This window comes from Mytilus trossulus, chromosome 2 (assembly GCF_036588685.1).
Source record: "Mytilus trossulus isolate FHL-02 chromosome 2, PNRI_Mtr1.1.1.hap1, whole genome shotgun sequence".
Lineage (NCBI taxonomy): Eukaryota > Metazoa > Mollusca > Bivalvia > Mytilida > Mytilidae > Mytilus > Mytilus trossulus.
This window is the reverse complement of record NC_086374.1, coordinates 28488418-28549365: the sequence shown is the minus strand read 5'-3', so window position 1 is coordinate 28549365 and position 60948 is coordinate 28488418. Positions and strand designations below refer to the sequence as shown.

Sequence of the window (60948 nt, the reverse complement as noted above, 5' to 3'; positions counted from 1 at the left end):
TTTTCCAAATTGTGTCTTGGATATAAAGAGATGTCTCATTGCAGGGGCGCATCCAGCCATTTTAAAAAGGGGGTTCCTAACCCAGGACAAAAGGGGGGGGGGGTCCAATTACATGTCCCCATTCAAATGCATTGATCCTCTAAGAAATGACTTTTTCATCACATATGTGCAGAAAATAATAACTTTAATAATTTAAATGAAGAAGAAAAAATTCATTACTTACTAAATCCATCATCGCCTTTACAAACAAATAAGTTAGGATCCTTCTTGAAAAAGTCATTAGAACTGAGGGCAGGGGACTCTTAACAACTTGTTTGTTGTTATAAATTTTAATGCTGTTCATATTTTGTGTGTTTAATATGTATGTATATATGTTTATTGTGTTTATTGTATTAATATATGTTGGTCACAAACTGTAAAGTTTATATGACAATAAAATATTTGATTTGATTTGATTTAATCCGCCAGAAATTTTGTGGGGATCCACTGACTGACCTAAGAGGGGGCCCGCTCCAGTCACGCTTCAGTGATTCTATATAAGCAACCAATTTTTTTCCCAAAAAGGGGGGCTGCCCCCCCCCCCCTAAGTCCGCCTATGGATCGTCAAAAAAAAGGGGGTCCAACCCCCGGAACCCCCCTCTGGATCCGCGCCTGCATTGGCACTCTTCTTATATTTATTTATAACAAATACTCGCTATTTATAGAATTTTTGGAATTTATAACCTAAAAATAGCCTGGAAACCCATGTGTATATTTTTAGTTTTAAACCAGTCATACATCTTACGTCATAAATAATTTTATGAGTGAAAACGAAAGTCATCATGTCGGAAGATACCAAGAAAATATTACAGAAATTTTTTGTTACCCTTCGTAACAATGTAAATGCTACAGCAATTTATCGCGAGGTTTGGGGTCTGACACAATTTGACAGAGAGTCAATTACTATCACACAAAAGACAAACACCGAAGCTGTTGATAAATTGGTGGATATCGTTGGAAGCAGAAGCACTCGGAGTTTTGTCAGTTTTGTTGATGCACTTAAGAAGAATGGCCATACTGAGATTGCCGACAATATCTTATTGGAAGCGAAACAGAATTATCCACATATTCATCGTGCTCTCCATTCAGTTCTCGTATTGCCAACAGCGACAGTGCCACCTTCTAGTAATACGCAATATAACCAAACAAAGAAATGTGTAGAAAATCAAGCCTATAGCAACGCACAGGTCAGTAGCTTTCTAAAAATGTTAATAAGATTTGTTTGTTTCAGTCTGCAACAGACAAACAAATGCCTGCCTTCTTACAATTTGACTACCCTTCTAGAGCACCTGAAATTATCCCCGTTTTTTGTGGGGTTCGTGTTGCTCAGTTTTTTTTTTGTTTTTTTTTTGTTTTGTGTAAGTACTGTTGTTTATTCGTTTTTTATTGGTATCACGTAGGCGTCGTCGTCCGAAGACGGACGGTTTCCGGAAATTTAGTTTGAGTAATCAGAAATCAATAAAATTTTAACACAATGTTTATAACCACACAAGGAAGCATGGAATTGATTTTGGGTGTTATGGTCCGTAAGGTTTAGGAATAAGGGGCCCAAAGGGCAAAACAATAGCATTTATCTAGTGTCAGAACAATAAGTTGTGTATAAGTATTTCAATTATTCTGAAATTGTACCACAATGTTTAATACCATAAGTAGAAGGTTGAGATATATTTAAAGGGTTATGGGGCAATCAGTCGAAGAACGAAGGGCCAAAAAGGGGTCAAAAACAAGCATTTTTGTAGTTTCAAGTCAATAAATTGGAGTTATCTTTTTGTCCAGAATGGTTGTTGAATAACCTAAAAACCAATGCTTTATATAATCTTCTTTAAAAATTGGAGTTATCTTTCTTTGTCCAGAATGGAAGTTGAATCAACTTAAATCAATGCTATATACAATACAATGCAATATTCAATTTACTACCAACTGATAAATTAAAGCAATCTTTAACATTCAGGTGGCAGAAACCAGTTATTTTACAATAAATCTTTAGAATTTCATGGATTTATGATTTTATTTTCTTGAAAATTCATTCAAGCTTATATACAAATAAAATGTATGGTTTCAAGGAACCAAGATGTGTGCGTGCTTATGTAAATATATAGAAAACCTTTAAATGTGGGTGTCTGTCCAGCATGGAGATTTAAAAATTTATAAATGCATTGTAAATAAGGCAAAAAATGTGATGCTCTGATACCAATCTATTGCTCACCTGCAGAATCCTGCTAAAAGCCGACAAGAATTTTAGGCAAAATTCAAGAGATAAAGGATATTTAGTGAATTAGAGCCTTGTCCGAACCTATCCTTACCATCAAAATCTCAAGATATTTTTGTTTACAAAAAAATGAATATTTTCTCTACTTTGATTGGATGCCGTCAAGTGAGGAGACCACAATTTTGACATCTGATTGGACCCATGTGTGAAGGAAATCCCAAACCTGTGTATGCAACTACTTACTTGTGTAGTATACTAGCCTAGAATTTACATTCAATTATTTTTTTAGTCCACATGATGCAATTATATACCTCAATGCTTTACTATAACAAAATTTCTGCGTGGGACACATGTTCTGGTACACCAAAACTGGTACCTGCTACCTCAGTGATTACAAGCACTTTGATTATCATTCTAGGGTTATGCCCCTTTACAAGTGGAAAAAATGAAGATTTTTTTAGTTTCTGTTTGTCTAAACTAAATTTAATGAAATGTCTATATAATGCTTATTACCTCTAAACTCAGTTTAAGTTCATTTTTTTTGCAGCTTCACTTTTACAGTTCTTGAGTTATGTCCTTTTATAACGTCATCACGAGTTGTATGACCGTTATGGAATAACCGTTTCACAAATGATATCGGATATGTTCCTTACGTCGTAACTACAATCCCTTTCCCTTTCATGAATGTGACCTACCGAATTAGACTATTTATCGGATTTGTTATCACATAAGCAACACGACGGGTGCCACATGTGGAGCAGGATCTGCTTACCCTTCCGGAGCACCTGAGATCACCCCTAGTTTTAGGTGTGGTTCGTGTTGTTTATTCTTTAGTTTTCTATGTTGTGTCATGTGTACTATTGTTTGTCTTTTTTTTTCTTCATTTTTAGCCATGGCGTCGTCAATTTGTTTTAGATTTATGAGTTTGACTGTCCCTTTGGTATATTTCGTCCCTCTTTTGCAAATTCCATTGAAATTTGAGTTAATATCATTTTTGGAATAAAGGAAAGGGGGAAGTGAGAAAAAAAAATGGGGTGGGGGTCATTTTTTTTTCTCATTTCAGATTTCAGAATTCAAAAAGAAAAGAAAATTTCTTCAAATATTTTTTATTTGAGAGAATTAATATTCAGCAGCAAAGTAAATTGCTGAAAGCCCCCCCCCCCCCCCCCCCCCCCCCCCCCCATTAGGTCATTATACCACATTCATTCTGTGTCAGAAACCTATGCTGTGTCAACTATTTAATCACAATCCAAATTCAGAGCTGCATCCAACTTGAATGTTGTGTCCATACTTGTCCCAACCGTTCAGGGTTCGACCTCTGCGGTCGTATAAAGCTGCGCCCTGTGGATCATCTGGTTTGCTATGGCATTGACTGTTTTCGACATCTGAGTTTTTATTCTCCTTTGGTTGTATCTTTCGCCTCTTTTCAACATTTAAAAGCAGTAATCATTTGCAGTAATGTTCAATTGGAATTGTTTAGTCTGATAAACATGACAAAGATGCATAATCAATCAAATCAAAATTGATACATGATAAAAAAAAATCAACCTAAAATCTGCATGTGCCGCCTGGAATGCTCTGACATGTTCAAGTTCTGATGTAAGAATAAAGTATCCGGTAAGGGGAAAACCTTAGTTCCACCCTCACAAGTTACACTGATTGACGTTACTTCTATATATGGCATATTATTTGGTCGGTAACGTTTTGTTTTAAATGGTTCTCCTTAGTGGGCAACATCTTATTGGTTGAATATTTGATACAAAACAGGTCTAAATTATTTCATTTCAGTGTAACGTGTACACCGGGTAAGCGTGTCTATTCCAATTTAGAATGTGTCCGTTACCAGTTTGATACTGGATCCAAAATTGCTCTATTTACAAAATGTATAACAAACAGTCTTTATTCATATATCAACGTCAATGAACCAAAATATGTACAACTGCCCTTTGCAATCTTAAATAAACTATCTATAAACTATTCTACACAAATATAATATATACACTGGTACAAATTTGTACTCTTACAAATTTGTACTATTACAAATTTGTCCTGGGTCAGGAACAAACTTGTCCTCCTGGTACAATAATGTACCCTACAAGTTTACACGTGTGCTGGTGGTTGTACCACAGGATTGTGCATGCGTCTAGTGTGGTAGAGCCATAGGCTTTATATCACCGCTGGCTAGCCTGCTTGCAGGTGAAAAAGAAAGCCGAGTGAGTAAGTCTTCTGCCAGTACATAGCCTCTGCACTATTCAAGACTTCTGCAATGCCTCCACGCGACACCACACGGTAACTAGGGTATAGTACCCTAGGCATAATTGTAGAGGATCTCGGAGCAGCAAGGGCCCCAGAGATGCAGTGTGTAGGCCCACCGGCGTGTGGATATGCCCTAGCACTCATCAACCTTGCCCCAGCTATGGGTAAATAGTTGGTCAGATGAGGATCATAGCTCTGTTAAAGCAGTTCATCTAAGAGAAGGACAACTTGATACAAAACCAATGGCTAAATGGGAGTCATAAGCTTTGGTTAGCAGCTTATCTAGAGGAAGGAAACCTTTATTAATAAATCCCTGGCCCTCCTGTCAGGCTAATCACCTTGCCCTGTAAAAAAAAGTTGATTACAGAAACTAATACAGTCGATATACATGCTTGCCCTTCTAGGGTTGGAGCAGAAGTTGTTTTTAATGCAACTGACCGCCAGTGATGCAGAGAATGACGTCTAATAAACCGATACCACTGTTTTCGCCCAAAAAAGTCACCAAAGTTGCGCAATGGAATGTACGCACATTGTATGAATGTGGAAAATGTGCTCAGATAGCAAAGGAGATGAGATACTATGATATAAACATACTTGGCATAAGTGAGGCAAGATGGAACCAAAGTGGAGTTTTGACACAGGTAACGGGTGAGGAGATTCTATACTCAGGAAACCCAAATGAAAATGATTACCACACTAAAAGAGTTGCAATAATGCTTTCAAACACATCAAAGAAGAGCCTGATGGAATGGGAACCAGTAAATGAGAGAATGTGGGTGAGACTAAAAGCTAAATGCCAAAACATAACTATTATACAGTGTTACGCCTGTACCAAGTCAGGAATATGACAGTTGTTATTCATTCGTTTGATGTGTTTGGACTTTTGATTTTGATTTTGCCTTTTGATTTTCCTTTTTGAATTTTCCTCGGAGTTCAGTATTTTTGTGTTTTTACTTTTTATGCACCAACCAATGATGCCGAAGATGATGTAAAGGAATGTTTTTATGAACAATTACAACATGTTTGGGACAACATCCCCAAAAGAGACATCAAAATAGTCATGGGTGATATGAATGCTAAGCTTGGGAAAGAGAACAAGGATAGAGAGAAAACATTAGGAAAACACGGTCTAGGAGAAATAAATGAGAATGGAGAAAAGCTAGTTGAATTCTGAGAGGTGAATGAGCTTGTGATAGGAGGCAGTTTATTTCCACATAAGAACATACACAAGGAGACATGGGAATCACCTGATGGAAAAACAAAAAATCAGATTGACCAACCAGTTATAGTAGAGCCAGCTGGGGTAGATTTGAACATTAAAATAGATAACATCAAGAAATATGAAGTGAAAAAGGCCATCAAAGCACTCAAAAATGGAAAATCTGCAGGCATAGATGAAATACCACCTGAAGTTTTCAAATCTGGAGGCAATGACATAATCGAATACATGCACAAACTCCTGAATAAGATCTGGCAGGAAGAAATGATACCAACAGAATAGTTAAAGGGTTTGTTAGTGAAGCTGCCAAAGAAAGGTGATTTAGGGCTATGTGAGAATTGGAGAGGCATAACACTTCTATCAGTAGCTAGTAAAATACTGTGCAGAATTATACTCAGCCGAATTAAAGATGCAATTGATCAGGTACTGAGAGACGAACAAGCAGGTCTCAGATCAAACAGAAGCTGCACTGACCAAATATCAACACTACGTACCATCATTGAACAATCGGTATAATGGCAATCATCCCTCTACATCAACTTTGTCGATTTTGAAAGGGCATTCGATAGTGCCAACAGAGAAGGGCTGTGGCAACTGCTATGGCATTATGGGATACCAACTAAAATTGTAAACATGATCAAGGCGTTGTATGAGGATTTCACAGTACAGGTGATACATGAATCATCATTCACCAATCCTTTCCATGTAAATACTGGTGTGAAACAAGACTGCCTGCTCTCCCCTACACTATTCTTGATAGCTATATACTGGGTATCAAAGCAATCACTAGACACTACACCAAGAGGTATACAGTGGAACTTCGCACGAAGGCTGGAAGACCTAGATTTTGCAAATGATCTGGCTCCGTTATCTCACCGTTTAAAAGACATGAGAGACAAAACCACCGAACTCCATGAAACAGGAAAAACTAGGACTAAAAATCAACATCAAGAAGACAAAAATTATGAAAGTAAAGACCAGAAAAGGAGGAACAGTGTCAATTGAAGGGGAAGATATTGAAGAAGTAGATCAGTTTACTTATTTAGGAAGCATCATGGATAGAACTGGTGGGACAGATGCAGACATCAGGACGAGAATACTAAGTAAGTAAAGCTCGACAAGCATTTGCTATGCTGAAGCCAGTTTGGAAATCAACAGCATTTACAGAAAACACCAAAATTCGTATTTTTAACACAAACGTTAAATCAGTCCTTTTTTATGGCGCAGAGACCTGGAGACTTACAGCAGGGGTACAACATCAAATCCAGGTTTTTATCAACAAATGCCTGCGCCAAATTTGTAAATTTTGGTGGCCAGAAACCATTAGTAACAAATGCTTATGGGAAAGAACCAACCAGGAATCAGCAAATAAACAGCTGAAGTGGAGAACTTGGCATTGGATTGGGCATACTTTGAGGAAACCTGTAGGTACCATCACTAGACAGGCATTAGAATGCAATCCCCAAGGACATCGGAGACCGGGAATACCATTTCACAGCTGGAGAAGATCAAGGCACAAAGAGCTGGAGGAAATTGAATATACAAGTACCTGGACTGAAGCAAAAAGGATAGCCCAAAATAGAGTAAGATGGAAAGCGACTGTAGCAGCCCTATGTTCCACAAGGAGCGAAGAGGATTAAGTCAAAAGTAAGTTACAAGTTTACACACTTGTCGTTGTTCCTCTTGTACAATTATGTACTTTACAAGGTGGTCACACAGACTCACACTTGTCCTATGCGGTACAATACGGTTCCGCTTGTAAATGTACAAGTCCGTATTTAAAACAGGCACAGACCTGTTCTTTATTACACTTAGTAATAATCACACAATATATATACGAGCGAGCGTTCTCAAATATTAACGAACCGTGGTCTTATGACTTCCAACAATAGACCCTGAGCTAGGAATCTCTCCTGCTTATATACCCAGATGGTAGCTGTACCATTCTTGAGGGTGGGGTGTTCTAACAAAGTGTCTCGTTACTCGTATCTGAGTTTCCTTTTGAGCACCCCTTCACATTCGACCTGACCCAAAGTTTACCCGCGAAACATCTTACTCTTTTCTATGTATATCAAAGTATAATATAAATATATAAAATGAGGCTTCTGCCGAACTGTAACCAATGTAAACAATTTAACCATAGATACAAAATCACCACATCAGCTTTGTTTGAACTTGCAAGTATGTTTCCTGGTAACTTTTTATCATATGCCTTTAGTTCTACAAACATATTTAAAATATTTTTCTTACAGCTTTAATCGAACTTCCAAGAATGTTTCCTGTTAACTTTTTATCCTTTGCTTTTATTTCTATAAAAATGTCTAACATTTTTCTTACAGCCTTCTTCGTACTTGCAAGAATGTTTTTTTCGGACAAATATGTTGAAAAATATATATAGATCTTGAAAACGTGATTTAATACCGGAAAAGTTGAAATAAGACCTAAGCTCAGAAAAAACAAATTCCTTTTCAAAGTATTATGTTATCAACCACGAAAATAATATGAAGACTTAAGGTAATCATTGGTCGATACACTATTCTTGGATTTTTTCTCTCTTATAACGTCAGATCTTGATAGTGGAGACTTTTTTAAAGTCCATGTTACAGCATATGATAGTATGACAGTAACTATGATAGTATGAATGCAAGTACGCATGTACCTGGTTGTAAGGGGACGACCATTTGATATTCTGGGGGTGGGGGATTTGTTTTGTAAACCAAGAGGACAGGTTATCTATTTTCTGCATTATTGAAATAAAAATTTTCAAGTTCATTAAAACAAGGAAATGATTATTTATTTTTTCTACTATATTTATAATATTCGAAAACATCCAATTTTTAAATTATTTGTTTATTATAAATAATACATATATACTCAAGTAATTATGTACTATTTAATCAGACTGCAGAAATGAATCTTCTATATACCCAAGGGTTTTGGAGCCCATGAAGGCCCATGAAGCTATAGAACAAATGATGCAAAATCATGCTTTCTGGGTGTTCCACAGACCGTTTCTTAATCCGAAAATGCAAGTTCTGTTTTGATAATTTTTTGACAATATTTTGGTCTCAAAGTAAAATGTATAGATTCAGTGTAAGACTTAGTTTCTTATAGAGACAACATCAAAAGACCAATATGCATGATAAATCAAAAGTGTGGCTTCTGTTTTTTTTAAACTCATGATCAGGCTAACAGAATACAGAAGGGCAATCAATTCACAAAAGACAAATAAATAAGAAACATTGATCCCGAACAATCAGGGACTACGTCTCAGGGAGAACAGAACTTGCTTCTTGCAAGGCACTTGCCGTGAACACAATTTGATATGGAGACAAACATTTGGTTTTGAAATTTCCTTCATTAGGAATTGCCTCAATGAAGTCACGTGGCCCTGTAATAATAGTTAGGTAAGTGTTCCTGAGAAAATATGCATCAATTTAAATGAAACCAATTTTCAGACATTTCAAGCATATTAGTATTTAAATAATATTTATACTTTTATTATTATAAGATTTGGGAAGTGTTTCCCGATTTTTTTTGGGGAAAAAGATGAATTTATGAAAAACCTGGTGCCATCTCATACTTTCGATATGAGCTACCTGCTGAGTTATTTATTTTCAATACATTGCAAGTCAGGTAATTTATTTTCAGACTACCACAGAACAAACCATTTATTTTTGTGATTATCAAGGCTGAGTTATTTATTTTTAAGATCCTCCTCCCCAGAATATCAAATGGTCGTCTTACTTGTTTGGAAGCAGACGACTGCCTTTTTTATATTTTCCTTCAGTGAACGTTTATTGTATAGTTTAAATTTTCGTAATCTGGTATCAGATTTGAATATAAATGAAACAATGGATTTAATTCATCATAAACCAAAAAATGTTGGAATTAAAGTTTTACTTTGATAAGAGACCAATGTATAATGGCAAAATAAAGTGTATATCTAAACAAATATAAACTAGTACTAATGATACACTTTTTATTTATCTTTCAGACTACGCCAAATGTTAGGAACGATCAGAACAATATACGACAAGCACAACATGAGGACGCAGCCACCCAAGACACAGAAGATAGTGACTCTGAGAACGAATCTTGTATTTTTACACTTGGTACGATAATCTATCTAGCAGTGATAAGTTTAGGCTCACATCCTGTATAAATATCTTGGCAACCTTATTTGATGAGAAATCATCTTATTTAAATTCATAATCAACTACAAGGAAGTCATATTTATTTAGGTATAGCAAATCTCAAGATTAGCAGTTTCCTACACACTGCATGTGAAGTATGCCGATTACTACATTCAAATTTAAAAAAAAGAAGATGTGGTTTGATTGCCAATGAGACAAATTTCCACAAGAGACAAAAATGACACATACATTAACAACTATAGGTCACCGTATGGCCTTCAACAATAAGCAAAGCCCATACCGCATAGTCCGCTATAAACTTAAAGGCCCCGATATAACAATATAAAACAATTCAAACGAGAAAACCCTTTTTAATCAATCGAGAAGTCATCAATTAAGTTGATAAGGATTTCTTTTTTTTTTTTGGTATATGAAAAATAGGAGATATGTCGTAAATTTTTTCAGCTGGTTAAGCAGTTTCCATGAACCTCAAGGTTGTTTCTACTCATTTCCTACAGACAAAGCCTTTATTTTAAGGGCAGTTAAAAAGAACGAACTCCGACTGTCGGCAAAAGTAATTGATTGATGGAAAACGAAGTAAAAAAATTTGGCGTGTATCAAATATGAAAATTGTCTTGTCTGGTTTTCAATTGGCTGAGTGGTTAAACAGATTCCCATATTTCCATTGGAAAAAAAATCGTTGATAGGCACAACATTTACAACAAGTACCTAACATGGTTTCCATAGATTTAGTGGCTATACTTTCTTATTAGTCTGGTTTCCAATTGTTATTTAAGAATCAGCATGTAGTAAGAAACTATACGAGGAACCTCTCTGTGATATTCGGTTTAAGCTGGTTTAGCGGTTCTCAGTTAGAAGATGATATATATATCTAGTCGGCTTTAATCTTAAAATTATGGGTATTTAACATGTAAATGTAGATATAACAGCCATGTACACTACTTCATCCACACTCGTTGTGTATAATCACAATGTATACAATGTACTTTGATAAACTTTTCAACGAAGTGCGCTTTAGGTATATATATATTGCTGAACTGAGAAATTGAAATTACAGATACTAAACTGAGCCAGATACCGTATACATATGTTGAGGCATGGGAGGAAGAATTGCGCGAAAAGAACCAGTGGAAAAAGTTGGCCACGAAGATGAATCTCAGCTACCGGACTGTAAAAGAATTAGGTCAGTATTTAGTTATATGTAAAACTTGTTATAACTTAATATCGTACAGATACAATATAATTTGTCTACATTCCATGCATTTACATTGATTTACATTGATTTTACTAGCGAACAATAGAAAAGTAACTAATAAAGATGAGAAGACAATAAAACAAATGTATACCAAAATACTTTTTAGTGGTATCAACATTTTATAGGATAAGTGATAACTAAATTGCAGTCATTTCCAAAGCAACTTGCTTGAATAATCAATATATCAAATTGCAGAGAAAGAAGAAGATCCAGTTGACAATTTTTTTGAGCGTCATTGTTCAAAGCTTACCATTGAAAGGTTTTTAAAGTACTTGACAAAGGCTAGTCTGACCAGCGTTATAGCTATGGTACGGAAGCATGTGGATGAAAGTGAAGGTAGATATTGTATGATATATTATAGTACAGAATTACAGAATTACACTATTTTCAAAATTTTGAATGCTTATTTAATTAAATACAAATTTACTGCTTAGATATGCAATACGAAAACACTTCGTTAAAGAAAAAACACTAACTGGCGATAATGGGAAACCACGTTTCGGCAATAAAAAATAAACTCCTGTTCATATTCATGTTTTAGTAAATTTACTGTTTACAAAAAATTGAATAATTCGAGTAATTAGGTTTTTCTAACCAAAGTGTAGATTTGTCACAAGTTTTTGGAACTTGGGGGTCATCAACATTATATTTGATTAGACTTTATACAACCGATTCTAGCGTTACTGGTGAGTCTCTTAATATGTAGTCGAAACGCAGGTCTGGCGTACACGTTATTAGCCTTGAATCTCTGATGAATTTTTACAAATAATGAGCAGATTCCATTGCCGGTGGACATCCCACCACCCTAGTAATCAACACAAACTGATTTGACTTGAAACATCAATTGATATGATCAACTCTAAGGATTTTCTACCTCAGGAATAGATTATTTTAGCTGTAATTGGCACAAGTGTTTGCAATTTTTCGTTCTTAATGCTCTTGAACTTTGTATTTGAATTTGCCTTCAAACTGTTTTGATTCACAGACGTGGATTTAGGAGACAGGAAGCCCGTCCCTATTTAGGAAAACATTTTGGTTGATTATTTAGGTAATCGCTGAGGCATGACTGGAGCGGGACTTCTCTAAGTCAGTGGTACTGGACCCCTTCATAAAAATTTCTGGATCCTTCACTTATTCGAGCGTCACTGAAGAGACTGATGTAGACGAAACGTGCGCCTGGCATACAAAATCATAATTCTTGGATAACTTTTATTGTAAAGATATTTTCTGCGGGAAAAGTGGCCGTTATCTTTACCTCGTCAAATCCCTTGTATATGATTATATTAAGTAATTTTCACTTCTGATTTCTTCTCAATCACAATGTAATTGAATATAAGAGTTTGATTCGTTTGTCGCATCTATTCAGTTTTACATGAAGTATTTTCCATCATCTTATCATTATTATTTCAATAATTTTTTCATTGTTTCAAAAATTAAATCATAAATCTGAGCTTTTGCTTCATTATAGAAAAAAGAAGTAAAATGAAAATAATGTTATCCTATACCGAATATTATAAGAGTATTGCACAGGTGATTGATTGGTTGAATGATTTATTACTGTGCATTTACGCATTGTAAAGATATTATAAAGCTTACTATGTTTTATTAATTATTTAACTATTTATTTTAGGCAGTTCTGGCGTCCAGCAAACACCTTTGCAAGAGGAAGGAAATAACGCACCTGTTCCAACAGAACTTTATAACGACACGCATGGAGTTGTACCACATATGAACTGTCTAAATCTAGACGATAGTATAACAGACAACACACAGATCCCATGTAATGACAACAAGCCTCCCAGCCCCCTTATCTCAAAGAGAACGAATATTGGAAGTGTGTCGAATAATGAATCATCTGTCAACATCGCAAAAGTGGAAAACTTGACGATTATTACAACTCAAGGACCTTCTGAAAGTTCATTGACAGATAAAGATGGATCTGTGAATTCTGCGGAGATTGGAAAGAACATTTTACCTGACGATAAAGAGGTAAATAGTTCCGGACAGTCTGAACAACGATTTGAGAATGAATATCCAGATACTCTTGTCCCTGGCGATCTGCAATCTGGGGGTAAATTGCCACCATTGCAAGAGTTAAACATTAGAGAAAAGCCCATCCTAGCTAAACACGAGAGAGTTAAAGAAAATTATAATGACCAATGGTGTGTGAATTTGTTGGACGAAGGAAGAATGCATGAACAATTTGATAATAGTCAAAGTTCATCTTCACCAACAGAAGCAATTGCTAAACAGTTATTGCAAACACAACCTGAGAGTATTGGCGAAAAAGCAAAGAAACATCCTGCCGAACAGGACTGCAATGAAATGCTCATGGATGCTGGAATTCAGAGAAGAAGCGATAATACATACAGAAATATACATGACTCTATACCAGACGCCGATAGTGTAGTGGAATAAAAATAATACAGTTGAAAAGCTGCTAACATTGTCGGAAGACTTGTTACATGTACATCTTATTTCTACTCGTAATAAGCATACTGCATAGAATGTTTTAATTAGTCACATTTGACAATTAATTGTAAAATAATCTGATTCACGAGTCGACAATCAAGTGTTTTTGTAAATCAAGTTCAAGTCATTTGGAAGTATACTTTATCACACTGAATTACCAGCAACCGTTCATTTTTACTTCTTATATTTGTTAAAAGAGAGGCGAAAGATACCAAATGAATATTCAATTTCACAAAAACTGGTATGGATTAACATGTATTTAGACTGACTGAAATTTAGAGATATAAGGTGTTGTATAGAAGTTTCATGATGTTTAGGAATTATCTGTTGCATATACTGGATTTTTCTGTAAAAGTTGTTCAAGATAGATAATAAAGATTGAAATGAAAAAAAAATGTCTGTCTTTTTGCTTGTTGTGTCTGTGCTTCTGTTTGAAAGGTAAAGCCCTGTATAACTTACAGTTACAGTTTGTTTTTAATGTTGTGTCCCATGTTAAGGTTTCGTTTAGCGCCCACAAAAATCCGTACTTATAGGCTTCATCTTTTTGTTTGTCTTCCATTCTTATGAATACATGCTTTGGCTTGTGATTGCCTTCTGCTTCTGTTCTAAGAAATACGGTTTTCGCTACAAAATATCTTTATGTTCTCCGGAATAAAGAAGAAGCTCGCGACTGTGTTGTATTCTTAGAATATAGGCTCAGGTTTGTGACTATCTTTCGTTCGTATGAATATAATGTCCGAACATCCAACAATTAGTTTCTGTTCTCTAACTTTAGTTTGCTTCAACGAAATGTTATGAAACTTATACACAATGCTTACTAGTATCACCCCCAAATCACAGACCAAGTGTGAATTTTGATGGTGTCACTTTTACCGTTCTTGAGTTATGCTCCTTTAGAAAAATATTATAAAATTTATACCAATGCTTATATCCGCAAAACACAGATGAAGTTTCAATTTCGTTGGCGTCACTTTCTTCGTTCTAGATTAATGCCCCTTTTTTAAATTAACAAAATGCTGCATTCTTTGTTTCCGTTCCCGTTCTTTAGTTTGCCTGAACCAAATGGTAAGATTTTTTTTAACAATGCTTATTACCACAAAACACACCAAGTTTGAACTTTGGTGGCGTCACTTTAACCATTCTAGAGTTATGCGCATTTACAAATGTGAAAATTTCTGAATTTTTGGGTTCCTGCTACCATTCTCGAACTTACGTTTGCCTCACTAAAAGTTATGAAAGGTATACACAATGCTAAATACCAAAAAACTCAGATCAAGTGAAAATTTGGGTAGCATAACTTTTACAGTTCCTGAGTTGTGTCTCTCTTTTTTTTTTTAACTTTATATGCAAGTGGGGGGGGGGGGGGGGGCATCATCTGTGTCCAATAGTCACATTCCCTTTTTATTTTAGCGTCACTGATGAGTGTTATGTAGACGAAACGCGCGTCTGGCGAATATACAAAATTTAGTCCTGGTATCTATGATGAGTTTATTTACAACTACTGGCCATGGGTCGATGCCACTGCTGGTGGAGATTTATTTCCTCGAGGGTATTACCAGTCCAGTAGTCAGCACTTTTTTGTGCTGACATGAATTATCAAAGATATGGTTATATATGACTGTCCCTTTGGTATCTTTCGTCCCTCTTTTATATTTAAATTGCATTTACAAAATTTTAAAATTTTGAAATACTAAGGCTTTTCTTTCTCAGGCATAGATTACCTTGGTCCTCAATGCTCTTCAACTTCGTACTTTATTTGGCCTTTTTAACTTTTTTGGATTCGAGCGTCACTGATGAGTCTTTTGTAGACGATACTCGCGTCTGGTGTACCTGGTATCTATAATGAGTTTATATACATATTTAAATTATCAGCCTAAGCTAAAGCTTAATTAGTTGTTTCCAGTCAAACTATTTTGTATACATCTTACGTAAAGCTAAATCAGCAGTTATATAATTTTTATGAATCTAAGCAAAAGCTAAATATCTAGTTTCCAATTGAGTAAGTTTGAATGCTTATAATTACACCAACACACATATTATGTGGGAATTTTGATGGCGTCACTTGTACAGTTTTAGAGTTAAGCCCTTTCTACAAATGGAAATTTTGCTACAGCTTTCGTTTTCGTTCTCGTACTTACTTTAAATAGTTTGCCTCAACCAAATGTTACGAAACTGATACAAGATGCTTATTACAACAAAACACAGAAAAGTTCGAATTTTTGGAGCGTCACTTGTACAGTTCTAGAGTTATGCCCTCTCTACAAATACAAAAATTGCTAAATGTCTCGTTTTCGTTCTCTTACTCAGTTTGCCTGAACCCAATGTTTTGAAACTTATGTTCTAAATCATAACTTCAAGCGAACATAAATTATTTACAAAAATAAACTCAACACCTTTGTATGGGATCATCTCACCTGACTATGCAGCAAAGCTTTGATTTTATTAAAGGCAAATGCAAAATACGAAATGTTTATCTGTTCCTGTCTGTCTAGGCCGCTGCATGTAACGAACACACAAAAAAATCTGCATCCAGATGCTACGCAGGGTGCTTTATACGACCGCAGAGGTCGAACCCTGAACAGTTGGGGCAAGTATGGACACATCATTTAAGCTTGTTACAGCTCTGAATTTGGATTGTGATTAAATAGTTGACACAACATAGGTTTCTGACACAGAATAAATGTGTTATAAGAACTTAAACTTAAAAACTTAAAATATTAAATTGGACATTTACCTATCATGGTCCAATATCCAAAATCTAAATACATGGTTAGATTCAGCATATCATAGAACTCCAAGAATTCAATTTTTGATAAATCAAATAATGTTCAATTTTACACGCTTTAGACCTCAATGTTGACCAATTTGATAACCGGGTCCAAATATTAAAAATCTATACACATGGTTATATTCAGCATATTGAAGAACCCCATATATTCATTTTTTTCTGAAATCCGACAATGTTTAATTTTGGACCCCGATTTGGAGCAACTTGAAAACTGGGCCCATAATCAAAAATATAAGTGCATGTTACGATTCAGCATATCAAAGAACCCCAAAAATTCAATTATTGTTAAAATTAAACTAAGTTTTATTTAAACTAAGTTTAATTTTGGACCCTTTGGACCTTAATGTAAAACAATTTGAAAACAGGACCAAAAATTTGGAATCTAAATACACGGTAAGACTTGGTATATCAAAGAACCCCAACAATTCATTTTTTTATGTTTAATTTTGAACCCTTTTGGTTCCCAATCCCAACCTTCCTTTTGTGGTCATGAATCTTGTGTTAAAATTTCATAGATTTCTATTTACTTATACTATAGTTATTGTGCGAAAACCAAAAAAAAAAAGCTTATTTGGACCCTTTGTGGCCCCTTATTCATAAACAGTTGGGACCAAAACTCCCAAAATCTATCCCAACCTTCCTTTTGTGGTCATAAACCTTGTGTTTAAATTTCATAGATTTCTATTTGAAGAGATATGCCCTCTACACAATGCAAAATTGATGAGTTTATCGTTTCCGTTATCTCGCTTTAGTTTTCCTCAACCAATGAAACGAATACACAATGCTTATTATCACAAACCTGTGATCAAGTACACATTTGGGTATCTTCACCTTTACAGTTCTTGAGTTATGTTCCTTTATATGCAAACGGGGGGCATCATCTATGTCCAATGGACACAATCCCAATTTATTTTATTTTAAATCAAATGGTTAGTTTTCCCTTCAATTGGTATATATACTATCTTTAATACGGTTTTTTTTGTTTACATTCTGTGATGGGTCTGGTCGTTATCGCCTCCTTATTATTAGAAATAGATTACATATCAAGCGAGACAAAAATGATTACCAAATCAAAATCTACAAATCAGTCAAACATGGCTCAAATTGTTAGTCGACTCTTTCTAAATGTTATTGCTTAGGAATCGAATTTTATTAAGTTTATGGGTAATTATATTAATATGGTCACTTGGTCCTGACCTTCAGTAAAACGCTTGCCAAAGTGGGGCGTCTGTTTTTGCTGTGCGGGATGTATTAGAACCCTTACAAACACTTTTTAGGGCCCGTAGGTAGCCTGTTGTAAGGCAAAATTTCTGTCCCTATCCAATATACCCTCATTTCCCAGTGGCAGACGAAATTTCCCCGACCATCATCCCTTATGGCCTCTATTATGACAATACCTACCTATTGTGTTTATTGTGAACTTGTTCTCGTACTGAATATGCATGAAATATTTGCCCCTGAACGTTAAGCAACCAACAATCAATCAATCAATAAAATTTTCCGGACAACAATGTAAATGAGAAAATGCTTTTTAATGGGATTTTTTTCAGGCATTTTTCGTTATAAGAAAAACCTTGTAATGGGGAAAACAACTGTAAACAGTTATATTAACCAGCAGACATGATCTACAAATAGGTCTACATAGCCAAATTTATCAGCTTATAAAAGTTTGTTGCCCTTATTTCATTTTGGCTGTAAACAGTGAAAAGATCAACAAGTTATGGAGTTTATTCTATTCTACAATGTCGGAGAGGGTTTATTGTTGAAGATGAACATATATCAAGGTTTACGACATAGGCTCTTTTCTTCAAAATTGAAATACCGACTTGTCATCGGGTTTGTTAGTTAATCAATTAAATAGTTAATACTTCAGTTTTATCATAGATATAGGAAGATGTGGTGTGAGTGCCAATGAGACAACTCTCCATCCAAATAACAATTTAAAAATTAAACCATTATAGGTTAAAGTACGGCCTTCAACACGGAGCCTTGGCTCACACCGAACAACAAGCTATAAAGGGCCCCAAAATTACTAGTGTAAAACCATTCAAACGGGAAAACCAACGGTCTAATCTATATAAACAAAAAACATGTATATCTTTTATTTTCATTTGATAAAATTTAATGTTTGCAATAGCATAAATGTTCTAAATAATTAGGATGTTCTTATCCCAAGCAGAAAACCCTAGTCGTATTTGGCACAACCTTTTTGAACTTTTGATCCTCAGTGCTGTACAACCTTGTACTTGTTTTTACTTTCGAACTTTTATATCTGGGCGTCACTGGTAAGTCTTGTGTGTACGAGGTGCGCTTCTGGAGTGTTAGATTTTTAAATCTGGTGCCTTTTGTTGGCTATTATTCATGTGTTTCTTTGTCTAATATGTTCTCCTATTTATTTGTATTGTAGTCCTGTAATGTTAAGTTGTCATTTTAAGGTCAAGTTACAGTACATGGGCTATGTCTTAGATTTTGGTAAAATTTGGCATACAGCTCTGGCTCGATGAACTTCAACTGAAAATCGAAATAATAATGCATTTATCTCAATTATCATTTGAAATATTACTGATTGAAATTTTACAAAATGGGTGAACATTTGTATAGAAAGCACATAAAATCGGCGAAAACCCTTCATGTGTTTCTTTGTCTAATATGTTCTCCTATTTATTTGTATTGTAGTCCTGTAATGTTATGTTGGCATTTCACAAAACAAGCTTGAGGTTCAACCCACCATTTTTTTCTTTACAAATGTCCTGTACCAAGTCAGGAATATGACCATTGTTATATTATAGTTCGTTTCTGTGTGTGTTACATTTTAAAGTTGTGTTTCCGTTGAGTCGTTTGTTTTCTCTTATAATTGAGTGTGCATTGACATTACTATAAGACGGTACTTTTCTATCCCAAATTCATGTATTTGGTTTTGATGTTATATTTGTTATTCTCATCGGATTTTGTCTAATTCATAGTCCGTTTCTGTGTGTGTTACATTTTAATGTTGTGTCGTTGTGTTCCTCTTATATTTAATGCGTTTTCCTCAGTTTTAGTTTGTTTCTCCCGATTTTGTTTTTTGTCCATCGATTTACGAGTTTTGAACAGCGGTGTTGTGAACGTAAAATTCCGAGCGTTCATTATTTATAAGTAAACACCATATTTGTAGAAAATATCAGTCCTGATGATTTATTCACATTACATGTATTACATGTATTATACATACGTTACATAAAATACAAAATACACGGCATACACTCCGACAGTACAAACATTCAGCCATCTTGTCCATCCGGCAACACATGTCTACCCCTCACGTCACTATCACACAACGTCAAAAATACGGGAAACGACATCAACACTGTTTTGCGACATTACGGACATGAAGACAAACTCATAATCACAACAAGCGGTATACTACTGTTGCCTTTATTTTGTACTTTACCGAGCCACACGACCGCTGTCAGTTATAGAACAGGATCTGCTTACCTTTCCGGAGCACATGAAAACAACCCGGTTGTTATGAGGTTTGTGTTTCCTAGTCTTTGGCTTTTAATGTTGTGATTTTGCCATTTGATTTGGTACTTCCGGTTTTGAATTTCCCTCGGAGTTCAGTTTTTTTGTGATTTTAATCTTTACAATCATTTCATACACCAAATAAATTTGACCTGTTGCATATGGTAAATGAAAAACAGACAAAAACATAAAAACTTGACACTATTAAATTGCGGTCAAGATAGAAGAACCTTGCCACAGACTGACAAAATTGCAATACCCTTCCAATAGTTCCATAAACTACATATAACTGACAAACGGCTTAAAGTATCTGAGAAAAGGAACTATTAAATAACTTTAACCTTGATAATTATAAAATGAATGTAGTCGTGATTAGTTATCAAAGGTACCAGGATTCTAATTTACTACGCCAGACGCGCGTTTCAGTGGCGCTCATATCAAAATATTTATCAAGCCAAACAAGTACAAAATTGAAGAACATTGAGGATCCAAAATTCCAAAAAGTTGTGCCAAACACGGTTAAGGTAATCTATGTCTGGGATAAGAAAACCCTTAGTTTTTCGAAACAGGAAATTTGTAAACAGGAAATTTATAAAAATGACCACATGAATTTATTGATATTCATGTCAACACCGAAGTGTTGACTACTGGGCTGGTGATACCCTCGGCGACGAAACGTCGGGTATGAAAGTGCTTCACTGCAATTTTCGAAATTAATAATATATTTAATAAATATACTTACTGTTAAAATGATTAATCGGGACTGATTTTTGTTTGAACTCAACTGATATATTACATTTATGTACTTAACTACTGTTTTTGTTCTACTGATATATTACTTTTATGTACTCAACTACTGATGTTTGTTTGAACCCGACTAATACAATTTTTACATATACCTGATTGACAGTAATAGGACCAATTTCCAGAACATTTCACGTGAAGCTGGCGACCTTGGGTTTAGAATCAAAAGCCCTACTATTAAAGATATATGTATTAAGGCTACAGAAAAGCCCTGTACCGTAGATAAAAAAAAACATGTCGAACATGTCAACCTGTCGACTGTGTCAATCTGTCGATCATGTATACCTGTCGACCTAGTCAATGAAATAAGCTAAACCGATTTACTCGAATAAATATACACTTTGGCACTATTTGTTCCGTATACTCCTGTTGATTCCAATCTCCCCTGCATACTAGTAATATGTTTCACGCACGGGGGCAAACTAGTTTATACCTTATCCAATGCTAACAATGTGCAAATTACCAATAATTCTTAATATTTTAATACCGAAACAAAAAGGAATTCAGCGATACATTGCTCTTTATACACTTTTACAAAAATATTATGTCGAAGGGCGCCTTTAACCATGTTAACTGTTATGTATTATTTTGTGTTCGGAAAAATATACAAATTATAGATTTACTTTTCAGAGAACTAGTTTGTTGTTTAATGATGTCCTTCAACATTTGCCAAACTCTGTTAAAATTACAAGTTTGCGTCACCGGTAGGCATTTATAATTGTTCACATGATCTAAAGCATACAAAACGTTGTTCAAACCTTATGCTTATTTTATACATTTGAATTTAAGATGCAGGAATAAATAACCTAAACTGAATTTTGCAAACCGTTCAAAATTTTGGGTAAACAACGCTCTTCCACTACATTCTATATCAACCCCTTAAATACGGCGTCACGGTTTAAGAGTATTTTGTAGACGTAACAAGCGCCTGGCGTACAATATTACAAGCTTGGTAATGTGAATTTATGATCCGATTGTGAACGTTTTGTAAAGGGCCATGGTGTGAAATAAAATTAAAGGACACAGTTTTACTACACTGACCATTGGTATTAAGTTGATAGTCATAAGTGATATCAAGGTCATCTTTAATACAATCATTCCATTCAGAGTATAAAGATGACATATTGCGTATAGTATTAGAGAAACAGACAAAACCATGAAAATTCTATATTGACTAATGAACGAAGAAAATGAATTCAAGGTTAGATGAACCCTGTCAGACAGACAAACATGAAAATATGTCATTCAGCTAATAAAGTTGACCTATTGCATATAGTATCTAAGAAACAAAATTAACTAGGAAAACTGAATATTGACCAATGAAGCATTACAATGAGGTGAAGGTCAGATGAAATCTTCCAGAATAACATATTCATCTTAAAATCATTCACAAAAAATTAACATAGAGTAATGAGCTGCAAAAATAAGGTCAAGGTTAAATGAAAATTTCTAGACTGACATGTACATCGTTAAATATATCCATACAAAAACAACTCTAAACAACTCTGACCATGGAAATAAGATCAAGATCAGATGACACCTGCCAGCTGGACATGTACACCTAACAATTAGTCCATACACCAAATAAAGTAGATCATATATTGCTTGTAGTATCTGAGATATGGACATGATCACGAAAACTTCAACTTGTTCATTTATCAGGACAATGAGGTTGCTGTTAGATGAAAACTGTCTGACATGCATGCACGCATATACAATATAAAGTTATCCTTTTACTCATAAAAAGAGAAAAATTAACATTACAAAAAAAATCAAGGACAATGGAAATATGACAAACTTCATACCATAAAGCATTCATACACAAAGTATAAAACATCCAAGTCTTTTACCTTCTTAAATATTAAGCTTCTAATAAGTTAAACGCCGCTGACGGATGACTATTCCTAAGTCGAGCTTTCTATGACAGAAGTCGCAGGCTCGACAAAATATGGCAAACACTGATTGCATGAAAGCAACTTGATATAAGCTCAATTTGATTTGGGTGGGGAAATGTACGGTTCAAAAGAAATAGAAAAAGGAGGCGCTACATTGAAACTTTCAGTCGGTTGCATGTACACAAAATGCTGATCGAGACATGTGCGGATACCAGCAATACGGAATAAGAATAACTGTACCAAAACATAAGAACTAAAAATAATCAGCTCAGATATAAGTTATCCGTCCCCCCCAAAAAAAATCAAATATCTTTCGAAAATGCCGACTTCGTAATAAAATAAAATAACAAATATATACGATAGTCCTTTATTGATAATCACAGATTTTTGTTTACCATCCATCATAGTCTCATAGAGCTTTAATTAATTTCTCGCTTCTTGTTTCTTGAAAATAACTACATACCTATTTGTGCACTTATAATGGTTCCCTGTTAGTTCAACCTTTAAATAATGTTGCAAAATCTTACAAATTCTAACAAATTAATATATAACAACCTTAAAATGAACAAAATTCAAATGTTTCAATTAAAACAAAAAAAATAAGTTGCTCTATCCTTTCTCGCACTTAAAATCTCGATTGAACAAAACAATATAAAGAAACACATCTATTTCATAATAATAAAATTACCTTTTTTTTTCAGTCTTCTCTTCTCAACATTAACACACATCAGATAACTCTCCATACTGTGCAGATATATTTTTCAATTCATACAACACGCTTATTATTGCACCAGTTAACTAACTTTTGTTGCATATAAAGTCTAAATAATATATTAAAAAGTAACGTTCACCTCGATTGCTGTTCAAATATTTTAAATGTTAAGGCATACGAAAACAATTATCAAATATGAAAAATACTGCAATAAAATCTGACAGTTATCCTACCTTGTCTGTCCAATATCTTAACATGAACTTAGAGTGCATTTCTTTCTAACCAGAATTTTGTGGCGTTTGTTGATGTTTTATAAACGTTACAAAAGTAGAAAGAAATGCATCGTATAATCAGTGTTTACTGACCCTATTTGAACATTCAATAATGCATGCACAAGTTGTTAGTAAACATACTTTTTTACGAACGTAGAAACAAATACATCGTTTAATCAGGTTGAAGTTAGAAACAATTGTAGCGTTTGCACTAATAAAGATGAACGACAAACTGTAGACGCATTTCTAGAGAGTGCATAGTTATAAACAAATGATCAAATCATGTGCGCGCTTAGCCGTTTGCATTGTTTGTGTTAGAAAGAAATACACTCTTATTTATAACAAATAAAATACGAACGCATCAACAGCATCTGGATGCAAACAATTTGTTCCGAAACATCAAAGTTAATACTATGATATGCTTATAAACAACTTAGAGAGATCAATAAAAAATATCTGGCATATAACTGAAATTCATGGTAACTACAATATACAAATAAGCAACGCATCTATAACAGTTGGCTAAAAACTAGTTAAGGTTCACAGACAATGATAAAACTGGAAATGTATAACTTGCGGAATGCAAAAAATATCTCACAGCAAAAACATAACATTGTGTAGTCATTTTATTAGTTGTGAAATACATGAATGTTTCATGGTTGTTGTCTAAAATCAGCAATATCTCCTTTAATAATAAAAACAAAACAGAGTCAATATTAAGCTTCACTAATGATGCAATAAAATGAATCTTCCACAAAAAAAAATATACAACGAAAAATTGTATATCATGTGAAATCATAATTGTCACAAACAAAAACTCAATCAAAATCAGAATAATACTTAAAATATTAAGAAATCAGTGGCGGTGCCAAAGCTAACTCTCATAAAAGTATCTGATTTACTATTACACAGTTTTGTTTTGCTTGCTATGAGACAGATTTTAAGGACACAGTTTTATATCCAATGTGTATTAACCTGTCTGTTTACGGTTTCAATTAAACCTTAGTTACCACAAACAATCGCAAACTTTTCAATTATCTCACATTTACGATCTTCATTTTACCATACGTGGATTTAATGGCTCCGGTGTAAGTTTTTAAATTTGCAATACTTTAACACAAACTTCATTTAAGTTTAATTGGCAAAGTAATCGATATAGGACAAAATACGGACGAGAAAGTCAAAATTTGTAGAAAATTATTACAAGTATGATAATGATATTTGATATGCCAAAAATATCCCTCCACACAAAAGATTTTCATGAGGCATTTAATGGGATTGTGAAAATAAAAGACGTTCTTTATTTGAGAGCATGCTGAAGAATGCTTGAAGTGAACAGTATATACCCAAAAAAACCTTCTGCGTAATGGATTTGCAGGAAAAATGAGAAATAACGAGTATATTTTCAACTGACAGAGACTTCAACAAGGTATAGGGTTAGGACCTGGTCAGAAGGAACATTTTCGAAAATAGTGCATAATAGTTTTTCAAATATTATAGTTCTTCTCTATAGCTTTAAAATTGCTAATAAGTGAAATATGAGAGAGCACATGAGGAGAGAGCAGACAGGATACGCAGAAAACCGAAGTAGTTTCAGAATAATCATGTTGCAAACCTCCGTTAAGGCACTGCTACCATAGCCAGGTGAATGAGTGGGGGCATCCTAACCAATGCAAAATCACCTTTGTTTTAATCTACTGAAAAACGATCAAGAGAGGACATATCCCAACGTACCGGGAAAGGGGAATTGGATTATAACATTTTGTAAATATAACAAATAGGACATTTACAACTAAATTTTGTAAATAATGCATGATCAAATCTCGTAAATTACCTTCAATATGTAAATTATCAAAAGCCAAATTCAAAAGCTCGAACACATTAAACGAATGATACCCCTATTGTGTTTAATGCCCCAAAAATAAGTTGAAATACTTTTTGTGATCCCATTCAAAAAATTGGTCTAGGGTCAATGCACTGTATTGAGCATATACCCGGTCACACACTTATGAAACATTAAAGGTAATTATTTATACATATATCGGATAAACAGATACCCTTCATCAGTATGATAAAAAAAAATCACAAAAATACTGAACTCAGAGGAAAATCAATTTGGGAAGTCCATAATCACATGGAAAATGATGTAAAAGAATCTAATAAATTTATTCTGATTCAACTATAACAATCTTGAAATATATACAATTAAAACCGGACACAGCAACGCTTGTACAATTCTAAAAATTAAAACATATATATATATATAAAGTCAAAATTGAAAATAACGTTCAAACCTATGAAAGGTTGGAAAAAAACGCAATTTTTTTTATACATGTGCATGCAAAACAATTTTCTTGGTAGATGGGTCTAAATACCAACGTTTTCCAAAAGACCACAAAAGTGAAAAAGTAACCTTTGATAAAACGCATTTGACTAGCAATAGATATATCCTTTGGTTATTACGATAACATGATTCTTAGCGTATGTCAGGTACCTAAAGCCTTGTTTCTATTTTCAAGTATATGTAAATAGTGTATTTGGGAAATGGTTCATCTGCGTATTTTACATTGTACTTTCAAGATTTATGAATTTGACCGTCAATTTATATACAAATTGACACATATCTTCAATTTTATGTTTCAATTTGTATATAAATTGACGATCAAATTCATAAATCTTGAAAGTACAATGTAAAATACACAGATGAACCATTTTCCTTTTACACTATTTACATATATTATATAAATCAAATCGGTATTAGCTACGACAGAGACACATAATATGTCCCTTGCTATGAGATATATAAAAAAAATCGCTCAATTTGATTTTTTCAATATTTAATGAAAGTGATTTAGCTTAATTTGACTTTAGAAGCCAATGTGTGCCATGTTTGCAAAATATACTGGGTAACCTCGCTGATGATTAAGTCACTTATGTATTCAGCTATTAAAAGTAAAAATAAATGTCATTTGAAAGTGAAACCAAAATGCACTATTTGATTGATTGATTTGATCCACAAAAAATCATTCGTAAAACGATTGCAAACATACTTTCTAACTTACATCATGAAGTCAAACAGACATAGAAAAAGCCAACTACAGTTGTGCTATCTGTTTATATTTATATTCATGTTTATATCGGGTTATATGACCGTCGGCATGAGGTCACCACGATACTCGATGACGCCTACACAAAAATACACACGAAATGTTGATATTGTCAAGTCAATGCAGCATTTATTATTGATACGTATAGATAGGCCTGTTAGATTATATAAACACTCGGACTTGGTGATAAGTGAATAAAATCAGAGCAGGTCCAATAACGCATTGACATCCTCAAAAACCAATAATAGATAAATATATATAAATATATATATGTAAAAACTAATCAGCAAAAGAAACTTCACATGACATTTAAAATCACTTCTCTTCAACACTGAAATTGAATCACACTAAAGGAGCATTTATTGAAAAAGGTGTCCACCTCTTCGTTTCGACAGCTTCACATCTTCAACGCATATACACGTATATTAAAAACAATATTCGGTCTATTGTTAAGGTAGATATTCTGTTACATTACTCTAGAGTCGCAACTTGCAGATGTTCTAGCTTTTCCGTTGCGTTTCTACAAGTGATTATAGTGATTATTCAGCGAGCAAATTAACATCTTGAATTGTCTTACTCAAAACGTTTACTTCTGAAGGGATTGAAGTAAATGTAGTCTAGCGACAAAGCAATATAATCGCAGTTGTGAGTTTGTCCTTGTAGTGTGCTGACATAAGGAGATTAAGATGATGGATTAACTTGAAATGTCTGGTATGACGCCGTGAATTCAACCTAGGTATATCCCTAAACAAAATCGTAAAACTTCTGAACCGAATTCTCATTGAGCATACAAGACTGCAGCATACCTATCATGTGGTCTATTTCCATTTCATGTTTCCAATGCATTGCTTCTGGTTTCTCTGATGACTTTTATTTACCCGTGATTTCAAAGGTTTCGAAGTGACAACAAGTTTCTTAAAAAAAAACATGCTAAAAATGACCATAATTTACTTTAAAGAAAACTTCTTTGTATTAAAGTGCATTAGATATACTGGCACTTTTGGCAAAAACTTGAAAGTGATGGGACGTAATAAGTATCAAAAAGTAAAATCAAAAAAATACTGAACTCCAAGGAAAATTCAAAAACTCCCTAGTCAAATGGAAACACGTTTAAAACGAAAACATTTTTGTTTTTGTTTCATCCTGGTATCTATGTTGAGTTTACTACGAGAGATCTATTTGAAAAAGGTATGTGTCATGTCATTTTCGATCCTTATTGTTCTATGACCTATTGGACAAAAATAATATTATATTTGTTTTGGGTTAGGCCAGAGTTCCAATCAAAAAAGAAGTCACGAGCGATAGCATAGATCTTCTTGCAAATATTACCTCAACACTTGCAAATACGAAATTGTTTGGTGAAAAATTGCATCTTAAACCACAATTCTTTTACAATCTTCATAAATGTGATATATTCAGACATTTAACTTTCTTCTCTCTCATTACTTGACATACTGTTTGGAAAACTGTTTTGCAAGTCCCTGTAACCTGTTCCCCTTATTTGTGCGTTTCCATCATTAATCAACGCAGCACATTCTTGTTCTGGATTTTTCTCTTCAGAATCATTTGTATCAGAAGGTGAGCTGATGTTTGAGGCTGGAATGTTTGAATTCTTTTTAGTAGAACTCAGCATTTTTGCTGCTTTTTCTGGATGCTCGTCGTTTTCTGCTCTGTTTACCGGATTCGCAATCCTCGGATAGTGGTTTTCTGATGTATATGGAACACTGTTTTGTATATCTCTAAATTCATCTGCACGATACTGCGCATTGGCATCATTATGCAAAGCGGAAGCAGCCATTTCGGGGTTCTTTTCATACTGCGTTTCATTTTCCGGACATGTAACAATAGGTTTCTCACTAGGTAGATTTACTGCCGCTTGTGACATATTTTGTCCATTATCTAAGTACCCACGTTTTAGAGTAGTTTCTGTATTTTCTGGAGAGTCAGCACCTCCACGGTTATCTAAGTCTATATGAGACGGATTAATTAAAGGCAATACATCGCTATTCGGATCTAATAACTCTGCTCGTTCTTGAGTTACAACAGTTTTAAGAGCCGTAAAACCATGTTCATCCGCTGAACGCTCTCCTTCTTCATTTGGACAAGCATCAAATCTGCCTGTTGAAGGGATTTTTGATGATTCAATAGTCAGCTGAAAAGGGTTAGGTTTATTACTTTGTGTATTGTCTGTAATGCTTTCGGTTATACTCTCTGTTATATTAAGAGAACACTGCTGTTCTTGTGTTTTAATTTCTTCATCTAAATCATTCATATATCCAAATCTCTGTGTGGGTAAGACATCTGTAAGATATTTAAAGATACAAATCACATGTTAAAAGATGTCATATCAGACAATTGCATCGAAAATTTCACTCTGAAAACAGATATCAGCTCGTACGGAGGATCTTCCCGCATCCTTTAACATGTAACATATGCAAAAGATTCAAATTGAATGAACCATGATTGAGATGTCAGTGTCATATAATCTCCATGGAAACTAGCAAATGCTTATAACACATATTCAAAATATATTTGACATACTATCAGTGGTTCATCTTAAGATGTCTTGCTGTCGGTTCAACTAACAAAAAACTTTAATGAATTAACTATAAAGTAAAACGCAGTCAATAAAACCATGACTGATCGGGTAGGGCGAATGTATGCACAACAAATAGTTGTTACTCTCCTTAAAATGAACTGCTCACGAAAATAAACACCTGAACTACACATGAAAATGCAAATACAACATCATATCACAATATCATTAACCTACCAATAGGGGTTTCCTTCAAACTGACCTAAGCACACAATTTGATGCCGTAGACACACCCGAAAGATGGAGCACACATAAACCCACATAAAAACAAGAATAAAAATCTCCTTCATTTTAATAATTTAATAGTATTGGATTCCTCGCTTCCATATAACGCTATAAAGGGAAATTACTCAAGAGCGATAAAAGTGTTGCCCCTTAAATTCGAATTTAATTGAGTTTAGATGTAATAAGCGGATGTACAGACTAGTGTAACACGTTATGCTCCCTCCATACCAGCGAGGTCATTCACAATTGTCGTACCTTTTCTTAAGAGTGTTTATATTTGAATTAAAGAAGAATGTGTCCACAGTACACGGATGCCCCACTCGCACTATCATTTCCTATGTTTACTGGACCGTGAAATTGGAATAAATTCTCTAATTTGGCATTAAAATTAGAATGATCTTATCAAAGGGAACATGTATACTAAGTTTCAAGTTGATTGGACTTCAACTTCATCAAAATCTTTAACCTGAAGTGTAACAGACGGACGAACGAACAGACGAACGAATGGACAGACGGACGAACGAACGGACGCACAGACCAGAAAACATAGTGCCCCTCTACTATCGTAGGCGGGGCATAAAAATGCTACAAAAAGTAAATTTACCTGACTGCTGTACATTTGTTGTTGGATTTTCATCAGTAGTATCAAACTGTATGCCTGCGCCTTGCATCAGAATATACAACTCTTCTGTCGTCTTATGCCGAAGATCATCAAGAATATATTTTGCTGGATTATCTTTTCTTTCTAAAAAGAAGATAAATTGCTTAACTAGTTACCTAAAATAATACTCCCCAGATAAAATATGTCAAATATATATTTAGGCAATAAATTTAGAATTAGAAAAAAAAACATTCTTAAAAACAATCCCGACTTCAACAGCTCTCCTCCTTTTCTCTTATTAAGTCATTAAAATTATTTATGACCAGTGAAATGATATTTGTAAATAAAAATTGTTGATTTCCTTGTTTTTCAATAAACATATATACAGTTTCTCACTTTTGAAAACATTTTGAAATAAATTGCTTTGCTGAGCACAGCTGGATACGATCGAACAGTTCCAAGCACAGTTGGGGCAAAACTGGGCCCAATATTCGCGCTTGATACAGGTCTGAATTAGGATTGTAATAAATATTTTACACATAACAGTTTTCTGACACAGAATAACTGTAGTCAAAGAAATTATTATTTTTGTCATTTTTAAACATATTTATTCACTAGTGGATTGGGAAACAAGCTATTGAAACTTGTATTATTTCCACTTTGCCGTTGTCAAAGAACTTAGAATTGGTTATATAATTTGAATTCATATATTTCTTGCTTTTGTAAAATACACTATGCTGATGCATATTGATCCCCCTCCCCCACCACACAAAAAAGGTTAATCTCCCCTTTTTGTAATATACTATGCTGTTTCAAAATGACAACCCACCCCAACCCACCGCTGACACCCCCTTTTTTTTGGCTAAACGTCCAAAACCTGACATTTTTTTATACATAATTTACAAGTAGTGTAAGGGAGGTAAATCCAAACATACACAACATATTGTATTTAAAATGTATTTGAATTACCCCCCTTACACTGCTTTAAATGGTCTTAATTGCCCATTTACCATTAACCAGAAAAACCTAGCTTTCCTCCTTTTTTTCCTTTACTTCCATAACCCCCCCCCCCCCCCCCCCCCCCCCCCCCCCCCCCAGTCAATCCTAACCATCCCTTTGTGGTAGGGAAACTTGTGGTATAATTTCACAGAGAGATTCATACACTTAAACTCACGTTATTGTCTGTAAACTATCTTTTTGACCCCTTATTCCTAAACTGTTGGGATCATAACCCCCAAAATCAACACCAACTTTCCTTGAGTGGTATTGAACCTTCTGGTAAAAATTTATGGAGATTGATTCACTTAAACTAAAGTTCTTACCCGGAAAACTAAATGCGTCTTCGGACGACGAACGCAGAAAAAGACGATATGATAGCATTATATGTCGAAAAAAATGTTCGTGGTTGTATAAAAATTACATGTTACTTTTAAATTAATAGATTTTTTTGAAATACAGTGTATTAATGATAAATAATTTTGGAAATTGTTGCACTAACTTTAACTAAATATATCAAGTCTACAGCTAGTTTATTCATTGAATTATACGAAAAATTGGTTAACGTTATATTTCGCAATGGCATTATACCTGACAGTTGGCTAATTGGTTACATTAAGCCTGTTTTTAAAAATGAAGGAAGCAAGTTGGACCCCAAAAATTTTAGACCAATTAACATTTTTAGTTATATGGAGAAACTTTTTACCGCAATTCTATGCGAGCGACTAAATCTTTTCTCTACAAAATTCATGATTTTAAACAAAATCCCAAGAGAATAAAAAATAAAACATCAAAACCAAATACATGAATTTGGGATAGACAAGTACCGTGACACGTCTTATCGCAATGTGAATATACACTAAAAAAATAAGAGAAAACAAACGACGCAACATTAAAATGTAACACCCACACAGAAACGAACTATAACAAACCTTACACTATAAAAGTGTTAAAATTTCATAGATTTCTTTTTACTTATACTAAAGTTATAGCGCGAAAACCAAATGTCTTCGGACGACGACGACGACGCAGACGATGACGCCAACGTAATACCAATACACGACCAAAACATTTTCAATTTTTGCGGTCGTATAAAACTGCTTGGTTTTTTGCCCCTTTTTGCCCTTTATTCCTAGACTATTGACCCAAAATATATCCCAACCTTCTACTTATGGTATTTTACATTGTGGTACAATGTCAGAACAATTGAAATACTTATACACAACTTATTGTCCTGACACAAGATAAATGCTTGTTTTGGGCCCCTTTCGGCTTTAATTCCTAAACATTAGGGACCAAAACTCCCAAAATCAATCCCAAGCTTCATTTTGTGGTTATAAACATTGTTTTAAAATTTTACTGATTTCTATTCACTTATACTAAAGTTGTCTTGACACTAGATAAATGCTTGTTTTGGGCCCCTTTTCTATACCTTAGGGACTATAACCCCCAAATTCAATCCCAAGCTTTATTATGTGGTTATACACATTGTGTTAAAATTTTATTGATTTCTATTTACTTATACTAAAGTTATTATCCGGTAACCATCCGTCTTCGGACGACGCTGATGACAACGACGACGACGTGATACCATTATACGATTTGCGGTCGTATAAAAAGTTTTGTTTTTGCCCCTTTTACCGAAAACTTTTTGCTATAACCCAAAAAAAAAATATTCCCAACCTTCCGTTTAGGGTATGAAACCTACGGGTCTCGAGGCCGATATTGCAAACCTTGGATATATACCAGTGCCAATACAGAAAAAGCCAATTATAACACTTTTATTAAATGATTATTAGAAAATTAAATACCGGAAGTGAACGTCCCTAATACGGCTTCCCCCCCCCCCCCGCTATTTTTCTGTATTGGCACTGTTTTTCAGCTGCAAAACTTAAAGACGTTACAAAAAATGGCACATCATTTAACCTGTTTATTTTATAGTTAAAAAATATTGTAAAAATGTTTTTATGCACAACAATACTTCCAAAGTTAAGCAATGGCGTAAGAATATTGAAAACCGAAAGTGAAGGTCTTGTATAAGCCCTAGGGCCAATACGGCTTTTACCCCCGCTATATTGGCCCTGTTTTTTTTCGATTTGGCCCTATTCCAAGAGCAATATTAAATCTTGATTTGTATCGACAGTGGAACGTTTTCCTGTTGCACATGCTGATTTATCCGTATAAAGACTTATTTGCTCATATCATTAAATAATAATGTGTACTAGTTCAGTGATAGTGGGCGTCATACTAAACTTCGAAATACATAAATTAACAAGTAAACAAGACTAACAAAGTCCAGTGGCTCCTCACTTGGGACTGGCGCAATGTTTTTTTTAAATCTCAACCCTACCCTTATACTTCTTGCCATTGTAGAAAAAGAAAAATACAGCAATACTCACAACTGTAAAACTCAGTTTAAAGCAGTCTGAGTCCAAGTCAGAATAGGTAACAAAAGTAACTAAACAAAATGACAATAATACATAAATTAACAGAGTACTACTAGCAGTTACTAACATGACAGCACCGTACCTCAATTAGCCTAATTGAAAGATTATGTCTTTATCATATGAACATCAAGCACAATCCCTTTTGTAAAGGTCTAAGTAGCATACCATTATAAAATATATGTGATGAACATAACCCTTATCATGCCAACAAATGGTTTATGAAGAAATGTGTTTATTTCCGATGCAAAGACCCTATAAGTGAGTCAATATTAAGGCCAACATTTGCCAGTTTTAATGACCTGACAACAGTATCGTTACTATATCTCTTCTTAACTTTGTAATTAATATTACCATAGAAGATTGGATGTGAAAAACCTGAACGTATAAGAAGTCTGCATGTTGATTTACATTAACGAATGATGTCCTTGTACCGATGATAAAATTTATTAAATGTTTTGACTAGTTTCTGATATCGAAAACCCTAGTTTAATAATTTTTCAGTAATACATAGATTCTCTTGGCTAAAAACTAATACATTGTTACATAGACAAGCGAATCGTACAATATATAAACACCATAAAATTGTGACAATGGAACGTCACCACATAAAATTGATAATTAACAATAGGAAATGAAAAATGATATCTTTTATCACAAATTTTATTATTAAGCTTCTCGTCAATGATGTAGATATCAAGATCCAGGAAAAGTTCACTGTTAGTACTAGCTTTATTTAAAGTTAGTTTAACGGGATAAATCTCTTTAGTATACATACTGAAGTCGTCATTATTGAGAGCCAAAAATATATCATCCAAATATCAAAAAGTATTATTAATTTTTTGTATAAGATGTTGTTCCAATGAGTCTTTGCTGATTTTAGTCATAAATTGTAACTCATAAGAATACACTGAAATTGAATACGGAAACAGGTCTGCAATAAGTGGTGCACAGTTATTCCCTATTGGAATTCCGATAACTTGAAGATATACGGAATCTCCAAAGCGATTTGTTTGTTGTTACTATAAATGACCATACACTTGTACTATAAGTTATATGGTTCGCTACTGACTCCCTACGAATCCATAGAGGGTTAGTAAAATACATAAGGGGTTGAGGCCGGAGGCCGAATTACCTAGGGATTTTATTCACCCTCTATTGATCCGTAGGGGGTCAGTAGTTAACTGTATACCGAATTTATCGCACGCTGGACTTTTTTGTGCTGCATTTTGTTGTTAAATAAACAATGAAACACAACAACATTAATAGTTGACGTCGCCATTAACGCGTCATGAACCCCCTATGAATTTTACTAACCCCTACGGTCTCATAGGGGGTCACCACGTGACGGCGTTAAACCAAACACAACATGATAAGTTACCCGCGGTGCGATAATATAAGTTATATGGTTTGCAACTGACCCCATATCGATCCATAGGGGGTTAGTAAAATCCATAGGGGGTGAGGGCGGAGGCCGAGTCCCCTATGAATTTTATTCACCCTCTATGGATCCGTAGGGGGTCAGTAGTTAACCGTATAACGAATTTATCGGACGCTGAACTTTTTCTGCGGCGTTTTGTTTAAAAATAAACAATGAAACACCACAACATTAATGGATGGCGTCGCCATTAATGCGTCATGAACCCCATATGAAACTTATTAACCCCATACGGTCTCATAGGGGGTCACCATGTGACGGCGTTTAACCAATCACAACGTGATAATTCATCTGTGGTCCGATAAAAGTAATCGTGTTGATACAAGAACAATAATTATACTTGTTTTGGCCCTATGGTGTCTAATCCCTGAACAGTTAGGACAATAACCCTCAAAACAAATCCGAATCGTTGTGTTGTTGTAACAAACCTTGTAGCATAATTTCATAGAGATCCATACACTTATACTCAAGTTATTATATGAAAACTAAATGTATTCGATCGGCAACGACATTGACAACATGATACGAACTTATATGTCAAGCCGTTTTGCTATTCGTTCTTTCTTCAAGATATCTTATAAACTTTATAAGATATCTTATATAGTTTATAAGATATCTTATATAGTTTATCACCCCTAGCTTTTGGTGGGGTTCGTGTTGTTTATTCTTTGGTTTTCTATGTTGTGTCATGTGTACTATTGTTTTTCTGTTTGTCTTTTTCATTTTTAGCCATGGCGTTGTCAGTTTGTTTTAGATTTACGAGTTTGACTGTCCCTTTGGTATCTTTCGTCCCTCTTTTATAAGATATATCATATAGTTTATAAGATATCTGATATAATTTATAAGATATCTCAAATAATTTATCAGATATCTAATATAATTGTCTTTATAAGATATCTCATAAACTATATAAGATATCTTATAAACTATATAAGATATCTTATATAAATATTGTTCATAAGGTATCTCATTTACTTTATAAGATATCTCATTTACTTTATAAGATATCTTAAAAACATTAGAAGATATCTTATAAAGTATATAAGATATCTTTTAAATTTTAGGAGATATCTTATATAATATATAAAATATCTCATATAATATATAAGATATCTCATAAAAATGAAATTAAATAAGATATCTTATATATTATAGGAGATATCTTATATATTATAGGAGATATCTTATTTAGTTTATAAGATATCTCATAAAGTTTATAAGATATCTCATAAAGTTTATAAGATATCTTATATAGTTTAAAAGATATCTTATATAGTTGATAAGATATCTTCTATAGTTTATAAGATATCTTATATAGTTTAAAAGATATCTTATATAATTTATAAGATATCTTCTATAGTTTATAAGATATCTTCTATAGTTTATAAGATATCTTATATACTTTATAAGATATCTTATAAACTTTAGGAGATATCTTATAAATTATATAAGATATCTTATAAACTATAGAAGATATCTTATAAACTTTAAGAGATATCTTATAAACTTTAGGAGATATCTTATATAATATATGAGATATCTTATAGAAATGAAATTATATAAGATATCTTATATATTAAAGGAGATATTTTATATATTATATAAGATATCTTATATATAATAAGAGATATCTTGAAATTCGAATAAATAGTAAAACGGCTTGCCATAAACTTAACACATTTTATATACATTTAGAACATAGTAATAACATTATCATTAAATATTATCTATTATCATATCGGTCATATCAAAAAATCTGAAAAATGGTTTGTCCAAATTCCTATGTTTTGTACGGCTTTTTGAATTATTATTTTTGTACGTCTTCTTTCTCGTAAATGCGTTATGTAGTAGCAAAAATAAAAATAAGCTTGTTTAGACGTCATAATTATTTAGACTAGCATTGTTCCTGTTTTACGAAATAATGTACGCATGCTAATTCTCGAACTCAAGTTCATCGTCCTATTATTGGTAGGCCTTAAAACCTTTTTTAGAGAGTCGTTTCAAATCGAACCGTCATCAATCCTGTGTCATTAGTAACACAAAGTATAATGGAACTTGTACTATGTTAACTGTGAAACATTGTACATAAAACAAGGTTTCTCATTGAATCGTACAAGCTCCAACAACATATGTAACAGCTAAACACAATGTTTAAGACCATATCACTGTACAGTGTTTACCTAGTTTTGCTACTTCTTTTCGTTTTAGCTGTAATTTATTGGCTAGTAATTCCCATCTTTTATCTTCATTTAGGAACTTTTCTAATTTCCCATGTTCTTCGTTTTCAAGTGAACGTAGTTTTGTACCTATAAATACACAAAGTAGAGTTCTAATTTCCACTGCATTTTCATATCTTATCTACTCAAGGTACAAGGGCAAAAATTAAATTAAACAAAAAATTCTTAGATAATGACAGCTTCAAAGAAAATACAATGCGATTTCCGTTATTTCCAACTTTTCAAGGAACATAACTATTTATAATATTTGATCATGATCACACTGATTTTCAGAGGTGTCAAGGGCATTGCTGATATAAAACTATAATATAAGTTTCATAAAATCCTGGCTAGAATTGTACACATGAGTGCACTTAAGTCATATGAAACGAGTTTCTGGTGTAAAAATAATGTCAATCCAATTCTTGGCATGCATATATCATAAACTAAGTCTTAGGTTCACGATTGTACCATTTTTAACGTATCCATATCGTATTATCGTAAAAAAATATTTCACTTGAACATAATTGTTTTGAAAATGTGGCAGCTAATTGGTGGTCGTCTTATTTTCCATAAAATCAATATATCCTTGAGACAGAACTTCTAAAAAAAGTCGATTGGCACTGAGTTTAACTTTGTTTGTTCATGTAAACCTGTACTGTTAATTGAATAAAATGTTAGGATCCGCGGGGCCCAGTGTCTCGCCTACTTTGGCTTTTTCAATGTTGTCGCAGGCTCAACATAAATGTGAAAAAAGTATTAAAAAAAATCCTCTAGATGCAATATTTTGATTGTAAGAAGCTTCAGTCTGTACAATATGATAAAAATCCGGGATGGTTTATGAATTTAATAAATGTTTTAAAAACTGCAGAATGTATGTAATATTAACTGAAAAAAAACAAATTCCATTTATAAGTAATCTATGGAAAAACGGGAAATAAATTAAATTATGTTCAATATACTAGGTTTTGATCATAAAAAAAGCATCAGTTCAAATATGATACAAATCCAGTATAGTTTTAGAAAGTTATTAAACATTATAAACATTATAAAACTTTAAATACAGAGTGAATATGATGTTACCTGGCAGAAAACAAAGTTCATATATAAGTAAAATACAGATAAACAAGATATTTTTTTTAATAAATTGAATTCAGGATACTATCTTATGATCAATAAAAGAGGGACCAAAGATACCAAAGGGACAGTCAAACTCGTAAATCTAAAACAAACTGACATTAGAAATTCAGGATAATTTAATAAAGTAATTACATTTTTTTTTAATTCAACAACAGAGTGAATATTTGTGGACGCCGCCGCCATCATCGACAACGAAGACGAAATGTGGGATCACTTTTTCTCGCTTAATTAGTAAATTTCAATTTTCAATATAACCAATATTTCAAAGTGGGCATGATCACTCAGCAATGATTTTCGAAATCGTCAAAAATATATATGATATAAACTTATGATATAACTTTCATGAAAATCTTGCAAGAATTGTACACATTAGAGCGCACATCAGTAAAAAAAATTTCTTACAAAATATATTTCCAAGGGTTAGATCCCTTTAAAAAATAAGTCATCTGCACTGATTTTTGAATGTGTCAAACAGTTATCAAAGGTACCAGGATTATAGTTTAATACGCCAGACGCACGTTTCGTCTTCATAAGACTCTTCAGTGACGCTAAGATCAAAATAGTTATAAAGCAAAACAAGTACAAAGTCAAAGACATCACTGGTTTAAATCTATAACGTAAGTTTCATAAAGCTATGCCATGAATTGCAACATGAGAGCGGTAGTATTTCAATTTTTTATATTATCAACATTTCCAAGGGGCATTGCTCTTATTTAATATTTAATTTGCACTGTTTTTCGAACAAATCCAAGACATTACTAATATAAGCCTATGATATAAATTTGGTAAAAATCTGGCAACAATTGAACATACGAGAGCACCACCGACGCAATTTTCAATAATGACATAATTAATGTTTCCATTGGGCATTAATCTTTAAAAATAATTGATCGACACTGATTTTCAAACTCTTACAAGACAATGTTGAAATATTCATATGATATAAGATAAATTAAAAACTGGCAGGAATTGTACATTCGAGAGTGCTTACAAGACGAAATGGACGGACGCCAGGTATTTCTATGTCCCAATATACAAAAATATAAACATGACACTAATACCACATCATTTTATTTATATAAAAACTAAAAATTTGAACACTGCACAATCTTATAGAAGTATTTTAGTGTGAGAGGTGCGTGTTTCATAGCATAATTGTTGTAACAAATTTCCCCTTGTGTCCCAATTTATCATCATATTTCTCTCATAATAAATTGTACAAGACGACTACATTGTTACACAAATCAAGGTTGCCAAACACATATGACAGAGATGCTACTGTCCAAATCTTCATTTTGGATAACCTGTTTTCGTTGATGAATTGTTTCTTGTTTTCCATTTCCATGCACATAACGATGCAATTTGTTTTAAAATAAAATGATCGTTTAACAGGACCATTGTTTTTATATAATATAAAATAAGATGTAGTATGATTGCCAATGTGACAACTCTCCATCAGAGACCATATGACATAGAAGTTAACATAAACATTAAACTATAGCTTTTGTTGGAAAGGTTTTATCACCAATAAAGGTATTGCAAACAATATTTTTTAGATATATCTATTAATAAAAGTGTTTCAATAACAAAACTTATTAGCTGCAGTTAGAATATCATCGGTTGTTTTTCTTAAACCCATTTTCTGCAACCACTTGTTAAATAAAGTTGATATACTGTTTTTAAAACCTTTTGGGAATTAAAAATAATACTTACCTGTCGGCTCTTCTATCAAAGAAATGTTTAGCTTCTGTATTAATTCGTTAATTCCTACGGCCTGACATGTTTGAAAAAGTTCTCCCAGTGTTCTATCACTTACGTGGTCTAAAAACGTTTTGGCTGGGTTTTCCGCATTTTCTGAAAAATAATGCAAATATAATACTTGAGATCACTGAAATAGACAAGAGCACAATTGACACAAGTTAGTTTACTCGTAGTTTCATTATAGTGCACACTTGCCTTACTACATTATTTTTGAAATGTTATGTTGAAAGTCGATGTACAATGGGTTAAAAATCAGATAGTAATGTAATTTTTCTTACATATGTTATTCGAAAAAAATACTAATTCTAGTGTTATTGCTAGATAGATATTTTTAATTTCTGAAGTTCTGAAAACTAGGGGAAGGTTTCCATGGTTCGAGGAAAAAATACTGTGACTTAGAAAAAGTTGTTTTGTTATTGTTTTTAGTTTGCAAAAAAAATTGAACATGCTGAAATGTGTCACCTGATGTACCATGCTGTACTGACCATGATGGTTCATTATTGTACGTCTAAAGGATAGAGGCTTTAATTGCAAATATCGCATGAGCTTAAATTTATCAATGATTGTATGCAATAAGGTAAAGTTAAGATAAACACTGGCAGACATACATGAACACATTAACCAGATGCTCCGCAGGGCGCAACTTTATACGACCGCAGCTGTTGAACCCTGAACGGTTGGGGCAAGTATGGACCCAGCATTCAAGCTGGATTCAGCTCTAAATTTAGATTGTGATTAAATAGTTGACACAGCATATAGGTTTCTGACACAGAATGTATGTGGTCTAATGAACTTAAATTTGTTTTTGCCTTTAAGCAATCCACTGTGCTGTTGAATATTAATCCTCTCAAAAAAAATGTTTGAAGAAATTGTCTTTTTATTTATGAAATCCAAAATGTGAAAAATTGATCCCCCCCCCCACAATTCACATCCCCTTTCCCTTATTCAAAAACTGATCTCAATTTAAAATATCTAATGGAGTTTGCAACAACAGCTACTCATTTAAATACATCATAAAATATTAAAATGTAAAAAAAAGTGCTCGTTATCACTGAATGGTAAAGATTGTTTTAATTTATCAGTTTGTAGTAAAAGTGAATATACATTGTATATTGTATAAAACAATGATTTAAGTTGATTCAACTCCTATTCTGGACAAAGAAAGATAACTCCACTTGAAAATTTCTTGTTTCTACGCAAAATTGTGCAATTAGATATTTCTTGCTATTGCGCAATACTGTGCAATTGAAAATACTTGCTATTGCACAATACTGTGCAATTGAAGATTTCTTGCTATTGCGCAATACTGTGCAATTGAACATTTCTTGCTATTGCACAATACTTAATATAATAATTTTGGATCCTGTTTTGGACCAACTTGAAAACTGGGCCCATAATCAAAAATCCAAGTAGATGTTGAGATTCAGTATATCAAAGAAGCCCAAGAATTCAATTTTTGTTAAAATCAAACTTAAGTTTATTTTTGGACCCTTTGGACCTTAATGTAGACCATTTTGAAAACGGGACCAAAAATTAAGAATCTACATAGACGGTTAAATTTGGCATATCGAAGAACCCCAATTATTCAATTTTTGATGAAATCAAACAAAGTTTAATTTTGGACCCCGATTTGGACCAACTTGAAAACTGGGTCAATAATCAAAAATCTAAGTACATTTTTAGATTCAGCATATCAAAGAACCACAAGGATTAAAGTTTTGTCAAAATCAAACTAAGTTTAATTTTGTACCCTTTGGACCTTAATGTAGACCAATTTGAAAACGGGACCAAAAATTAGGAATCTACATACACAGTTAGATTCGGCATATCAAAGAACCCCAATTATTCAATTATTGATGAAATCAAACAAAGTTTAATTTTGGACCATTTGGGCCCTTATTCCTAAAATTTTGGGACCAAAACTCCCAAAATCAATCCCAACATTCCTTTTGTGGTCATTAACCTTGTGTTTAAATTTCATAGATTTCTATTCACTTATACTAAAGTTATAGTGCGAAAACCAAATGTCTTCGGACGACGACGACGCCAACGTGATACCAATATACGATCAAAATTTTTTCAAATTTTGCGGTCGTATAAAAAGCTTTCCATATATTAAATTTAGCTATCTTATGCCATTAGTATCAAAGAAATAAACTCAACCGTGAAAACGAAGTCACGGTCAAATTAACCCTGCCAGTCAGACATGCTAACCATGAACACAATTATTACATATAACCAAATATAGTTGATCTTGAACTTATAGTATCTGAAAAGGGGACTTAGTCTAAACAAAAGAACCTGCAAATTGATTAATGAACTATAAAAATACGACCAAAGACAAATGATACATGCCCCACAAACATGCATACCTTACAAGAATTCCATATACCAATTACAGTTAACCGTTTGATTATAGTATTTGAAAACAAACAATTACACAAAAACTAGAATAGACTAACATGTACTCATTACAATCATTCTATACAGCATATATAGTTGACCTTCTGTTGCTTTAAGTATATGAGATTTGGTCCTAATCGTGTAACTTTAACCTCGATCACTGTTCCATGAAATGAGGTCGAGATTAGGTTAAAATGGCTGACGGACATGTAGGCGTTGCAAGGAACCCATATACCAAATATAATTATCTTTTTATTCATTAGAGAGAAAATCACATCACAACAAAAAGTCAAACATTCGATGAACCTTGAAAATGACCAAGGACTGTGGACAAATTACAGACAGAAACTGTTTAACATAAAAGGTATGCCGCATCTAGGTCTTTTACCGTCTGAATGTACAGATTTATACATAACGCCATCAGATACTATTCTCTACGTCTCGCGTTCTGGATTGAAGTCGCACGCGAGACAACAACTTGAATATTTATATAAGATTTGAATAATCATGAAAAGATCATAAACGATTAGAAGCCTCTTATTCATGTTTTCTAAAGTTCTGTGAAGCATTCAAGTCATTCTGAAATTATTTGATATTATTGCAATTGGTTAAGAAAAAGGCTGGACTTGAATGATGTCACAACTTGCTTATTGTTGCAGCCATTACAGTCGGTGACTTGTGATTTTCTACATCTTTATTCTGTTTTTTTTTTAAAGATAGTATTGTCTGATTGGTTCCTTATTTAACATTGTCCATACTAGTATTTGAATATATTTTTATAAAACCAGCAAAGCTACTTCCTGTCATCATGATAACTGCGTTTAGTCGAGTAACATTACTTAAGTCAATCATTGGAAAAAATTGAGAAAAAATATGCGAACAAATTTTCGAAGATGCATCGATGTTTTCCATTTCACAATAATTTAATTTTGGATGTAACGCGTCTTCTGATTGGCTGACGTTATTTTGTTATGAGCCCACTGTTAAAAAAAACCGCTACGCGCGTTATTCAGTGTGCACCACATTTGTTATGTTATTTCTTCGTAGACAGAGAAAAAATATTACAGTCATTCCTTAACTAAACAAAAATAATGCTATCAGATAACTACATTCCATACCAAATTCTCTCATTTCTTTTCTTTTTAACCCCATCTTGTTCCCAATTGTTTCCCAATGTTTGTCTATGTTTAGTTCTAAGACTAACTGCGTGAAGAGCACATTTGGGAGTTCTTCTATTTCTTTTCCTGTAACGAAATAATAATTTAAGAAACCCTGTTACTTTAAACTGAACCTATTAAAAATCGGTTCCAGACCATATGAGTCAATCGTCACAACTCGTCTGATTCCGTACCTCGTCTTGATAGAAGGAGAGAAGCGGAGTCACCCGAGGATTGTCGATTGCATATGAGTATGATGGACCACAAGCGTATTGTCATTACCATATGCGTATATGCGTAAATCAGTATATATACTCATTTGGCTTAATGGACTGGACCATTTGACTATTTAGACCATATAGATTTTATTGGATAAATTCTAACTTCCTTCACAGGAACACACAGCTCGTTCTCTGAAAAGAAATTGACGGAAATAATCCTACTCTAAATCTTTGTTACATATTTGTGTTTTTACAGAGATTAAGATTATAACACAAATTTTACTACTGTACCCCTGTTTTTGACATTTTTACCTTTTATGTCTGTTTGTTTTGTTCACACATCGTTGTCGCTATAATGGAATTTGATGTGATTGTCATAAAAGTGAGAGGTTTAGCTAGCTATAAAACTAGGTTAAATCTACCATTTTCTACATAAGAACATGCCTGTAGGACCAAATCAGTAATATGAGTTGTTATCCATTTGTTTGATGTGTTTGAGCTTATGATTTTGTCATTTTGATTAGGTCATTTTCGTTTTAATTTTTTCTCGGAATTCAGTATTTTTATGATTTTACTATTCAAAAGTCGACAAACTTTACATGTAATTGTAATTTAATGCATACTTTTGTCACATACTATATATCTTTAAAACCATGTATATTTATTAAAGTTAACATAAAGTAAGAATAAGTATCAAACTTTCTATCTGTATTTTTTTTTAGAGAAAACACAGAGACCCATACCTTGGTACATATGATGTCAATGAAGAATGAAACCTTCGAAACCCTTACAATGTTAAAATGTATTAGCCGTATTGAATAGACGATAGTTTTGGTATATGATTTTGATTCAACTTATTTATGTCCCATCATAAATCCGGACTGAAAACCCAGAGCCATATCGGCTTTTGAAATCCGAACATTTGAAATCCGAAGATGTATAAGTACCGAAACCGTTGAAGAGCTATATGTCAGAACTAACTAAAATAAATAGCCAAATTCATCTAAAGCCAACTTTGCCTGAAGGAGTTGAAACCTTAGTTTCTTAATAATTTCTAAATTTATAAATGGACAATTTTAGTAAAGTTTGTTACATCATGTCAGTACCGAAATACTTCACTACTGATCTGATGATACCCTCCGGGACTGATAGTCCACCAGCAGAGGTATAGACCCAGTAATGTAAAAAATGTTTCACTAAGTGTCAAAGATATAACAGATGCAGTGGTGAGAGTTTCCGGGATAATTCTTGCTATTTGTAAATCTTATGATATTGATTTGAACAAAAAATGATAAGTATAGTAGTTAGTGTAAACAATATTTTTATTATGATAAATACAAGTATAAATTATAAACACATATTCACAATAAGGATCCAGAAACAAGCAGTAATTGCTTATATTAATTTCAATATAGTATAGTAGTTACTCCAAAAATTATTGATTTTATGCCGCAAGTTATATGGACTCGATCTTTACTTTATCAATGCTATTGTTATATCAAATTACTCACGTACCAGCGAAAAAACAACCAATCTCGTTTTGAGGAACAGTTTTTCTGTGGTTTTGACTGTGAGACTGCAAATTTCTGGCTGTTAAAAATTTCTACAAAACATTCTAAATAATTTTATTTCATAAAAAATAGTTCAAATAATAAAGATAAATGCGCAATTCTGTTGAAACACAAAATAAACAAACTTAATAGTAGAATCGTTCTACAAGTATCCTACACCTTGTGTTTAAATTTCATAGATTTCATTTACTTAAACTTAAGTTATAGTGCGAAAACCAATGTATCTTCGGACGACGACGACGACGATGCCAACGTCATACCAATATACGACCGCAAATTTTTTTTTTGCGGTCGTTTAAAAATTGACTTTTTCAACTGAAAAAGTTATCATTGATTATCCTATCTCATCTTTTCCTACAAAGCAAAACAAGAAGTCACAGTCTATGGAAGAAGCGATTCGATAAAAGTTTTTCTTATATCAACGAGCGATATTGTCTTATATCAACGAGTTGCATTGTGGGAAATTTCAGACGAATGTTAGCATTAGTACGAAGAAAGGCAGATTTCTCGGTATAAAGTAATGACTCTTTTCTTAAAACAGGGTGCCATTTAACACGACATACGTCTGGTGTATAATTGTCATACATTATTTTATGTAATAACAAGCAAGGTGTATTTAAACGAGCGAATTGAATTATTGAATAAATGAAACATAAATGCACGATTTATCATTTGTAGATGTATACATTCTATCAATATCATGTAGCAAATTCAGTGGAATGAAATTGAGATGTATTCAATTGTTTGCTACGCAAAAATCACCGATAGAATGAAATTCAAAACAGTGTGGCTGTGGTCATTGATTGACACATTAAATTCATCCATTGACTGGGACAATTTAGGTGAACTTTTGTATGTAACGACCACTGCTCACTCTGTACTTTTTAAAGACACTTAAACTATGGGGTCATCCAAGGTTCTCAACATCTTAATAACGTAATTCGAAAAGTTAATCAGAAATAACACGATGTTTGATTTATACCAATTATATAAATCAAAACATAAAGGTTATTCCTGATTAATTTTTCGAATTATTTTATAATTAAAGGCGTTAAGAATCCTTTGGTGACCCCACAGTTGAAATGTCTATCGTAGGTACGTTGTAAACATTGGTCGTTACAGACAAACGTTCACGTAAATTGTCCCAGTCAATGGATGAATTCAATGTGTCAATCAATGGCCACAGCCACACTGTTTTGAATTTCATTCTAAGTCAACGATACTGCTATATTTTTAAAAATCAATGCGATATTTGTCTTATATCATAGTGATGATTTTTTAATATAAAAATGATGCAATGGCGGAATTTAAATGCGGTTGCAAATACGTTTTCCAACCTATTAGATTATAATATACTGGTCACACTGCTTTAACCTATCCACCTTGGTAATTTCGAAATAGACAAAAATAGCATTACTTAAACGAAACATTCATTCAAACAATCCAATCCAATACAACTCCAAATTACAATAAATAGTCAAATGGTAAAATCAATAATCCAAACAAATTAAAATGTGCAAATGCTGATGTCCCGAACTTTGAAGATACCAGCTGAGTAGCCTCAGACTATAAATTGGACAACTTCAGATACAACGAAAATTAAAAATCTTATCAAACAGAAAATGTATTTATTATTAACATAGAAAAAGATATTGAGAAGAAAAACAGTTCTTTTTGGATATCAAAGACTTTCCCCGTTGCTAATACCATATCTCTATGAACATAATCTGCTCGCCGCGTGGACGCTCTTTCACATCGCGATGACCATGAGGGTATTCCGATGTATTGTTGCCACAGAGATTTGACTTTCGTTTTTGGCTAGTAACCGATCGTATAAATACGCGAACTTTTCCTTAGTCAAAAATAACAATCCGTATCGCTTGTTATAAATTCATTTCTTCAATAGGTACTAAGTAAATGTTTAGAACACAAATATATAAGATGAAAATGTCTTTTGACATTAGAAGTGTGTATACATCTTTTCTATATTCATACATTTAGATCGTTTAGTTGGAGGACTGAAAAGCAGTTATTTATAAGGGAAAATTTTAAAGATTTATAGATATAAGATGATGGTGCATGAGTTCGAATGAGACAACTTTCCATCAAAGAAATAATTTGTTTAAAGTAAATCATTATAGATCAAAGTAGGTCCTTATACACGGAGCCTTGGCTCACAGCGAATACCACGCTTTATAGGACAAGAACATTGCTAGTGTTAAACCATTCAAACAGGAAAACCAACGGTCTAATTTGTAAAATAAAGGAGATTCGAAAGTACAGGTCAGATTTTGTCGAATCAATCTGAACGAGGACAATATGATTCATCTTTGTCGCAAGTTAGTTTCATTGTTATCCAATGAAAGTCTTCCATGCGTTCGTTGCGAGCATATCGGATATATAGTATTTCGGTGCGTTCATTAGGAAATTTGCTAAATGTTATATATGTGAACAATCATTTGTTACTAAGCTATTTGATAACGGCATTGTTTATTTAACCCTTATTTGATGAGTTTTGCTTCCAAAACTTATTGAGAAATTTGTAAGATGTTACCTTAAACAATTTGAATTTAAGCAATGGTCTTAAAACTGCTTATTTACATACAATACTACTAAGAAGTAAAATCACAAAAATACTGAACTCAGAGGAAAATTCAAAACAGAAAGTCCCTTATCAAATGGTAAAATCAAATGAAAAAACACACCAAACGAAAAGATAACAACTGTCATATTTCTGACTCAGTACTGGCATTTTCAAGTTTTGAAAATGGTGGATTGAACCTGGTTTAACAGCGCTTAACCTCTCACGTGTATGACAGTATCACCAAATTCTGTCATATTTACAGCGATGCATGAACAAAACAGACATAATAGGTAAAATTGTCAAAATATGGGTACAACCGTCTAATATTAATACTAATCGGTACTAATATTGATACAAGAAAAACACTGCTATGATATTTTAAAAGTATCGCATTGTTTATTTATGTATATATAAGAAAAACACAGCACTTCAAATTTTACACGGACATAAACTTTAGCTTCTAACTAACTCCTAATGTATATTTAAACTCAATTGTTGTTTATATTTGAACAATAAGTTTTATAGTTAGTATTTTCTTAATTTTTCGTTGCCGAAAACAACATTTTCCGCATGGAATGTCTGCATATTTACAATTGATATTAAACAATATCGCTTTGTGATATAAGAAAAGTTTTTATCGATACACTTCTTCCATAGACTGAGTCATGCAGGTAAGGCAGTTTTTGCCTGACAAAACTTCTAGTTTTTCTTTGTGGGAAGACTATGAAAAGAAAAGAAATTGGCTCAATTTTATATGAAAAAAATGCTAGAATGTTTTTTTTTTACACACCCTAGTTTTGATTCAACCAAGGATTTGTATAGTGACTATACAGATCCTTGATTCAACCCTGTATAAAATCACTCGACTTTCAATTTTGTATGAACATTTAGGGAAGGAATCTGATTTCAAAATTAAATTGTATCATATGACGAGCCTAAAAATGGGAAATATGATCTGTTTCAATAGAAGTTCTGAAAAATGACTAGTTTAAGTTAAATGTAACATTCCCAGTTATGTCTAGAACCATTATTGTTCAAAGTAACTGTCATAATGAGTTTGAAGATGTACACTTCCAAAAGATATCACTTGATGAATTCTAGCAAACATTTCCAAACGCATATATTTTAGTATCTAGGTAAGAAAGGCCAAGTGAGCTTTTCACATCACTAGGCGTCAGTTATCCGTTGTTGTTAACATTTTTAAATTTCTCGCCTCCGAAACAAATGGGTCAAATTCAATCAAGCTTGACCACAATTGTTATCGTGTTTTATAAGTGTCCAATGACTCCGTCGGCAAACCAAGATGACTGACATTGCTAAAAATAGAACATTGGGCGAAACTGCAAGTTTTGTTTATCATATTGAAAATCGCAATAAATAGAGAAAATCAGACAGGTGCAGAAATATTTCGAATGTTAAGATCTACCTGCTGTTTATAAACGCCAAAATTGTCTGACGATTTTTTTTTTTTTTTTTGCTTTTAAATGTAAAGTTTTACCTTATTTCATGTTTGATTATTTCTATGAAAACTATGATAGATTGAGAGAAACTTTATTCGGAAGAAATATATGCAAGACAAATCTACAAATATGGCAAACATAAACGTAATCGTGAAATGACTCGTTTTTGGAGTCATTGCCCTTTGATTATGATTTTAACATAATGATGTGTTTTGCCCAATATTTTACAAACATCTTCTCCTCAGAAACAACATGTCCTAATTTAGCTAAACTTGGCCACAATTTTATTTGGTTAACTGTTTAAAAATGTATTTGGTGAACCCGTCTGGTTATCATAATTGCCGAGGTGGCTAAAATAGAAGAAAGGGGTAAACCTGTATCATCTTTAAAAAACGCAATGACAAGATTAAATCTAAGAAAGTCAGTTGTGATGAAAATGTTGAGATCTACATGCTATTCATTTACGGCAAAACTGTGAAACAAATTATTACAGGAGTTCTTAAAATTGCAACATCATTTTTTTCTTCATTTTAGTCGTATTTTGCATATCATAATATTTACAAAAAAGCTTATATCAAGAAAATGATAAGCAATAAAAAAAATCAACAAATAATTAAACATGGCTGTTTACCGAATTAGACTTTTTACCGGATTTGTTAAAACACAAGCAATACGACGGGTGCCACAGGTGGAGCAGGATCTGCTTACCCTTCCGGAGCACCTGAGATCACCCATAGTTTTTAATTGGGTTCGTGTTGCTTGTTCTTTAGTTTTCTATGTTGTGTGTACTATTGTTTGTCTGTTTGTCTTTTTCATTTTAAGCCTTGGCGTAGTCAGTTTATTCAAGATTTATGTGTTTGACTGTCCCTTTGGTATATTTCGTCCCTCTTTCTCTTTCATATATCTTATCTATCCAAAGTACTATGGTAGTAGTTTTAATATATTGAAAAACCAGATGCTCCGCAGGGCGTAGCTTTATACGACCGCAGAGGTTGAACCCTGAACGGTTGGGGCAAGTATGGACACAACATTCAAGCTGGATTCCACTCTAAATTTGGATTGTGATTAAATAGTTGACACAGCATAGGTTTCTGACACAGAATGAATGTATTCAAATGAACTTAAAATTTTTGTTTTGTCTTAGAGCAATTCACTATGCTGTTGAATATTAATCCTCTCAAAAAAATGTTTGAAGAAATTTTCTTTTTATTTATGAAATTTCAAATGAGAAAAATTGAACCCAATTTTTTATTCACATCCCCCTTTCCCTTATTCCAAAACTAATTTCAATTAAAATATTCTAATGGAGTTTGCAACAATTACTACTCATTTAAATACATCATAAAATATTAAGATGTAAAAAAAACTGCTTGTTATCACTGAATGGTAAAGATTATTTAAATTTACCAGTTGGTAGTAAAAAGTGAATATACATTGTATATTGTATATAACAAAGATTAAGTTGATTCTGGACAAAGAAAGATAACTCCAATTAAAAAAAATTCTTGCAGATATTTCTTGCTTACTATACTGGACAAAGAAAGATAACTCTTAATTAAAAATAATTTGCTATTTCACAATATTGTGAAATTAGATATTTCTTGCCATTGCACAATACTGTGCAATTGAAAAGACTTGCTATTGCACAATACTTAATATAATAATTTTAGATCCTGATTTGGACCAACTTGAAAACTGGGCCCATAATCAAAAATCTAAGTACATGTTTAGATTCAGCATATCAAAGAGGCCCAAGAATTTAATTTTTGTTAAAATCAAACTTAGTTTAATTTTGGACCCTTTGCACTTTAATTTAGACCAATTTTAAAACTGGGCCAAAAATTAAGAATCTACATACACAGTTAGATTTGGCATATCAAAGAACCCCAATTATTCAATTTTTGATGAAATCAAACAATGTTTAATTTTGGACCTCGATTTTGGCCAACTTGAAAACTGGGCCAATAATCAAAAATCTAAGTACATTTTTAGATTCAGCATATCAAAGAACCCCAAGGTTTCAATTTTTGTTAAAATCAAACTAAGTTTAATTTTGGACCCTTTGGACCTTAATGTAGACCAATTTGAAAACGGGACCAAAAATTAAGAATCTACATACACAGTTAGATTCGGTATATTAAAGAACCCCAATTATTAAATTTTGATGAAATCAAACAAAGTTTAATTTTGGACCCTTTGGGCCCCTTATTCCTTAACTGTTGGGACCAAAACTCCCAAAATCAATCCCAACCTTTCTTTAGTGGTCATAAACCTTGTGTCAAAATTTCATAGATTTCTATTAACTTAAACTAAAGTTATAGTGCGAAAACCAAGAAAATGCTTATTTGGGCCCTTTTTGGCCCCTAATTCCTAAAATGTTGGGACCAAAACTCCCAAAATCAATACCAGCCTTCCTTTTATGGTCATAAACCTTGTGTTAAAATTTCATAGATTTCTATTCACTTTTACCAAAGTGAGAGTGCAAAAACTAAAACTATTCGGACGACGACGACGACGACGACGACGACGACGCCAACGTGATAGCAATATACGACGAAAATTTTTTCAAAATTTGCGGTCGTATAAAAACCGAATGCTTCAGAGCAATTGCAATGTAATTTCAATTATAATTAGTTTTTCCAAGGGGCATAACTATTGAAAATATTTGACCAGAACTTATTTTCGAAAGAGTCAGAGACTGCTAATACAAACCTATGATATAAGTTCCATAAAATTCTGGCAAAAATTGAACACATGGGAGCGATAACATTGCAATATTTAATATACTCAATATTATCAAGGGGCGTAACTCTTTTAAAAATAGTTGTTTGGATCTGATTTAGAACTCGTCTAATACATTGCTTATATAAACATATATATGAGTTGGGTTTTTTTTCAAATCTCGCAGATTGGACACGTGAAAACTCTAAAGTTGCAATTTTCAATTAAATAATTTAATTTTGGATGTAACGCGTCTTCTGATTGGCTGACGTTATTTCATTATCAACCCATAGACATAATTTAGTCATGTGACCGTGACGTCATCAACGTTTTTTCATGGTTTTCTACGGTTTAAAATGGAATTTAGAATTAAATAATGAGAAATGACTGTAATATTTTTTCTGTCTATTCGAACTAACATACGAAATGACTTTTTAAGTGGTGCACACTGTTAAATAACCCGCTACGCGCGCTATTCAGTGTGCATCACATTTTTTATGGTAACTAATTTTCAAACTCGTCTAAAACATTGCTGATAAAAACCTATGATCTGACGCTAATATCCATGTCATAGCAATGTGACACAGGTGACAAAAAGGAAAAATGATCAGCCGAATAAGATTTACAAATAAGCCAACATACACGCAATTGTCAGTCGACTCCTTATTGCAGTTATCGCCCTTTCATGATGATTTATTTTACAAAAAAGCCATTGCTGAAGATGCAGGTGAGCGACACAGGTTCTTTAAAAACTACAGTTTACCCCCTTTTTATTTTAGTCTTGTTTATAAGGAAATTCTTATGTAAATATAGAAAATCTATTATCAACATTCTACATTTTATTTGTGATTTTTTTTTTAATATTTTATTCAAATATAATTTTTAGTCAGAATGTCAAAAACAAGTTAACCATCTGTTAAATTAAGTTTTTTGTACCTAGCCGTCTTGGCTTACTTTCAAAGACATGAACAAAGGAGAAGTATATATTTCTCTGAAACATAAAGAACATTACATCATTATTTTTGTATGAGTAAAAACTCATTTATTGATAGATTTCCCGACAATTCAATACGTGAAAATGTCTCGATGTGTCTTTTGTGTAAAGCTAAGAAAAACAGACCAAAACACAAAAAAAGTAAACAGAGCAATGAACCGTGAAAATGAGATCAAGGTCAAATTAAACCTGCGGGACTGACATATAGATCATAAAATATTTCCATACAGCTAATATAGTTGACCTATTGCATATAGTATTAGAAAAGAAAAAAAAACTTTGACCACTGAACCATGAAAACGAGGCCAATGACAGATGAAACCTGCTAGCTAGACATGTACACCTTACAATCATACAATACACCAAGTATAATAGACCTATTGCATACAGTATAAGAAAAAACAGACTTAAACACAAAATCATGAAAATGAGGTCAAGGTCAGATGCAGCTGCCAGTTGGACATGCACAACTTACAGTCCTTTCATACACCGGATATACTAGACCTATTGCTGATAGTATCTTAGATCTGGACTTGACCACCAAAAATCAACCTTGTTCACTAATCCGTGAAATGAGGTCGAGGTCAAGTGAAAACTGTCTGACGGGCATGAGTACATTGCAAGGTACGCAAATACCAAATATAGTTATCTTATTACTTATCATAAGAGGAATTACAAAAAATCTTAACTTTTATTCAAGTAGTTACTGAACCATGAAAATGAGGTCAAGGACATTGGACATGTGACTGACGGAAACTTCGTTGAAGCATCCATATACAAAGTATGAAATACCCAGGTCTTTCACCTTCTAAAATATAATGCTTTTAAGAAGTAAGCAAACGCCGCCGCTGCCAGATCACTATCCCTATGTCGAGCTTTCTGCGACAAAATCGCAGGCTTGACAAAAATCAAATAGAAATAATCATTATCATAAATTGTTTTTAAAAAGGGCACTTTTATTGCATACTTTACAAATTCTGTTTTTTTGTTACAGTTATGCCAACAAAACTCTCTTGTGATATACTTGAATAGCAAATACAGACACTTTTCAATACAAAAACATGAGCCAGATTTAGCTATTTGGAGATTTTAAAGCAACGTTTGAAAATTATTTTTATTGTGAACGGCGTCTCAAAATTGACCTCAATGTGTGATACGTACTCTCCTGACAAAAACATAGTAACAAGAAAAATCGAGACCAAGCAGTTGACCAATGAGAAAAGTGTACTTTTGGCTTTTTGCATTAATTAGTTAACAGATAAGTATTTCAAACAGCAGTATTATAAGGGATGCATATCCCTAATGCCGCAAGTGTGGTTGATTATGTTGCTGCGTCAGAGGGAATCATAGAAAAAGTTTAACTTCTAAGGTATCTAGATTCACTCTCTCCTTAACTGTAAACTTGTCTGCAAAATACTGCGAATAAAAAGTGATTCTCCTATCCAGTTGAAAAATATGACTCCTAACTAGTATATTTGAAATGACAGTTCAACATTAAATTTCAACATGCACTTTTATCAGACACCTCACAAAACTAATATTGCGTTTAATAAAAAAAAACATAATACTCTGCAGGGCGCAGATTCATAACCCTAAACTGTTGGAGGCAAGAATGGACACAACAATAAAGCCTGGGTGAAGCAGATCTAAATTTGGATTGTGATAAATAAGTTGACGAACCATAGATTTTTGACACAGAGTGGATGTGGTTTTTAAACTTAGTTATTGGAAATAAAACATTTACCTTTATGGTATAAAATATGGCATTTTGTTTTGAATTGGTCTTTAACCTTTTATTGTCGAATATAATCAATCCGAATACACGACCAGATAAACATGTCACAGAACCCCAAGAATTTTATTTTTTATGAAATAAAAGACTATAGATTAAATAAGATTGAAAATTATTATAAAAAAAAGTACATTGAGCAATTTATACAAACTATTAACAAATTATTGTTTGGTCTCCGTTAAAAATGTTAGGTTCATAACCCCTAAAATCAATCCCAAAATGTTTTTAATAGTAGAGTTATTAAATCATTTAAATGCTTTTTTTGGTCCCTAATTACTAAATAGCTACGATGATAACCACCAAAATAAATCCCAATTCTTACATAATGTGGTATGGAACCTTGTACAAGTTGTAAAAGATCCATACATTTATACAAAGTTCCTAATCAAATGTTAGAATCAAATACATCAAACGAATTGATATCAACTGTCATATTCCTGACTTGATACAGACATTTTCTTATTGGAAGATGGTTGATTAATCCTAGTTTTAAATCTAGCTTAACATCTCACTCTTATCCCGGACAGTCGCCTCAAATTCCGTTATATTGACAACGATGTGTGAACAAAACCAACAGACACAATAGGTTAAATTGTCTCAACTAGTGTACAACAACAACATGAACCCCGCCAAAAAATTGAGGGTGATCTCAGGAAGCAGATCCTGCTCCACATGTGGCAACCGTCGTGTTGATCATGTAAATAAAAAGCCGGTAAATAGTCTAATTCGGTAGGTCACATTCGTGAAAAGGGAGTTACGACACAAGGAACATATCTGATACCATCCGTGAAACGGATATTCAATAACGATCAAACCAACTCGTGATGGCGTCCGTAAAATTTACGAAGTGATGATTTCAACTTCATCATTTGGAACTCTTGATTTAACAGCTTCCTTGTAAGTAGCAAGCCTCTATCAAGAAAATCATGATACATGTATAAAATAAAAGCCCTTGACTATCGCATCAATAGGGAGATATATACTCCGTATGCAGGCGCTGCTGAAAATCTGTTCCATAAACATGTGTAAGGGTTTTGCGGAGCCCAGTATGTCGCCTACTTTTTCTGTAAGTCACAGGCTCAACAAAAATAGGGATGTCAAAATTTGGTAAAAATCCAGGATAGTTTAAGAAGGTTATATAAAATTTTAAAACTTTACCCACAGAGTGAATATAATGTTAATTGGCAAAAAAACTAAGTCCATTATAAGAAAAAATCGGATTAAAAGGATTTTTTTTTTATAAATTTTTTTTTGGGATACTATCTTATGATCGTAAACTAGCTCCTTTCCTAGTTTGAAAATCAAGGATGGTTTACAACAGTTTTTAGTTTTTTTTTTAAAATCACCATATAGTGAATATTTGTGAACGCTATCGACGACAACGCCGACGACGGAATGTATGATCGCTATGGTTGCTATTGCGTCAAAAGTCGCAGGCTCGGCAATAATGGAAAGGTCACAATTGGGAAGCCGAAATCATCTTTTGTCTTAAAGTTTTGTTTTGTTTTGTTTTCAACCAACCCTCATTCTCAACGTCGAGATGTAAGACAAGATATTCTGCAGACTTAACTGTATCAGTTGTATCCTTTATCTCTCTAATTAAAGTAGTATAAGTTGCCTTTATTAAGAGAATACTCTAAATAAAGGCAAACCCAAGTTGTAGTCTTTAAACCAGAAAACTAATTGTATTTGTAAGCACTTTTTTGGCCCCAAGTTACTTAACAGCTACGACAATAGCCACCAAAAAATAAATCACAACCCTTCTATTGTGGCATTGAACATTGTCCTAAACTTTGATTCAGATCAATACACTTATACTGAAGTTTTTGTCTGTGGACCAATTTATTGAGCATGACCCAGTAAAAATGCTAGTTTTAAGACCCTTATTTTAGCCCTAAATTACAAAACAATTACGACAATATACCCAAAATATGTTGTCTCGTAATGTGGTCAAGGTCCTATTTCAATAGACAAACCTTGGCAAATTTTAATACCTGTAAGATTGTTAGATCTGAAAAGTTACGCTGAATGGGATCCTCTGGCTATAAGGAGATATATAATAATCATAATTCAAAACATTTGCTGCACAGGAGGAGATATTGTATATGGAACTAAATTAAAATATATATGTGTATTCAAGAACCGATAAAAACACACTTTCGTGTTCAGCTTGGCGTTATATTAAACTAGCAAAAATACAGACCTCGAAGAAAATTAGAAACGTAAAGTCCCTTATATCTAGTTGTGATACTGATTCCGTCATGAATGTTTTTAAATTTTGATTTATTTATATGTTTCATAGTTGAGTGTGAATTCCATTTTCGCTGAACTTGTGTACACATTTAGTAATTAATAAGTATTTTATTGATAATTTAATTCTAGGGAAACGGCTTCACTGAAAAAGGAGAAAAGCTTAAATCGTGAAAATCGAACTTGAACTGTTACTTGTCATGATAAAACAATACACCAAATATCAAACAGATATCTTCAACCATAGAGAAAATATGTCTAGACAGACAAATAATGAAACATTCAAAGTCAAATATACCTTAGATCAATAAGTGACAATTTAATATATCAAAACATATACGACTTAAAAGGTAAAACATACCGATCGGTTTTAGTTTGTTACCCCGATTTTGTTTTTTTGTCCATGGATTTATGAGTTTTGAACAGCGGTATACTACTGTTGACATTATTTATTTTGAGATAACAATATAACATATTGAGATAAAACGATAACACAAGCACAATTATAAATGAAAGTAGATGTTCATTAACATTTAAAAGATAAGACAAAGGCAATTTAAAAGAAAATCATTATGATTTTATAAAATGATGAATGTGCCAAAGAGACAACAACCCAGAAAACAGTCCAAGGTAACAAATAAAGAATACAACACAGCAAGCATAGCAGGCACCCAAAAACGGTTTTCACCTGGCCCCGAAACAAAAATGTTACTTGTTCAGTAAAAATGAACGCCACACTAAACTCTTAAACATATAAATGAAGTAAAAAAGATTAGAGACTCCTGACTCGGGACAGACACAAAAATGAAGCGGGGTTAGACTTGTTTTGTGAGATCTCAAGCCTCCACTATTCATCTACCCAATATGTAGAATATACAAACATACGCACAGTAAAACGCATAGTAAAACTCAGTTATTTAAAAAAAAAAAAAAAAAAAGGTCCGATGTCAGAATAGGTAACATTAGAAACTAAGCAAAATAACATTGAATGACATATTTAATTTAACTTGACAAAGGACTACTAGCAGTTAATGACATGCCAGCTCCAGACCTGAATTAAACTGACTGAATGATTTTGTCTTCATCATTTGAAAATCAAGCGGTATAATTTTTATAGTATCATACATTCAAACAAGATCCCCTCATACAATATACATCAGAAGTACAAAACCCGTATCATGCCAAAATCTGATTTTTATTTCCGATGCAATGATCCTTTGAGTGAATCAATATATATTTTATAATATGCCATCTTTAATGACCTGACAACAGTATTGGAAAACAGTAACAGTAAAGCACACATCTACCTTATATCGCGCATATTATTCTATTTTTAGAAATTAAAATTCCAAAATAGAGTTTATTTTTGACACAATAAAAACCAATGTTATTTTTAAGTATAAAAAAGAAGATGTGGTATGATTGCCAATGAGACAACTTCAACAATGAGCAAAGCCCATACCCATATAGTCAGCTATAAAGGCCCCGATAAGACATTGTAAAAAAATCAAGCGAGAAAACTAACGGCCTTATTTATGTAAAAAAACGAAAAACAAATATGTAACACATTAACACACGACAACCACTGAATTACAGGCTCCTGACTTGGGACAGGCACATACATAAATAATGTGGCGGGGTTAAACATGTTAGCGGGATCCCAACCCTGGGACAGTGGTATAACAGTACAACATAAGAACGAACTATAAAAATCAGTTGAAAAAGGCTTAACTCATCAGATAGACAACAAAAAAAAAGTGGACGTGGCCGGGTAAGCGCACACTTATTTCACCAATGTCAGTGACATGCTTCTATAATTGAGAACAATTTTGGACACTCATATGATATGATTATCTGTGCGTTAAGACCTCAGGTTAAGACATCCATTTGGAGAAAAAACTAACATCCAAAACATCGAAAACAAATAATTTTTAAATGTGTTGATTGAATTAACATTTTAAATACGTACCAATTCACGATGCGAATTTGTTATCTCAATATCCCCTTGGGTAGAACTTCGAATGGTTGAAGTTGATGGTCTCACGTTCGCAATATCATCTCGAAGGTAATTGAATGACGTTTCAGATTGTTTTGACGATTTCGTCAATGATGGTGGTAGAAAATATTCCCGGATTTTAGGAAAGTCTTTTTCGACTTCAGATATAATTTTCTCTGCAATTTTATGTATACCTGCAGCTTTCGAATTTTGTAAGCATTTCAAAAAGCTTACGGAAAAATGCAAGTTTTTGTTATTGTCATCAATTCTTCCAATTACTTCTATAAATCTAGCGATGTCTTCTTTCTTGTCTGAATCTCGAAAGCGAGTTATTTCTTCAGTGCCCGAAGACGGAAAATTTACTAGAGACAGAATGTCATCTACTCTAATGTTTCCTCGAAGGTCTGGAACATATTTATTAAGTATTGGTTGCAGTGCCGCCATGTTTTCAACTTTCGTTTTCAAACTTGTTGATATTTACATCTGGAGAATAAATCTTAATATATGACATGCATTAAGTCATACAAAAATTATCAGTCCTGAAGATCATCATTTGAAAATCCACTAACCATTTCTTCATAAATGGTATGATATAAAGAGATGAATATATGGTCCTGCATTTGTTTAGTTGAACATGCGACCGGTATGATTGCGCAATTTCGTCATATCCGTAATGGTAAACAATCGGCCAACCTCGGCAGATTCCGCTACCCTTATGTCTGACGGCATGTTACATATATATATCATTACTCATATACATATAAATACGTGATGCGGTTATATGTTTTCCCCGAGATACGATCAATTACCAACTACAATACTATGAAATGAAGTATTTTAAAAGGGTGCCTTTGGAAGAGTGCGTTGAATCTGCGTTGCAAAACTGTCCGTATTCGAATTTAAACAGTTAATAATTGCAAAAGAAACACGTACATGACCGTATATATCTATACCTTAAAAAGATATATAACAAAACAATCCGCCGAATTGCCTAAATTCGACAATTTGCAAACCATTCCTATGGTAGAGTCAGCCTTTACTAAGAGATGATGAACACTCTTCTTATTTCAAAAACATTGTGAACTAATGTGTGTGATTGAACACTTCATTAACTGGTAAACTCCATAGTAAATCAGAAATCAAAAATCATTTTAACGAAACTGAAGAATTTAAAAAATCAAGTTGTGATTTCAGAAAATGTGGATCGTTCTGTGGATCGGCATGGCCGTGTAACTGTTGGTCATAACTTTTTGGAACTTTTGGTCCTCGGTAATCTTCAACTTTGTACTTGTTCTGGCTTTAAAACTGTTTTCATCTGAGCGTCGCTGGTTAGTCTTGTGTGGGCGCGGCGCGCGTCTGGTGTATTAAATTTTTAACGTGGTACCTTTTGTTGGCTATTATTCGTTTGTTTCTCTGTCCCATATTTTCTCCCATTTACTTGTATTGTAGTCCTGTCATGTAATGTTATCATTTTAATGTTATAATTAACCTTGCCATTTATGAAAGCGGAAGGTTTGGCACTCTGAGGTTTGGCATGCCACAAAACCAGGTTCAACCCACCCTTTTTCTCTTAAAATGCCCTGTATCAAGTCAGGAATATGGCCATTGTTATATTATAGTTCGTTCTTGTGTGTGTTACATTTTTATGTTGTGTTTCTGGTGTGTCATAGTAACTGTTCTCTTATATTTGATACGT

The 60948-nt window shown here is 33.3% G+C and overlaps 2 protein-coding genes across 2 annotated transcripts; one reads left to right on the top strand and one right to left on the bottom strand.

Annotated features, from left to right (window-relative positions):
• The first annotated feature begins 785 nt into the window (after nt 1–785).
• Nucleotides 786–13927, top strand: LOC134706924 (uncharacterized). The gene is made up of 5 exons (XM_063566293.1): nt 786–1226; nt 9721–9838; nt 10938–11063; nt 11331–11471; nt 12766–13927. Exons 1-5 carry the CDS (start codon nt 822–824, stop codon nt 13551–13553), a joined length of 1578 nt encoding a protein of 525 aa, XP_063422363.1. The 5' UTR covers nt 786–821; the 3' UTR covers nt 13554–13927.
• Nucleotides 13928–26289: 12362 nt separating this feature from the next.
• Nucleotides 26290–59898, bottom strand: LOC134705016 (uncharacterized). The gene is made up of 7 exons (XM_063563785.1): nt 59226–59898; nt 45400–45487; nt 43625–43750; nt 40056–40196; nt 37167–37292; nt 30112–30252; nt 26290–28987 (listed from the first exon to the last, which is right to left on the bottom strand). The coding sequence occupies exons 1-7, from the start codon at nt 59694–59696 to the stop codon at nt 28110–28112; spliced, it is 1971 nt and encodes a 656-aa protein (XP_063419855.1). The 5' UTR covers nt 59697–59898; the 3' UTR covers nt 26290–28109.
• Nucleotides 59899–60948: the final 1050 nt, after the last annotated feature.

Excerpts from the sequence above, each read along its gene's own strand:
- LOC134706924 (XM_063566293.1), top strand. The coding sequence starts at position 822 with ATGTCGGAAGATACCAAGAAAATATTACAGAAATTTTTTGTTACCCTT. Across the intron at positions 9,839-10,937 it reads ATCTTGTATTTTTACACTTG|ATACTAAACTGAGCCAGATA; the intron begins GTACGATAATCT and ends TTGAAATTACAG. Across the intron at positions 11,472-12,765 it reads GCATGTGGATGAAAGTGAAG|GCAGTTCTGGCGTCCAGCAA; the intron begins GTAGATATTGTA and ends TATTTATTTTAG.
- LOC134705016 (XM_063563785.1), bottom strand. The coding sequence starts at position 59,696 with ATGGCGGCACTGCAACCAATACTTAATAAATATGTTCCAGACCTTCGA. Across the intron at positions 43,751-45,399 it reads GATTGGTTGTTTTTTCGCTG|GAAAAGAAATAGAAGAACTC; the intron begins GTACGTGAGTAA and ends ATTTCGTTACAG. Across the intron at positions 37,293-40,055 it reads TTTGATAGAAGAGCCGACAG|GTACAAAACTACGTTCACTT; the intron begins GTAAGTATTATT and ends GTGTATTTATAG.